Source organism: Ostrea edulis, chromosome 7, assembly GCF_947568905.1.
Source record: "Ostrea edulis chromosome 7, xbOstEdul1.1, whole genome shotgun sequence".
In the NCBI taxonomy this organism is placed as follows: domain Eukaryota; kingdom Metazoa; phylum Mollusca; class Bivalvia; order Ostreida; family Ostreidae; genus Ostrea; species Ostrea edulis.
In genome coordinates this window covers 27,046,565-27,118,653 of record NC_079170.1, presented here as the reverse complement: position 1 = coordinate 27,118,653, position 72,089 = coordinate 27,046,565, and the positions used below count along the sequence as shown (strand labels likewise).

The 72,089-nt window shown below is 34.5% G+C and overlaps 3 protein-coding genes across 4 annotated transcripts in view; all 3 read left to right on the top strand.

The window, feature by feature from the left end:
* Window positions 1-1,477, top strand: part of LOC125653442 (complement C1q-like protein 2) — an 8,624-nt gene extending 7,147 nt beyond the window's left edge. Inside the window, exon 3 of the mRNA XM_048882893.2 lies at window positions 1,034-1,477. Within this exon, the coding sequence (XP_048738850.1) occupies window positions 1,034-1,434 (401 nt within the window). The 3' untranslated portion in view covers window positions 1,435-1,477. The remainder of the gene's footprint in view (window positions 1-1,033) is intronic.
* A 15,890-nt stretch (window positions 1,478-17,367) lies between these two features.
* LOC125653439 (uncharacterized) lies at window positions 17,368-26,697 on the top strand. The gene is made up of 3 exons (XM_048882884.2): window positions 17,368-18,113; window positions 23,284-23,397; window positions 24,946-26,697. The coding sequence occupies exons 1-3, from the start codon at window positions 17,396-17,398 to the stop codon at window positions 25,335-25,337; spliced, it is 1,224 nt and encodes a 407-aa protein (XP_048738841.2). The 5' UTR covers window positions 17,368-17,395; the 3' UTR covers window positions 25,338-26,697.
* Window positions 26,698-33,652: 6,955 nt separating this feature from the next.
* On the top strand, window positions 33,653-42,141 carry LOC130046390 (complement C1q-like protein 2). 2 transcript variants are annotated; one of them, XM_048882890.2, is made up of 3 exons: window positions 33,653-33,732; window positions 39,107-39,165; window positions 41,698-42,141. In XM_048882890.2, the coding sequence occupies exons 2-3, from the start codon at window positions 39,114-39,116 to the stop codon at window positions 42,096-42,098; spliced, it is 453 nt and encodes a 150-aa protein (XP_048738847.1). In that variant the 5' UTR covers window positions 33,653-33,732; window positions 39,107-39,113; the 3' UTR covers window positions 42,099-42,141. The 2 variants fall into 2 exon arrangements, with proteins under 2 accessions (XP_048738847.1, XP_055999782.1); XM_056143807.1 differs by having other exon boundaries at window positions 41,695-42,141.
* Window positions 42,142-72,089: the final 29,948 nt, after the last annotated feature.

The window sequence follows — 72,089 nt, the reverse complement described above, 5'->3', positions numbered from 1 at the left end:
CACATTATATCGTAGACTGGCATTGTACATAACGATTACGTACGATTAATGTAATAAAAGCGTAACTTTTGTTTAAATCAATCACTGGTATGTACATTCTGGCCATATCAAGCATGATTTGTTTGAATAAGATCGTCAAATTGGTTTTTAAATCATTATTCGTTTCCTCTTCTACACGAGTGTCGCTTTTATCATAGAAAGAAGGCAATTAACAGTATTTGTTTGAGCCATTCTGTTATCCGATACTCATAAACTCACTAAAGTTGCCTTTCCCCTGAGATAGGATGGTCTCAGAAACTCTGGATATCATCTTTTAAGAAATAATACAACGATAGTAATTAGCAAATGCACACACTGTCATCATATTTTACGTCATAATTTACGGAAGAGTTTGATAAAGGGAAATAATTCTTGGGGAACTCGGAACTTCCGTATTGATTGTCGTTATGAGAATTTTTTCACATAATAATTTTAAATGAACAGACGTTTGAGTTACGCATTTTGAAAAAGAGAAAGCAGAAAGTCTTAATGATATTTGAATAACTGATAAGAATAATAATTGGAATACTTGAACTAGACATTAGATGAAAGGTGAAGATAACGAAGAGTGATCAATCTGATAACCTCAATAAGCAATTAAAAATAGAGTTGGTAAACACTGTTCCCTGGATACACATAGGAGGAGTAAGCATCCCCTGTCGACCGGTCACACCCGTCGTGTGCCCTAGATCTTGATCAGATAAACGGAGTTATCTGTAGTTAAAATCAGTGTGCCAAGAACGGTCTAACAATCGGTATGAAACACGTCAAACAGATCTGACCAAATGATAGGTTGTATTTGCAAACTAAATCGTTATAACATTAGATATATTTAGCTTAGGTATGATAATATAAAGTGGTATGCAATAAAAACTGCATATTGCTAGTGGCAAATTGCAAATTTTCACCCTTTGGAAATTTTAGAACATGAACAATTTTTAAAAAGATATTCAGAAAATGCACGAAGTACTAAAATGTAATTCATGTTTAACAGAGAGAGGACCGAGTGTTGCTTTCACAGCCCTTCTGTCCAAAGACACAACAGTGGCCGCTTATGCTGTGGTGAAGTATGATCACGTGTTGACAAATTGGGGAGGAGCCTATCAACCAACAACCGGCGTTTTTACTGCCCCCTATAACGGTCTCTACAGCTTCTCCTGTAGCTTGATGAGTCTCCCAAAGAATCATGTTCATCTAGGAATAATGAAGAATGGTATCAGATTATCCGTGGTGTTTTCTGCAGCCAAAACCTATCCACAATCCAGTCAGACCTTACACTTATTACTAAACAAAGGCGACAAAATATGGATGCGGAACAATAATAATGTTGCAGCAAAGATCCATGATGGTAAAGTGTATAATGTGTTTTCTGGTGTTCTGATAAATGAACTGTAAACCTGTGTCTATAATAAATGAAGGATATTGTAAAGGAAGGAAACCTATGGTGTTGAACATAGTTATGGAAAATTCAAATATTCATAATTTACTCAGATTTGCGTTGAATAATTTCCATGATATGATGGTATCACAATTGAACTTAACGTTCCAACTGATTCACAGTCAAATAACTACTGCTAAGTCAGAAATGGTTCTGGTTTTAGATCACCAGAGTCATAAGCGTTTCGTTTATATCACATACTTCCAATAATTTTTTATATTATTTTAAAATAGCAGTTCACGTGAATTGGTCACTCTTAAAGACATTCTACGTCTGGCATTACATAGAAACATGCTTTCCAAAATCCATGTTAGAATATATTAGCTAATTTTCAAGTACGCGAGAAACATGAAATATGCAACTTCTGAACGGATTCAAACAGGAAACACAATGTTTTTAAAAGTAGAGTTGCATTACATATTTGAATTTATGTCCAACTCTCTATTTTGTATTGGTTATAAGAGTTATGAGATTGATCACTGTTCGTTATCTTCACCTTTCATGAAGACTTCGCCCTTAATGAAAAGTTTTCTTTTTGAATCAAATCGATCTAACAGAAGACATAAATGGGGACACAAAACATTGGATTATGAACATTTTTGAAACTTTCGTTGCACGACTACATCAAACAACTATGTTCAAAACGTAAAAAAAACGCCACTACTATATGTGTAAAATCCTGAGGGCCGAAGACCCGATGATTTTAAATGGGGCCCGAGGGCTGATATGAAATATGACATGGATTTTAACATTTAATATTATACATTTATTGCATTATAGTGAGGGAGATATGTATATTTATTCATTCAAGAAAAATCATATTCCCTGAGGGCAACGCCCTAGGGGAATATGAATTTTTGGGGGGTGAATAAATCTTTCTATCTCCCGAACATTCATGTAATAAATTGTTTATTATACCGAAAAAAAAAAGAATACAAAAGTGCATTTGAAATTGGAGTCCGCTCATCTATACATTGTATGTAGCTGAGATCGCCCTAAAGGTAACACCGATCCGTCAACGTATTACGGTAGAGGGTACAGACAACGAAATACAGTGATATGATAACCAGCTTTTGTATTTCCATTCTCCTTAAATGCTAATTTACTTGCTTGATTTTGTATCCACTAAAACTATGCGCTTAAACTGTCTATCAGACACCCGTATATTTCTGTCATACAACTATGAAAGTAGAATGACTTATTGTGACGTCTACCTTGACGTTAAATTTATGAAAATTGCACGAGGCTGCCCAAGGGGTAAATATGATAGGGAGATATGATGTTTGAGAGGGAGATATGAAGTTTTGTCATCCCTGGCACGTGACCGTCTAGACCAATCAGATTATGCGTTGCATGGATTTCTCATACTGAGGTATAATAATATATGTATCATATACTGCATATCTGAAATATCAAATTGTTGGTTATACTAATATCAAATGAAAAAGCGAGGAGAAAAGTGATCATTCTCATCAAGTATGTAAAAAATGCAAGATTGAGAGTAGGGGAAACACGGACCCCTTGACACACCAAAGGTAGAATCAGGTGTCGAAGAGTAGTAAGCATCCCCTGTGTACTAGGTACATCCACTCTTAGCCCAACATCTTGATCGGGCTAACAGAGTTATCCGTAGTCAAAATCAGTGTGCCAAGAACGGCATAACAATTGGTTTGAAACAAGTCAGACAGCATTTGACGTAATTGAAATCAATATATAATAAAGGATCTAACAATTGGTATGGATCAGGCCAGACAGCATTGAACCTAATGAGAGGACATATTTGCAAATTATATCATAACGACCATAGAATTTGCGAAATGAGACTGTTGAAATCCCACTAAGATCAACTTATTTGTCAGTAACCTGCCTCAATTTAACATGTTAAAATCCATGTCATATGTCATATCACCCTGAGGGCCGAATACTTGAGGGCTGATATGATATAGTACAAGGATTTTGGCATGTGATATTATACTTATCATATACTGCATTTTTTTCATGCCCTTATGATATGTACATACATGTGGAATAGAGTTTCTAGAGTTTTTGTTATTAGATACGGAGTCCCAGAGTTGAATTCATATATCTAAATAGTTGGCAAACACGGACCCCTGGACACACCAGAGGTGGGATCAGGTGCCTAGGAGGAGTAAGAATCCCCTGTCGACCGATTAGATCCGCCGTGAGCCCTATATCATGATCAGGTAAACGGAGTTATCCGTAGTCAAAATCAGTGTGCCAACAATGGCCTAACAATTTGTCAGCATTTCGCAAATTATATGGTCGTTATAACGATCTAGTTCGTCAATACAACCTCGCATTGGGTCAAATGCTGTCTGAAGTGTTTCATACCGATTGTTAAGCCGTTCTTGGCACACTGATTTTGACTGCGGATAACTCCGTTTACCTGATCAGGATATGGGGCTCACGGTGGGTGTGACCGGTCAACAGGGGATGCTTACTCCTCCTAGGCACCTCATCCCACCTCTGGTGTGTCCAGGGGTCCGTGTTTGCCCAACTATCTATTTTGTATTGCTTGTAGGAGTTATGAGATTGATCACTGTTCGTTATCTTCACCTTGCATTTGACCTAATGATAGGTTCTATTGATGAACTAGATCGTTATAACAACCATCGAATTTGCGAAATTATGATTTCTATCGAGACTGTTGAAACCCCTGTACCATCAATTTGTTTGTCAGTAGCTTACCTCGAGTTAAAAACTGATTATATACAGATGGAGTTCTTGCATATCAAATCAGTTGAGATATATAAACACCATATGCAAGTGATACTGGAATATTGCTACATAAATATGGAAAGTTGACGAGGGAGAAGCTAAAATCACCCCGCTTTTCACAAAGTTGAGTTGTCAGTTTGCCGTTAATGTCTACTTTCAATGAAATATCTAAGTATGAAGCAGAAGTGGACGACTCTGTGGCGTTCTTTATTTCGAGCTCACAGGGATATATCAAAAAGACAGATGAATGAAAGTTATGATTGTGAATAGACAAAACGTCATCGATATATCAAAATGTCGATTTGAAGACCACAGCGAGATATTTTTTGAAGTTTTTGAATAAATTCTGTTTCCTATGAATATAGAAACAGATCAGCTAACAAAGGAGCACAATTCGTGCCCATGGGAATTCCAAGAAACTGTTGGAAGACCTGATCACCAAAGACCACGAAGATATTGTCAATGAAGAACTCTAGCATATTTTTTTATTTCAACTTTCAGAGTACTTGTGCGGTGAATCAGAGTGGTGTTAAACATATGACTTTATCTCATACATGTGCTGTATATTGCAAGTGAGATAAGCATTAGCTTCTGGTCCGAACAACGTTTGACACTGTCCCCGCTTGGATGACATATTTCCCGTGTTGATGCATATCAATGCATGAAATAAAGCATATGACTTGTTTTTCTGTACTTATCTAGAATTTCTTTTATAACAAAATTAAAATGATAGTGACCCCACTGATATAAGATGCAAGTTACCGGCCATAAAAATGTCAACTCGATCAATACCTACTCAAAAATATTATGATAAGAAAACAAAGTGATGTCCACACTATTATCATCAATAAAGAATCAACCGCTTACTGGACAGGCCTAATCGAAAGTACCTCGACATGCTGCGGTATTAAACATTCACAAGTACAACCTCTTTTCGTTGGAGCCATATTGAATGTAATAAATCTCAACAGCTTTACTTACTAACTTACTAAAGTGCCTCAGGATTTTTTCACGCCCTTATATTCAAAGAAACCATGTGAATAAATTACAAATGCACAAACACTTCTACTTTTCATTGTAAAATGTTGAACATTCTAATAACGCTATATTAGAATATTAGGCCCATTTTCAATGATCGTTGTTACACAAGTATTTTTTTTAGAAAGACAGCGACATCAAACCTTTAACCAAAGGGTCAGGCCTACATAAAAAAAATAAATACTCGCTCGATCAATAGCTGTTTATAATATTTTGTTGGAATGGCAAATTCATTATTAATCATAAAGTATATCCCTTCTAAAACATTTTTCATCCATGATTTCTTTTATAAAAATGCCCTTTGTAATATACATGAATCGCTCGGCAAGCCTCTCGAATAAATACACCATGTCAACTCGTTGAATAAACCAAATATCAAAACACGCAATATAGATATCCTCTATTTACCATGATAAAAACCTTGATGCAATGATTTACTATGGTAACACTTTGGTGCGCTGATTTATTATAAGCGTAAATATTTGATACATTGGTTAAAAACTTTTGATGCACATGCGCATTGATTATGATTATCTTTGGAAATAATGATACATTGATTTACTACAAGAAATACTTTGATTGTTACTAACGAATACGTAATTTTTGGATTAATATGCACGTCGGTGTGATATGTGATGTAGAATTTCGGACCGGTCGTTGATCTCGGCTATCATCAAATAAAATTAAAACAATTAGGGTTTTTGATAACGTTACATATGCATAGGTTCTGATAGTTCCAAGATCCCAAGAAGAATTTGTGAAGTTTATATCATGCAGGTGACTTTGACTTTTCCAAAATCATCTGTAAACCTTTATTCAGTATTTTCATTCATCGGACAATAATGAATTATTAGAATGTCTGGTTTTAGGTTAAACCAATATGAAAGAAGGTGCTTTTATTTCCAGGGTCTCGCCTAACAAAATAACTTCATTGAAGAAAATAAACCCTTTTTAAAACATCTTACATATTTCAATGATGCTATTAAAATGAAATTCAGATTACTAAGACCTGCGTAAATCCGAGTAAACAGTATTTTTGCTATGAACGTTGTAGACTCTGAAGAGTTTCTACATTATCCCTTGCAGCTCCATGAGTCATCGAAGTAATCATTTTCATGTCAATGTTGCTAAACATAGCAAAAAGACATCTATTTTGTTTTTAAAACTAATACACATCCACATGCAAGTCAGCTTCTACAGCTGTTGTTAAACAAAGGTGACAGAATCTGAATCAAAAAGACAAAACTGATGACCACGCTTTTTATAATGTCTTTTCTGGTTTTCCAATGAACACGCTATAATTCTGGTGGAGCAATATGAGTCTTTCAAAAACAAACAGTATCCATCCATGTGTGTATTCTTCGTAACCTTTGATTAAAACAACACATATCAAAATAGAGACGCTCACCTGATCATTGAGAAAATGTGCAATGACATCATTTGAATCGCGGTAGCGACAGGAGTTGGCACGAAAAAGAACCATCACTACTACGGCCCTGGATACTAGGCATAGGTCTAATTTCGTGGTACTTTACCTACAGCTGGTGATGTCTCAATACGTGTGAAAAATTCTGAACAGGGCGTAAAAAGTAATCAATCATAACAAGATGACAACAGTATATTACAGAAACCAACAATATACCTGGGCTGTGTTCTAGATCGTAGGCGGCTAGCCTAGGGGATAGGTATGGTGACTGATTTGTGTCATTTTACATTTGTTTGTGTGTTGTTATTTCGAGGTGAAAAGACAACAAAACGATTTGTAATGACTTTTCGTCTCGAGATAGCGAAAAGACAACACAATGATAATATTAGCTTCTTGTCGCCTAAAAAGGACAAAAAGATGATAGATGCTGCAAATCAGCAATCATACTTAGCCCTATACTAGCCGCTACGATCTTTAATGCAGCCTTAAAATTTCTCTAGAACATGCCGTCCTATCTACAATATATGGTTCACAGAGGTTTAAGGAATGGTAACGTTTTAGTTAGGACAAGAGTCATCTCCCTACTTCAAAATCAAAATTACTCTGACACGGAATTATTAATGAATGCTGGTGAAAGGTGAAAATAACGAATAGTGATCAATTTCACAACTCCTATAAGCAATACAAAATAGATAGTTGGGCAAACACGGAGCCCTGGATATACCAGAGGAGGGATCAGGTGTCTAGGAGGAGTAAGAATCCCCTGTCGACCGGTCACACCCGCCGTTAGCCCTATATCCAGATCACATAAACGGAGGTATCCGTAGTCAACATCAGTGTACCAAGACGGTCTAACAATCCGTATGAAACACGTCAGACAACATTTGGCCCAGTGATATGTTGTATTGGCAAACTCGTTCGATATAACGGTCATAGAATTTGCGAAATGCTGATTTTAAACGAGACTCTTGCACCATCAACTTGTTTGTCAGTAGCCTGCTTAGATTTAAAAACTGATCATACGCAGAACCAGCTTTTGCGTATCGAATCAGTTGAGAAATGTAAACACCAATTGCAGGTGATAACGGAACGTTGCTACATAAATATGGGAAGTTGACGATGGAGAAGTTGAAATCATTCCGTAGTTTGCCGTTACTTTACCTCATGCTTCTGTTCTTTGGTGTCACTATCACCCGGTTTACCCTTGGCTTTCATTGCCTGTTCCTGTAGATGTAAAACTTATACGGTACCAATTTTTATGCACCAGATGCGCATTTCGACAAATAATGTCTCTTCAGTGATGCTCAACCGAAATGTTTGAAATCCGAAATAACTATGAAGTTTTAGAGCTATATATAGCCACAACAGCGTGCCAAAAAAAGTGGAGCCAAATTCGTCCAAGGATAAGAACTATGCATGAGGAAGATAATCCTTAATTTTGAAATGAATTTTTAAAATTTTATAACAGCAATTAAATATACATCCGTATTTTCAAGCTAGTAACGAAGTACTTAGCTACTGGGCTGTAGAGACCCTCGGGGACTAACAGTCCACCAGCAGAGGCCTCGACCCAGGGGTCATAATGTAAAACTTATACGGTACCAATTTGGATGCACCAGATGCGCATTTCGACAAATAATGTCTCTTCAGTGATGCTCAACCGAAATGTTTGAAATCCGAAATAACAATGAAGTGTTAGAGCTAAATATAGCCAAAACAGCGTGCCAAAAAAGTGGAGCCAAATTCGTCCAAGGATAAGATCTAATTTTCTCATTTTTACCTGTAACCTTTTTCCCTCCATTTCCCTTTCTACGTCCAGTTTCTGTTTTTCTGCATCTTTCTCCATGGCCATTCGTTGTAGTTCCATCTCTTGTTTCTTCTCTATCAACTGCCGTAGCATGTTTCCACAACTCGAGACACACTGACAATTAAGTCCTGACCCTTTTAAACAGCGTCCTGAACCCACTGAGGCAATGATATTATCAACTACACACCAGAGCAGCAAAGGAAAAAAACCCAATAAACCAAACTTTCAAATTGCACTGAAATCAAAATTGCAAAAATTAGATTGATTTGATAGAACTTTTTCTGAACCACCGATATTCTACCAAATATCTTTTCTCTAAACCAATTATCACAAAATCCCACCGCTGCCATCATATGTAATGAAGTTCTTTTCTCTATTGCCTACACAAAATCTAAAAGAACTTCATTACAATGCTCTTGTTGACTTCCGGTGTGCATAAGATTAATGAGAGAGTGTAAGCTTTTTGTTGTGCAAACAGGGACGGGGGTAGGCTCCCCGAGAAATGAAGCTTAAAAAAAAACAAGTAGTCTAGTCAATCTAGCCATGTATGGGCAAAACCTTAACTAATTGCAACATAAAACAGAAAACACATGCAAACAACATATTAAATATTGGCTTCTGTACTTCAAAGGGAAAATGGGATATTTGAGGACCCCAATAAAAAATGAGGCTAGGCTTTACTTAGCTATTCGAAAACTAAGATATATATTATTGGCAATATACATGAAGACAACATAACATTTTAGATAAGAAATCCTTCATGTTTCTGAATTTTTAAAAAGTTGAATTCAGAAAATGATAGGAAATGACTGCTTTATACAAGATATGACATTGATCAAACATAAATTTAAAAATAAAACGTCCAAATATATCCAAATACAAAACTAATGTAGAACTAAACTTTCTTTTACCAGAATTTATTTTTCCTTTCCAAATTTGGGCTGCAACCTTAATTTTCCAACAAGAATCGCTAAAAAATGGAGTTCGAAAGAAAATACTTTTTTTCTGTCCATGAAGCATATGTGAGTTACCAAATGAAGATTTTGAAATAAATTGTTAACACAAAACAAGTGCCCCTTCAAAAATAATATGTTAATGGCCTACAATTTGCAGTTACTCCTTTTACACCGGAAGTTGAGGACGCACTTATCATTCCGGGCTTAAGCTTCACAGAAATAGTATTTACAAACAGATTACATAGTAAAGCTTATGTAATCAAATTCTTCATCATAATGAGTTTTAACAGTTTGTACTATATCTATGACAAAACAAGCTTAAGTTCCTTCGATTTTAAATAATATTTTTTTTATACGCACAGTTCGTCAAATTGTAGAGTTGGGGTGGGAGGGAGGGGGTGTTATAGTCGTATTTGACGTTTAGTTCTATCGACGTTATTATGCAATTGATATAGAGAATTCCAGAAGTAATGCGTTTTAAAAACAACACCTAAAATTAAAACCACAATGAGTCAGGCACGTAGCTTTGTCTAAAAAAAAGGGGGGGGGGGGAGAAAAGATGACTTCACAATATTGCCTGAAAATTGACAACTAAATTCTAATCCAAAACTCTAAATCCTTAATCGTGGGAGAAGATTGTAAGGGTTGGTGCACATAACCATTCCTACGCAGGATACAGTCGTGCTTTTAAGTGCAACCTACTCATAGTATATCGATCATATCATATGAATAGAGACGTAAATTAGAAGCTGAAAGAGAGCTTGAACTATTGTCCTAAACTTGCATTCCAAATCGTTATATTTAATTAAAATGTAGAAACCTTTGATCATTATTGTACCGCTAGCATTTGGGGTAGTAAAATTTATTTGAGCTGCCAATTTTTATGCTCTCGCTTGTCCTATGGGCGTAATAAAAAATTAAATCGCAAGGACTGTTTACCTATAGTGATGTCATGAGGTACCACGAACCGTAATCGTTACTAAATATTCAACAACTTTCTAATCTAAACGTGTCCTTCCGACGCTCTCTTAAAATTGAGGTTAGAAACGCCTTGGACGTTAACGTATCGTGCGCCACCTGTAATCAAGGGCGAGTAATTTGAAGTTTTACTTGCCATTGGAAACATTGCTGGGTCGTTGTAACGTCATAAAGTGCAGATTCAAATTTTCGTAAGCGAGAGGAATTTTCCAAAAATGGGCACCTTGTAGCATCGATTGTTTTATATACTGGATAATTGATTTTTTTCCACTGGTAATTTTTGCATTTACATATTTCGTTTACCTGATCAATATAGAGCGCTCATGACAGGTTTCATAGGTCGACAGGGGGCGCTTACTCCTCCTAGACACCCGAGTATACAGTACGGCCATCGTGGATCCCGTATTAGACCGCGTTCCCCCCGCGGTATGTTAATCCTTCCCGCGCTAACCCTCCGCGGGATTTCATCGCGGGGCAGATTTACACCGCCGCGGTGTGGAGTACCGTTATTTTCCTAACAGGGACAAACTAACTGTACGATAGCTATTTTATTCGTCGGCAGAAAATGAGTACGGCTTGCTTATGGCCAGCTATTTCGCATTACATACCGGTATATTAAATAAATCATTTTAGAAAAAAGAAAAAAGAAAAGAAAAAGAAAATCAGGGACCTACTAAAACCAGATATACTTAGGATTTAGCATATTTAATACACCTCCGATTTTTTTATTCTAAAAAACCCCCAACACAAAACATTTTATTTATGCTACATTTAATGATAAGGATTAGGAGCTGTGTCCTAATATTTTTTACAGTGAAAAAATAATACAAATAGATCTACAAATGACCGTATACGAGTGCAAGATTAATATGTTCTGCCTGTTTTAATGGCGTTTGTGTAGACTTCGAGAATTGGTTCAAAAATTTATTAATAACAAAATATTATTTTGTATGTTTTATGAATTAAAAAAATGTAAATTTTATATTATGCTAAAAGAAAGATTTTTGTTTTCTCATTTCAATCGAACATCGTTTATATGTACACCTGTTAGGTCCCTGCTGACCGTGTTCTTAAAACAACACACGGGGGAGAAGACCCTGTGTGTATATGTTCAACGCGTCGAATACAGGATGTCAAAATTGTAATGTCTCTACTCCAGGACATGGGATCTACTTATCAGCTTGCAATTACCTATACGCAACAAATTTTACCAGTAATTAAACTAGGGTGTTTGTTTTTAATTCCTTCGTCATGTGCTGGTTTCCTCGCTTACAACTTCCTAATTCCTTTTTATTACGGTACATATGAATGTCAGTATCATCAAAATTACTCTCTAATTGCATGTTAAATCAAAATTTAATATACGCTGTAAAATAAGGCCACACATATACGACAGGGGTGGTGTATACCCCAAAACTGCGTTTTACTTGTTATCTACTTTTTGGTATTATATTATATCCATTAAAATATGCATTGCGGTTTTTTCCTCTCTCTCTCTCTTATATTCAAAGCCCCAAAAATTTAATTAAAATTTGAGAATTTGGATCCAACTTAATTAGATTGATGCTTTATTTGTATTGATTACCAAGCGGTGTTTGTGTGGCTAGTCTAATGTTGTCTTAGCAGATTCACGGGTAGAGCGTGCGCTGATCGAGGTCTGGGGCGTTGAAGCAGACAGGAAGTGTTATGTAACAGATATACACATACCCGAGACGTTCTCAACACTATGAAACCTATTAAGTTAGGACGTCTTCACAATGTCTAGAAGAGATTACACGCATGTTGATGTAAAGGCAAATATGTACTGTGTTTATATAGCTATAGGGACACCTAACTAATACTCTCTTTCGAATTGGGAAAAAAATGGTTTTGAGAGAATATTAATTAGAACATATCCTCACACCACTTGTCCCCTCTAATCTAACATTTTGTATCTACATCTTTCTTATGCTGCGGGTCACGTTTATGGAGACGTAATTTGGGCAGATTTTTGTCAAATCGTTAAAAATTGTCCTCACTTTACACGTTTTATCTCCCCCCCCCCCTCTCAAATAATGATGCTAGGCTTTCCTTTTCCTACTTTAATATTTGCGTGATACATGTTTTTTTTTATATTTGTACAAATACATGTATAGACTTATATTCCTGAAAAATAATTTATGAAACAACCACTCTGTGATTGATACTAACAGGGATAATCAGTTTTCGTGAAGTTACTTTTGCTGTTTCACGGGTAAAGCATGCGCCGATCGATGTCTGAGGCGTTGAAGCAGACAGGGCGTGTTATGTAACAGATATACACATACCCATGACCGTTTCTTCACAGTCCAGTCAGCTATGTTAAATAATACTCTCTCTCTCTCTCTCTCTCTCTCTCTCTCTCTCTCTCTCTCTCTCTCTCAAATTTTATAAAGATTAGAATTTGCTGATGCAAGGTTTTCTTTCCCCTACTTTGATATAAATTTATGTTATGTTTTGTTTTTAAATATTTGTACAAATACATTGTATAGAATTAAATTCCTGAAAAACAATTTATGAAACCACAAATATGTGATTGATACTGACAGGGATAATCAGTTTTCGTGAAGTTACCTTTGCCGATTTACGGATAAAGCGTATATATATGCACTTGTATATGGTCATCTTCCGACATTGGTATATGGTAATCTACCCTTATATTGAATGTATGGTTCAATAAAGGTAACATGATAAGTTTTTGTAAAATGTGTTTTTACAAACGGTGCATGCACATGTATATGGCAATTGATTTATTTGTAGTATTGCTGAACAAACGATCTGTTTTCAGTTGATGATCAGTATTTATTTTTACGTTAACGGGAGATAACTCGCGTTTGTTGATGGCATTAATCATCTACAGGTAAGACCGCGGCGAGGACAGCGGGACCGCGGGGGGAGCGCGGGATATGCAGGGTTACCTGAGATATACCGCGGTAGCTCTATCCCGCGGGGAGGAGCGCAGAAAATACGGGATCCGCGTTGGCCGTACTGTACCTCTGGTACATCCAAGGGTACGTGTTTGTCCATCTCTCTATTTTGTATTGCCTATAGGTGTTATGATATTGATCACCGCTCATTATCTTCACCTTTTATCATATAAAGAATGCAAGGTTTATTCATCAAGTAAAGTAAGAAATTAAACTTAAAAATCTTTATTTGATGCATGTATCAAACGAAAAATTGGACGAAAGTTTCCTCAATGGGCGTAGTTTGCTTAGTGCAAAGGAATTCCAGATGATTTTTTTTAAACTTAATAAATCAAACGACTTTTCCATCCAATTAGCATCGTTGTTAAGTTATCATAACAATTCTTTCTCTTTTGTTATGATTTTATGATTTCCCCGTATTCGGAGTATCCCTTATAGTTACAGGGTCTTAGCTCAAAGGAATTAATACAAGTTCAGTCTCCCCATATGGATTATCAACTAATTTATTTAGCGATAACTACTGAACCAATCTCAATTCAAATGCGAAAAGTCTACCCGTTAACTTTGGTGTATAGCGTCCTCAGCATCTAAAATCAGCAAGACTTTGTCAGAATTTAGCGAAGGAATTCGTCATGTTTAACACACACACATTTAATAAATACAATTTTATATTTACAAATATTAAAGTAAAGCTTAAACATCAACAAATAAATAATCAATAAAAGAATCTATTATCTTAGCAGATTCAACAAGTTAATCTTAAAAACTACAAAATCACACAACTTCTTCTTACCTAAAAACAGCAAGACTTCGTCAGAATTTAGGGAAGGAATTCTGACGACTTTTCGCCTTGCGCGCGTTTTTATACCACCTATTATTATTCTTAAATAACGCCTATCCTAATAAGGGGATTCAGCACTCTCACCTCCCTGGCTCCATGTGAGAAGCTACTTATTTCTAAACTGACCCCAGTGATATCATGTATTCTTACCCACTGACCACGTACACAAGTTATTTCTAGCATCTGTGCATTATCTATCGATAAACCTGCAAATCTCCGTAATTACTGTCGGCTTGCCGTGTTTACTCAATAATGTTTATCGCTCCATCATTTTTCTTTATCAACTAAATGCAAAGATAATCAAACTATATCATTTTCATTTATAGCATGTGTAATTTCATTTACACTGAAATATTCATTATGATAAAGTCATCACTTTAAAAGTTATTAAATGTAGTTTTAATTACCATGAGATTATCATAGACAAACATGTCTGGTAATTTGCATCCATTACAACTTCCTTAAGTGTGTTTTATGCCTCAGTTACAAGCATTTTAGTTATAGAAATATTTTCATTATAATAAAATATATTTAGATAATATGCAATCTACTCCACCACCCCTGCCACCCATGGGTCTTCTCACTAAAATGAAAATTAGGCTTCATGATATTCTTCATGAAATAAATTTACATCGTTATATATAATCTGATGAGGTGACATCATCTTTCTAATTAGAAAATGCCGAATACGGAATATTAAAAGAATATTATATGCTTATTCTTTGCTTATCGTATGACATTTGCATTCACTGTATCGAAAATACCTCAGTCAAAATGAACCACAATTTTCTGCGTAATAATTATAGATTGTATATGATAATCAAGTGTTTGCGAAGTTTAGCACAGTCCCCATGCAACATTATTTTTACGATGATGCATTTCCCCCTTCAAGTAAATCTCGTGGGGATCCGGGGTAGAATAGGTCCTCAGTACCCCTTGCTTGTCGTAAGGGACGATTGAATGGAGCAGTCCTGCGGATAAGACCGCTAAAACCGAGGGGGACGTTAAACAATAGTCAATCAATCAATACACCCAATTACATTTATAAGTGTGCTAATCCAAGAACAGTAACTCTTCTAATACTATTTCTAGTTGTAACACATTGTAAAGAAAGTTGGAATAAAATGCTATATCCATAATTTCTAATGACACAAAATTTACATCAATACTGGAAATCCTCGATACTGATATAGTTTTAGCCATGTCTAAAGAAAAGGCATGGAAATTTCGGAATGTTCAACGTGATCAGATTTCATTAGTAAACATCGGAATTTATACTGTATCAAAAGTGGTAAAATTTCGATCCGAATAGGAGTGTTAATTATTGTAACTAACTACATCAATGATATGATAATATGCCACAAGATGAAGATTCAAGTGTTTTTTGAAATTACGTTATCAATCATTTTATTGCCATTGTATATTTGCGTATCTACGGAGCTACATGTACAAGGTATATGTATCAGGTTACAAAAAGATAAAAAGGTATAGGGTTACTGATCCGCAGACCCCGAGTTTAAATCTGCTAGTATCTTTTGTGTTATGTTTTGAAAATCATGTTTTTCCTCTCCGAAATTGCATAGTTTGCCTTATCGACTTACATGTATGTACTTATTACATAATATCTTTCATGATGAAAGCTTTTCGTGATTATTTGATCCATGTGTGGTGAGTCACCTTAAAGTAGAACATAATGGCTATCGAATTCTGATAAGTTATCTTGAGAAGACAAGATCAAAATAAGTTTTATTGACATAACCTGAAAGATAGATATCGAATTGTGATCAGTTGTCTTTAGGAGACGAGATCAAAATAAGTCCTGAAAGATCGGTATCGAGTTGCGATAAGTTATCTTGAGGAGATACGATTGAAATAAGTTTTATTGACATAACCTGAAAGATGGGTATTGAGTTGTGATACGTTATATGGAGAAGACGAGATCAAAATAAATTTTATTGACATAACCTGAAAGATGGGTATTGTGCTGTTACATGTACGATATACCTGTGGTGATCCTGTTCATATGTTTATTAAAAATATTTTCGTGTTCCGACTATTTTGGATGCAACATCCTATGAAAACAAGAAAGTAACGTTGTCATTGTAGCATTAAACAATAGTCCGATTGAAGGCAGGTAAGGCTCCAACACTGTTGTACAGAATGGAAATGTTCAAATGAATTCCAGATCCACAATGAAATAGAAATGAATCAAATTACATTTCCATTCAGTTCAAGGTCATTTGATTGTGCATAGGTCATTAAAAGGTAATCCTCTTTGGCTCTCAATAATTGTTCATTTTCCTAATTCAGTTTTCTAGCTTGGTTCCAGTTTGTCCGACCGAATTTGCCATTCGTTGTTGTTGTCATTAATTTCCTCAGGACACGATCTCGGTGAAAGTTGAACTTCTTCATAACATATTTGGCTATGAAATCATATTTAAAGCTTAGCTTCTTTTATCTATCACCGTTAAAAATGAATATGTCTTGCAATTCTACGAACATGACATCTGTTGATACATGCTGTGATTTAGAGGCATCTGTATTGGAAAGATTGAAATCCTTTGAGGCCCAGTATTTGTTTCTAAAATGACGCTTTGAAGTCCCAGAATACCGTAAAGTTAGATTTAGTGAGCACCTGCATTCATGAGGAAAAACATCCTAATGTACATGTGTTACATATCTTCAGATTATATTCGAATAGCTGGTTGAAATGGAATGCTAAAGACAAATATTTTATCTAAATTTTACAACCAACGCTATATAGTTTAAATTAATAGCTAAAATTGTGACAAAGTTTAACGTTTCTTTCAAAGACATCGTACGCGAAAAGCTACAGCGTCATTTAGAGACACTGCTATCAATTTCTTACTATGACTTTATGATACGTTTCCACGCAATGTAAAACATCTGGAAATAAAAAGTAATAAAGATTAAGTTTTCATCATGTACGTTTCTCTCTCTCTCTCTCTCTCTCTCTCTCTCTCTCTCTCTCATAGATAGGCAGTCAAGATTTATCGGTGACTGGATTAATATCGTGACGTGTACATATCCCATTATAAAGTATACCATTAACCATGATGAATATCGGTATCTCTTGTTTATTTGTTTTGTGATTATACATATTTATAAATAAAAGGACCTGCATATTACAAGATTTGATGCAAGATCAGGGGACCTAAACGACCATTATGCTTTTCGGCATAGTTTTCCTCGCATTCAATCTACAATTTCATTTTGTAAATGGACTCCTCAATGGGCACCACACGTTCACCACCATTACACCCTCTTCTTCAACGGACCGAACGAATTCAGACACGAATACTCTACATCAATTATTGACTCAGGAATTTTTGGAACTCGAGAAATCAACACGATCACTTATTCAAAAAGTGTCCGTCTTGGAAATCAAAAACTCTTACTTTGAACAAGAACTTCAAAAGCAAAGAGCGGAGATAGACGTATTAAAACAAGAAAATTACAATTTAAACCGAACATTTCAGCAACAAAGCACCATTGTTGCCGGGCTACGGAAGGATTTGCAAACGTGTATGCAAACAACAAATGTATTGAAGCAGGAAGTTGAATTTTCACAGAAAAATATTACCGTTTTATCAGATTGCTGTGAAGACAACAAATGGAACTTGTCCTCGATAGTTGACAGAATAGATTTGGTCAAATCATCGATATTGCAACAGGTGAAAATAGATGAAGCAATCGAACGAGATAAATTATCAAATGTTTCAAATATGATTGACAGATTGAATACTCAGAATCGTTACATTGCACTGTCTCTTTTTGAGTTGCAATTGAACATTTCGAATTTAGATGGGTCTTTGTCAAGTGTCGTTTCAGACATGTATCAGAATGTTTCCTTTCAAATGGATATGGTACACAGAAACATCATTGGTAAGTATTTCAGAAACCATTTTGTAACTACTTAAAAGTTGTTGAAGAATTGCACACTGGAGCCACTGCATTAGTAAGTGTTTAAAGAAATGTTTGATCCAAAATGGATTCATAAGAGATTACCTATGTCCTTTAAGAGGGTACAGACAAGGTCATCCAATATCATCCTTTATAGTGTTGCTATGTGTACAGTTTGTGGAAATTTGATTTGGAATTTAGGTATACATGCTTTTATCTGGTGAAGAATGTAAACCATTTCGATATGAAGATGATGCTTTCATTATTCTTTATGGCTCACCAAAATGAATGAAGGGCAGAGAGAGAGAGAACTAACTTTGTAAGTTTTAAAGATAAAACGGAAATGGTGCGGATTTGGAAGTCAGATATCATCAAAATAAGTTCCCCATTAATCAAAACGAAAAGTAAACTAATTGGGTTTAGGAATTTACTTTTTGGGATAAAGTTTCCTTTTTAAGTAAGTTGTCCGACATGACGTACCTTTCGAAATCAAATTAAAGTAGTATCTGAATGTCCTAATAGTAGTATTTATAGAGTCTCACTCTTATTAAAAGCGATTGATTTTAGCACTGAAATCAAATTAATTCGAAGTAATCTAACTCATATACATCATGGATTAAAGTTTTACAATTACAAGATAAATATTAAGCTGTGACGAAATTTGGGTGAAGGACTATATTTGCATTGCACATGTACTCATAGAAAACGGATCGGGATTTCAGGATGAAAGATTAGGAAAGTTGGGTAAAAAGCACTATGATAGACAAAGTAATAATCGATTGCAATTGGTGAATTCAAAACAAACTTTAGATTAAATACCTGCACATATTTCTGGAAAAGTGCGTTCATGAAGGTTTTATATTTCTATTAGACCTATTTGATGATGAAAGGAATTAATTGATTTTTAAATTCATTACTAGTGTTAAAATTACGAAAATCATGCTACATAGTTTAGTCACTCAAAGATGAAAGATTACACATTTAAAAATGGACCATCATTCCCCTTATTCACTTGTTACATCCTTCACAAATGATTCAGTCTGTAAGCCTATATATATATATATATATATATATATATATATATATAAGCACTGAAAAGGCCACGACACTGTTGGTTATTTAAAACTCAAATTTTCGACGCAACCCTCGTCTTTATTAAGAGACATATATTACATAAACAAATAACACGCAAAAACGACAAGTATCGATAAACAACATTACGAAAGTAAGTTGTTGTTGGGATTTTGTGCTTTTATATATATACGCAGAAGGGTTAAGGTGTCCCGAGTAAAGTTAAAACAAACATCATAAAATGTACCTCGGTGCACTTCATACTATATGACGTCACAATATAAAAGTGCGTCACGACGTACAGGTCTATAGTTGTATCGCGGGGAAAATGTGATAATATTTTCTCGCTATTTATTGCCGTTATATAGTGTTCAAGCTGTATGTGTTTAAATTGGTTTATCATATGATTTTTTCCCCAGTTTTCTTCGATAATATATAAGTCTCATATTTTTATATATTGTATGTACACGAAAGACTGTAAAGTAATCTTTACATCACTTTGTGACCTTGATATCGCCCCCAATGTGTATAGTCATTTGGAATAAAGAAAACCAACGCATGTACATATCGACTCGGTACAGGTGAAAGATGACGATATTTTATTTCGATCAAGGCATATTCAGAAAGGTAACTAATTGCAGATTTACGATTTTGATATGGAAGGTACAATATTTTGCCTCGTTTAGATACGATTTGGATGTGAATGTGGAAAATGCCCAAAATTTCAGTTGGGATAATGGAAATTGCTATATTTGAGAGGATATTGTACCGATCCGTATCACTCTTTAAATTTACCATATCAATGTCGACATATCAAGCACAAACTGTAAATGATTTGAGTGCATCTTTCACCTGTACCTAGGTGATAAACAACTAAAGGTTTAGCGGATAAAAATATCTCTACGTCACTTGTATGACGACGTAATAGTTAAGCACAGGATTTCCCCACGTGATGCGATGTTTGTTTATGTATTGACAAAAATATGCGACGCTTGAAAGAATTTTACTTTTATATAAATATGCTGTTATTACTTGTTATTTTACTCGGGACACCTTAACCCCGCTGTATATATATATATATATATATATAGCACTAGAATGACCAACGACATGAACAATTGGAATTGTCAAATTTTCGGGACAACCTGTCCCTTCGTCAGGACGTGAAAGGATTACATTATGGAGAAAAGACAAATATAATTAACAATAAGCACTAAAGCTACACTACAAAACTAGCTAAACACTTTTCCAGCGGATTACATGTTGCAGGCTTTGTTATTGACTCAAAAAAAGAATAACAATCAGGGTGTCTGGTCACCGTGGTATCAGTCGGTAAAGTGTGAAATTAATTAATGGAAGAACTAACTTGGCCGATCAAAAGGTGAAACAGTTAATTCGTACATCGTGGTATTCTCCCCTAGATCAAACTATTGAAAATCAAAATTTTAGATAATAGTAAATGAAATTGGCGTAATGTCTAAGCTATTGGTTACTTGTAAAAAACTAAAAATGGAACTTGTTGATGATGAGTGCCAACGACGTTGGCAGTGCTGGTACTGCTATGCATCCAGTTGGTGAAGCAAGGTGATGTATCGTTGGTAATATGAGGCGGTACGCAGATATCTTAAGAGAAATAAAGTTAAGATAACTGCGTACATATATATATATATATATATATATATATATATATATATATATATATATATAAAGCACTGAAGAACCAACAACATTCAGTATCCAAAACTGTCGGATCTATATTAAATAGATACAATGGTCAGGGAAAATAATTATATAAAGCACTAGAATGACCAACGACATGAACAATTGGAATTGTCAAATTTTCGAGACAACCTGTCCCTTCGTCAGGACATGAAAGGATTACATTATGGAGAAAAGACAAATATAATTAACAATAAGCACTAAAGCTACACTACAAAACTAGCTAAACACTTTTCCAGCGGATTACATGTCAAACTATTGTCAAACCATTACATATATATATCTATATACTTCAATACACCAAAGAAAGAATAGAAATGAAATAAATATTTATTCCGTATATACATGCATACAAACATACATACATAAATACCAACGATAACCCATGAAAGCTCGAAAGCTTATTTCCAATGGGGTCCGTTGATGCACGGATGTTTGCGCTAGGGGGTCATTTATGTGGGAGGAAACCGGAGTACCCGGAGGAAACCCACGTGTCCGAGCGGGCGACCACCATACCCTCTCACATACAACCACTGCCGATCACGGGGATCGAACTCGGGTCACAGCGGTGAGAAGCGAGAACGCTACCTCTGCGCTACCCGAACACCCGTATAACGTATAAATGTGTGTTGATAAAATAGAAAAATGAATAGTGAAACTTGCAGTGACAAACTAATAATGGGATAAATGACTCAACTTTCAAATATTACATAGAATAATCTAAAAAAAAATCCTTTTAAACTCAATCCAATTTATCACTTATCATCTGTTTTTGCAATTTTATAATATATCACTACTTGTGTCATCTTTGCAAGCCAAGTGTCCGATTTCTTACTCTCATCTCCCACTTGGTGGATTTGGTCCTAATTACATATTTACATGTATCATTATTGCCCGCCAGCGGATTTCAGGAGTTGTTGCTCTTTGCCAGTAGAATCGTCAATCAATCGGAGTAAACGTTACACAACAGACAGTGTGAATGTTTAAAATAAACACGTATACAACGAAAAAGGATGAACTCGAAAGGAAGGACACACGGGGGTGTTTTAATATGGAATGTTTAAAGAGATAATCAGATAAAGGATCACAAGTTGTGTGCGCAAGACGCAATGTGTTCATTGACAGTAAAACCAGTAGCGGTAACAAATCAATGTTTTACGAAAGTGTATTAGTCGTTTTAAATTTCCACCATTGCAATTGTTGTTATTGCGCTACTGGTATCTATAATGAGAGAAAAAAACTGTGTAGTCTTGGTTTAAAATACGCGTTTTAATTGGATGCCCTGGAAACCCAGGGCACTTTAATTTGAACGCTTATTAGATAGGACTAAATCCGCTAAGGGGAAGATGACAGTAAGCGAATAGGACAATGGGCTTGAGGCGACCATGGCACGTGCGGGGCTTGAACTCACGATTCCCTGTTACATTTTGTACAATGTGAACATTCTACCATTGAGTTATCTCGACCGGAAATATACATTTGTATGTAAATATAATCGGTCACTAAATCAAATTTAATAAAATTCATTAGATAAAATATCATTGGATATTTCTAACTGATTAATACATACAATGAAAGGTGAAGATAACAAACAGTGATCAATCTCATAACTCCTATAAGCAATACAAACTACATAGTTAGGAAACACGGACCCCTGGACACACCACATCAGGTGCTTAAGGGGAGTAGACATCCCCTGTCGACCAGTCACACCCGTCGTGAGCCCTACAATTGTATATCCTGATAAGGTAAACGGGAGTTACTAATTGACAATATTTATGTAGTCTTTGGAAAATAAGTCTTCCAACAGTCTGTATATATTGTCATGCACACAATTCGTGCTCTTGGGTGTTAAATTATTTGCAACATACATCTGTACACTATAATCAGATGATAGCGGGAAATTACTACACAACTATGGGAAGTTGACAATGTAGAAGCTGAAGTCTGTTATAAAGCTAAATTGTTAGTTTGCCATTAATGTCGATGTTCAGTAAAACATCAAAATATGAAGAGATATGGAAGACTGTGGTGTCTTATATTTCGAGTTCACTAAGATATATCAAATTGGTTGATGGATTGTGTATTGATTAACGTCTAACTCGAGATTTTTTTCACTCATATGGAGACGTCACCATTTTCGATGAGGGACTGCAAAAATTAGGTCCATGCTCGGCGATTACGGCTTTTGAGCAGGGGAGGGATCTTTATCGTACCACACCTGCTGTGACACGAGACCTCGGTTTTTGCGCTCTCATCCGAAGAACCGTGAATATAGCTCAAGTAATTTAGCATTATCAGACGCTTTCATAAGATAGTATACATGTTACGTAGAATTATTAAGGGATTTATCTTTTTACAGAATATGTTAATAACTCTATTTTTGGAGTGAATAGGACTGTCACAAAAAGCACCAAAGATGTGGCATCAATTGCATCATCCATCCTGAACCTAAATTCATCCTTTCATAACTTTGGTAAGTTTTGTTTTTACGATCCATTCGTTTACTCGTGTAGAATAAAGTAGGCTTCTGTTATCCATTTCTTATCTGCTCTTTTTCATAAGCATCTTCCTTCTTCAATTGTTATTATGTTACAAGTCAGTGAATATATTCTCATGCTTTCAGTATATCTCATATCTGTTTTGTTACTGTAAATCGTAATGTTTTATCGAGCATGTTATGTCTTTACATTGTTTGCTGATGTGTAAATATTTGTGTTTGTTTGCTGATGTGTAAATATGTGTGCTTGTTTGCTGATGTGTAAATATTTGTGCTTGTTTTCTAATATGTAAATATTTGTGCTTGCTGGCTGATGTGTAAATATTTGTGCTTGTTTGCTGATGTGTAGATATTTGTTTTTGTTTGCTGATGTGTAAATGTTTGTGCTTGTTTGCTGATGTGTAAATATCTGTGCTTGTTTGCTGATGTAAAAATGTGTGTGCTTGTTTCTTGGTGTATAAATATTTGTGCTTGTTTGCTGATGTGTAAATATTTGTGCTTGTTTGAAAATGTGGAAATATGTGTTCTTGTTTGCTGATGTGTAGATATTTCTGTACGTTTGTTGATGTGTAAATATTTGTGTTTGTTTGATGTGGAAATACGTGTACTTGTTTGCTGATGTGTATATATTTGTGCTTGCTGGCTGATATGTAAATATTTGTGCTTGTTTGCTGATGTGTATATATGCGTGCTTGTTTGCTGATGTGTAAATATTTATGCTTGTTTGCTGATGTGTAAATATTTGTTCTTGCTTGCTGAAGTGTTAGTATGTGTGCTTGTTTGCTGATGTATAAATATGTTTGCTTGTTTGCTTTATGTTGTTTTACTTCACCTTCAGCATGTTTCACTGACGGAGAGTCGTCACCAACTCTAAGTGAAGTGCCACAAATTTTGACCTATGTAAGGGGGAGGGGGTTGGGGTTGGGCCGCAGAAGCGGTAGTTCTTCATCATGCGAACGCCTACCTTTACACTTGACTTCCGTTTGAAAACTCATATCCTAAACCCCGAAAGATAAAACGAGTTTCCCTTGTAATACCAGGCGTTTGGTGAATGAGCAGTCAGTACCTTTGGTGTACTTCTAATGTTTGACGCAGCGTCAGGATCGAGAATCAAACTCGACGTTATCGTTTTTGAAGCGGTAGTCTTCAATCTAATCTACCGCGAATGCAATATCGGATGAGATTCGGTTCGTCTGAATATTTGGACTGACACTTTCACCGAATCTCGGTGCAGTCCTTCATAATTCATGTTAACTTATTGGAAGCGAGCGGCAATGCCACTTAGGTGCAGATGAAGTGCTAGAGCCAGCAAAACTTGAATGTGAATTTCCAGACATGAATTATAAAGGGCTGCTTCAAGATTCAGTAAAGACGTCATTCAAACATCCAGTCGAGCCAATCTCAGCCAAGATTAACGCGACCAATAAAGGGAATGTTAATTCATTCATGTTGTTTTGCTTTGCTTTGAGACAGGGGTGTATATTCCATATATTTAATTCTTTCACAAAAATGATGGATATACAGTTTCAGAACATGGAGGCAAAATTGGCTTTACAGCTCTGCTGCATGCTGACGTTAATGTTCACTCAGGACAAACTATCAAATGTACCATGGTGAAGAACAATTATGGATCGCTTTATGATAGCAACACAGGAATTTTCAAAACGGATAGGCCTGGACTTTTCATGTTCTTCTTTAGCATTGAGTGCAAAAATGGAAATGTTGGCGTTGATCTTCTTCGAGATGGATCTGTAATCAGTGAGAATTTCTGCGAATCGGATAGTCAATATGCACAATCCAGTGCTGCGGCCGTGACAAGTCTTTCTTCAGGTTCAGCGGTATGGATAAAGATACAAGACAACCCAACATCTCAGATTCATGGGAAAACTTCATTTGTCGGAGTACAATTAAAATAGAACGTTGAGAAAATGTGGTGAAGTTTGTATAGTATTCTTTCAAATTATTTTCACGTACGCTTTATCAATGATGAGTAAAACTGGAGGAACGGTACAACACATGATGGACTATATTTCAAGATGTAATAATGACTTTTTTCTACCATACCCTACAGTAATTTGATGTATGGTATATATATATATATATATATATATATATATATATATATATGCTGATGATTACATGATATCATATTACTAATCCCGAATCATTTGATTTGTTAACTCCCAAAAAATGCATTCTAATTTTACTATTTGATATTTAAAAACAAATATATCATATGTACATGAACTGATAATAAACTGTTACCGTACTTCTTACAATTGTAAACATTGTCAGTTTAGAATAGAAGTAACTACCTTAGACATTTAGTTATGTTGATAATTCATGAAAGGTGAAGATAACGAACAGTGATCGATCTCATAACTCCTATAAGCAATACAAAATAGATAGTTGGGCAAACACGGACCCATGGACACACCAGAGGTGAAATCAGGTGCCTAGGAGGAGTAAGCATCCCCTGTCGACTGGTCACACCTGTCGTGAGCCCTATATCCTGATCAGGTAAATGGAGTTATCCGTGCCAAGAACGGCCTAATAATCAATATGAAACACGTCAGACAGCATTTGATTTAATGATAGGTTGTATTGATGAACTAGATCGTTATAACGACCATAGAATTTGCAAAATGCTGACTTCAATCGAAATTGTTGAAACCCCTGCACCATCAACTTGTTTGTCAGTGGCTTGCCTCGATTTAAATACTGACTATACGCAACACAAGCTCTTGTGTATCGAACCAGTTGAGAAATATAAACACCATATGCAGGTGATAATGGAATATTGCTACATAAATATGGGAAGTTGACGATGGAAAAATTGTAGTCGTTCCGTTTGTCATAAAGCAGAGTTCTTCGTTTGCCGTTGACATTTATTTTCATGATATATCCAGATATAAAGCAGATATGGAAAACTCCGTGTTTGCGGCGAGTACACTTGGATATATCGAATAGACATATGGATTAAAATGTGTATTGTTAATTGATAAAATATCGATAGATGTATATCTTAATGTTTTTTAAACTATATTTTGTTTGATTCTGAATGAGATTTGGTAACAGAAGGAACCTATGTTAGCGCTTTCCCTAATGTTCATGTTGAGTTGAAAGCCACAACAAGATATTTGTTCTCGAGAGACTGTTAGAAGACCCTATCTACGTAGATATTGTCAATGAAAATCTCAAGAATCTTTTTAATATCAATTTTAGAGTACTTGAACGTAGGATCATGATGGTGTTTAGCAAAGTCATTATTTGGATGGATGATCACAAACATGAAAATGTTCGTGTTGTATATTTATTGAGTGATTAAGAGTAGATTATGAGTGGTGTTTAACAAAGTATTGGGGGTTTTTTGGGGAGGAGTTCACAAGATATAAGTTCGTACATGTTATCTTCTCGTTGAAGAAGTAGATATCTATGATGTCGAAATGTCTAACCTTTAATTTCCCGAGAGAATGGTAAGGTGAAATAAGATATGAATAAGTAAACGAAACAAAAATATATTTTCAGTATGGAAGATTACGACATGAAACATCATCTGTATGACTGCAAAATTAACAAGCGTATCTGGGAGAAAATAGCCTCTTCCATGAAATTTGATATTGCATGTAAAATTATTGTACTGGTTTTTTTATCACGAAATTTGTGCGGTAACATCTTTCAATATTTTTACATGAAAGGTGAAGATAACGAACAGTGATCATTCTCACCAATTCTCTGAAGGATAGGAAATTAAGAGAATTGTAAATATTTACCCTGTTAACATGTCAAAAGTTTCTGTACCAAAACTTTTGACAATCTGACTTGTAAATCTTCTAACGTTGTCTACGCCATTGAGTGTAGCCTGTGTGACTTAATTTATGTGGGAGAAACCAAGGGTTCACTTAATAAAAGAATATCGGGACACAGATTTCAAATTAATAATGGTGGTAATCAACTTCTTTACAAACATTTTAAAGCACCGGACCACTCCATCTGGTCCATGAGGGTAAGGATTTTAGAAAAAAATTACCATCACACAATCAAACATTAAGCACCCCTTTTCATAGACAACGAGAAGATCAATGGATCAGGACCCTAGGCACTGTATTTCCATATGCATACAATGATAATGTATATGATGTGGGAAATTTGACTAGTCCGCAAGGAAATAACGCGAATGTGATGGGACTCTTTCCCAATACCCAAAGACGGAAACACAGTCATGGACATCGTTCATATAAAAGACCAAATATAAATTATGTCACATTAGATTCACTTTTGCTTCACGTCAACAGACAATTAGGTCCACATCATATTCTTACAAAACTTTACTCTATTCCATTAAGAGTTTTACACAGGTTATTTGAAGAAGCTATGGCTAGTCTATACTGATTTTTCAACACCTGAATATAGACTGAACCCTATAATTATGGATGTTGCCTACCACAGGCTCTCTAAACCAGCACAGACCATGGATGATATTTCTTCCAATTCATGCCGCCAGCTCCTTAAGCTCAAATTTACAAACAAAGAAATAAATACCGTCAACATCAGCAACATTCTTCGTCATAAAAGGGTTCAGTCGTGTATTCCAAATTATTTCAAGTTCAAGTCTACACCCTGTATTTCCTACAGCTATACTTCTACTATTGCATCCAAACTTTTTAATTATAAACAAACTTTGCAGTGCCTAGATATACACCATCTTATACGTAATCCACCAGTATGTTCTTGTTCTTCATCTTCTTTCAACTATAGTCCAGCTGGACATGTCATTACTGGTGATGTTGATATAGTTGAAAATGAGGACCTCAAATCACTTATTCTAAAGGGTCCTAAATACAGAGAACCTCGGTCATTTAATTGGCGGCAGAACTTCATCTCTATTATGAATTTTGTCGAAAATTATGCCAGACGATGGGCTAAATATGAAAAAGAAGAACTTGAAACATTGTCAGAATGGGTTAAAAGCATAAGAGGGATATTAAAACCCCGCATTAGACACATGTAAACAAAAGTACGTACCATCTATCCTTCCGTGTTTAGTAAACCAGAAGTGATAAAAGAATTAAATAGATTACATGAGGAATATGTTTTGGTTCCAGCTGACAAAGCTAGTAACAACATTGTCTTTGTAAGGCTCATTATTACAACTGTATTTTAAACGAACTTGGCATTAATTCTACTTTTGGTAATCATACTTATACTCCAACTGTCCTTTCAAAGGATGAACTTCTTCAAAACCATGCTTCAGTTTTAGACACATTTAATATTCCAGTCAATGGGTCGAATGAATATGAGTTACCGTACCTATACTGGATTTCTAAACTACATAAAAACCCTTACAAACAAAGATACATTGCTGGATCCAGTAAGTGCTCTACAAAGCCCCTATCTTTGCTCCTCACGAAAATGTTAACAGCTGTGAAGGAGAAACTTCAGACTTACTGTGCGACTACATATGCCAGAAGTGGTGTTAATCAAATATGGATTCTAAAAATTTCTAAAGAACTTTTAGTAAACTTGAAATCACAGAATTTTCCCCAAATCAATAACATTAAAACCTATGACTTTTCAACACTATACACGACTATTCCGCACGATAAATTAAAAACTAGACTTTTTGACATCACAGACAGTTGCTTCTTCAACAAAAACGGATATATTCATATCTAGTGATCAGTCATTCAAAAACTTAATTTGTTAAACACCACTCTGATTCCACGCACAAGTACTCTGAAGTTGAAATAAAAATATGCTAGAGTTCCTCATTGACAATATCTTCGTGGTCTTTGCTGATCAGGTCTTCCAACAGTCTGTTGGAATTCCCATGGGCACGAATTGTGCTCCTTTGTTAGCTGACCTGTTTCTATATTCATAGGAAGGAGAATTTATTCAAAAACTTCTACGTGAGAAGAAAAAATATCTCGCTGTGGCCTTCAATTCAACTTTTATATATATCGATGACGTTTTGTCTATTAACAATAGTAATTTTAATTCATATGTCGATTTGATATATCCCCGTGAGCTCGAAATAAAGGGCACCACAGAGTCGTCCACTTCTGCTTAATACTTGGATATTTTATTGAAAGTAGACATTAACGGCAAACTGACAACTCAACTGTATGACAAACGGGATGATTTCAGCTTCTCCATCGTCAAATTCTCATATTTATGTAGCAACATTCCATTCTCACCTGTATATGGTGTTTATATATCTCAACTGATTCGATATGCAAGAGCTTGTTCTGTGTATAGTCAGTTTTTAAATCGAGGTAAGCTACTGACAAACAAGTTGATGGCGCAAGGATTTCAACAGTCGCGATTGAAGTCAGCATTTTGCAAATTCTATGGTCGTTATAATGATCTAGTTCATTAATACAACCTTGCATTGGGTCAAATGCTGTCCGACGTGTTTCATACCGATTGTTAAGCCGTTCTTGGCACACTGATTTTGACTGCGGATAACTCCGTTTACCTGATCAAGATATAGGGCTCACGTTGGGTGTGACCGGTCAACAGGGGGTGCTTACTCCTCCTAGGCACCTGATCCCACCTTGTAAATAAGGTTTGTCCACTTAAAAAATCTACCTAATGTACATCGTACACTGATGTAATTGCTGTTTTTGTTTTAACACAGAAATGAAGGAATGTTCCCTCTGTCCAAACACACAACAGTGGGCGCTCACGCAGTGGTGAAGTGTGATCACGTGTTGATCAATTGGGGCGGAGCTTATGAACCGACAACTGGTGTTTTACCGCCCCTTAAAACAGTCTCTACAGCATCTCTTGTGTCTTGATGAGTCTTTCAAGTAATTATGTCTACGTTAAAATTGCTAAAAATGGCAAAACGATGTCCGTTGGTTGTTTTTTTCTAATACTAAAACTTATCCACATGCTAGTCAGACTCTACAACTGTTGTTAAACAAGGGGGATCAAATCTGGATCCAGAACAGGAACAGCCGAAAAGTTATATTGCATGACCACGGAACGGACAGAAAGCAATATTTCACGACCACTGCTCTTATAACGTCTTTTCCGGTTTTCTAATTAACGAACTATAAATATATTTGAGCAGTTGAAATCTTCATTAAACACAAACTGAATCCATTTATGTGTTGATTCATTGTATCCTTTGATTAAAAACTAGAGGTCCATGTCCATGAGCCTACAAACGCTCTCCTGATGATTGACACGATGCACATATAACACGATGTACATATTTTGAGAAAATGGTTTTCCTACAGGTTTCATAACAAGATGACAACAGTACATCTCAGACAGCAAACAATATACCTGAACTCTTTGTAGAACGTGCGGTCATAGCCACAATACATGGGTTAAACAGGGTAAGAACAAATGTTATCACTCTAATTCAATATGGAATTAGGGAGCAAGCGATAATAAATCGAAATTTCTAGAACAAGCACAGAGAATCCATAAATTGTTTATTTTGTGGTTCTTTAGAATATTTCGATAAATCATTTGGGTAATTCGGAATACCCATCTAAGAATATCGCGGATTAGACCATCTGAAATGATAAACAAAATACCAATATGTCGAAATGGAAGTAATGTCCTTATAATGCAGTTTTAAAACCTGGAATGTTCACATTTTCGATTTTTTCCCCCTTTATTTGGATGTTTTCATAACTCCTGCATAGCTCTGATCCCTGGATGAATTTGGCTACAGTTTTTGTCACCTTTTCCTTTAATATCTTACAAGTTGTTTGTCATTTTGAATTTCCAAAATTTCGGCTTGAGCATCACTGAAGAGACATTATTTGTCAAAATGCGCATCTGGTGCAGCAAAAATGTTACCGTATCAGTTTTACATACATAGATAATCCAGATATACAGTTTATTGTATTACGTAGCATTACTCAGATCATGTATCAGTAGTTTTTTTCTAAATCTTATTTTACGTAATGTTTCTCAATTCACATATTTAAAAAAAATTGAAACAATATCTCATTCCAAAATACATGTTCTGCGCATTAGACAGAAAATAAATAATGAAATAAAATCTATAATAAGCAAGTGAAGTAAAAGTATTTATAAGAAGCATGGAATGTAATTTTTTATCATTAACGATATTGTAATGTGGTAGTGTTAGATGCTCTTTAGGTCGATCCGTAGAGTTATCAACTGTCGTGTCAGAGATCTCGGGTTCAGTCCGTAATAGAAGTATATACATCATTGTTACATTTGGTCCCTAACTTGGACCTCAGGTAGTCTCTGGCCGGTGAGAGTGATTACCCCTTCAAGAACTTCACCCAACAAGCACGTCCAGGAGCGTCGGAACGCCTCTCCTACTGAGGAGTGACAATGTAGTAGCGTAAAATACATAGCATTGAGCCTGATCGGTCGAGCACTGAAATGTCCTACTGAAGGTCTTCTGAGCAGAGACAAAACACTATCTGTTACAGTAACATATTTCATCAAGTGATTATTGTACACAAAACATTTTATACTTATATATACATAACCTGTTTGCTATATGAGAAAATTTGATTTGATGAATTCATAATATATCTTTCTATTATGCTAATCGTAATATGTTTCCATTTTTACATTGTATCTATATCAAGATAAGCACTTAATGCATTCCATATTATAATAGATTTTTCTACTTCATCATTAAAAACAGTAGAAAATGTTCCTAATTCCATATTACGCGTTTGTCTTATTTGGTGTACAATTTGAAAACAAAAATTGAAAGATTTGAAATGGCATCACTCGTCAAATTATGTTTTTTAAAAGATACATCATAGATGATCATTGGGTCATATACTGTCTTTACATTAATTGTTAAGCCGTTCTTGGCACACCGATTTTGACTACGGATAACTCCGTTTACCTGATCAAGATTTGGGGCTCACGGCGGGTGTCACCGGTCGACATAGTATGCTTACTCCTCCTAGGTATCTGATCCCACCTGTGGTGTGTCCACAGGTCCGTGTTTGACCAACTGTCTATTTTGTATTGTTTATAGCAGTTATGAAATTGATCTGTGTTCGTTATCTTCACCTTTCATCAAGTGAAAATTGCACTCAGTACAGCTTATACTTACTTATACATAACCCGTTTGCTATAAGAGAAAATCTGATCGGGTGAATTCATGATATACCTTTCTATTATGCCAATCGTGATATGGTTCTGTTTTAACACTGAGATAAGCACTTAATACATTCCATATTATGATAGATTTCTTATGATCAATCATTAAAAAGAGGAGAGAAAATTCTTAATTGACATAACGAATTTGTCTTATTTGGTGTACAATTTATGGGGGAAAAATGAAAGAGATTTTTCACATACAAACCATTACAGGGTATGCATTAAAAACAACATATCGAACATATAAATGAAAGGAGTATTAATGCATTCCTCGCATGGCTCTTTCATTTATTAACTTGTTGATTTGAGATTGAATATTCAAAAACATCTGAAAGTCCATTCCAAGTGCTAATAAAAACTACAAAAGTATATACAATTAGTCCCATTCCTTTTATAGGTCACATTAATAGTTTGTACTTAGTACTTTGTTTTGCAAAATACAGATATAGACAGTAAATTATCCCTTCTTTTCAAGCATACCCCTACCATGGTATTTTCCTTAGTCATTTCTCTACTTCTTGCGATAATTCTTCATCCCATGAATTAATAAGACTCATTTTATTTCAGTCAATTCCAAACAATTTAATTCTCCATTATGGACTTGTAAGATCTCCACATTTTCTGCTATATCATTACACCCGTATAGAAATGCAATACTTAACGTTCAAATACAGTGATCAGCACCAAATTCAGCACGTGACGGGATCATATGTCTGTAACGTTGCATCAGACGCAGATGTGGGATTGTATACAATATATGGGTATTCTAATCTATAACAATAAGCAATATTTTTACAATACAATTCAAATACATCAATGTCTCCTCTGCGCTCCTAATTATTCTTTACATATGTAACTTATTCTGATGACACATAGATCAATTTAAATATCGATAACAACAAAAGGAGTTTGGAACCAGATGGCGAAACGGAATAATTCTTAATGTGTGGATATTCTGATCTATAACGGGATGCATTGTATTTAAAATGTAGTTTTATAAATTTGAACATCTGAGTTTTTAATGTTAACAATTGTTCTTTACAAATGTAATCGACCAGGAAGTCGCATAAGCAAAAATAAATATCAATATTATGCATCGAATTCTTATCCAGATGTGGGTACGGGATGGTATATATGTAGGTATTTTGATCTACTCTGAATCTTACTTTATGGTACCGTGAAGCCGTCGTGGTAAGTACTTGTGTAAATGAACTCTAGGATTCGTAAAACAATATATATAATACATTGTACAATATTTTATGTAGAAATATCTCCAGAAGGTTTTAATGATGTTGCTTCTGAAAATCATAATTATGTTCTCTAGCACATATCAAATTATGAGAGAAAAATCCGAGACATCATGATCATTTTAGCCAACACTATTCAAAGAAAATCGCACTGAGTGAAATTGTTTCTTGATAAATGCTAATGATTATTGCTATTATGCTGTCGATTTTTAGAAGTTCTGATAATAACTGCTATTTTTACTGCTGTCGTGATAATTTCTATCAAATACTGAAAAATTGTGATAACTACTTTGAGGTTGCTATTCACTGATAAGTATTGAAAAAATATATTAGCGGTACCGAGAAGCGTCTATGAGGGTTGCGGTTATTGTTCTCCGTGCAGAAGGTGTGAAAACTGATTGTAGTGCTGTTTCAAGAACCTGTTTTTTCAAACACGATTCCTAATGATATATGTATTGTTTGTCTGCTTATTGAGATCATTACAAAAATATCAAACATTAGCAAAATGAAGAGGGAACTTGGAATTTTTGAAATTGTTTGCTATTCAACTCTTTTCTTGTATGGTCATCTAATTTTATCTACTTATTTTCTTAATTAAAACGTATGAGAATAACTTTTTGAAAGTAAATTCATAGAGAGATACCTGGAAAGGTGAAAATAACGAATAGTGATCAATCTCATAACTCCTAGAAAGAATTCAAAAATAAAATTTGTGCAAACACAGACCCCTTTACATACCAGAGGCGGGGTCAGGGGACAAAGACGAGTAAGCATCCCCTGTCGTCTGATCACAACCGTGGTGAAACATATATACTGATCAGGTAAACGGAACAATACTTAGTCAAAATCAGTGTGTACAGAAGACCTAAGAATTGGTATAAAACACGCCAGACAGCAGCTGAGCCAATGATAGGTTTCATTGGCAAATTGCATTGTCAAAAATCATATTTTTATTTGAATTCATATTCAGCAAATGAGAAGCACGTTTCTAATTATCATATTCAGAACAATCATCAACAATTCTCAAAGTGATTTTTTTCTTTTTCCGGCAATTGTGGTGTTTCAATTATGGTACTAGTTTTGTAATTTTTTTTTTAAAAAGTCTGCATTGAAAGTAACAAAATTCTGAATTTTGGAAGATATTTCTGTTGATGATAAAGAAATTGGAATAACTCAATAATACAATTTTATTTACTTCCATTTATTTTGACATTGCATAAAAAATAAAACAGTCTGCAGTTTGATCACTTCTTATTGTCACGCTCGATGTGTATTTGCGCATGCACATTTTCACATCTTCTGCTAAAAGCTAATTTGTGTTAGAAAAACAGTCTGTTAAACAAAAATATGAAATAAATAAAGAAGAAAAATCTCTGCATTGCATAAAGAAACAGGAAAAATGTATGAAAAAGTTAAGATAATGAACAATGATCAATCTAATAAATTCCAATAAAGAATACAAAATGAAGAGTAGGACAAACATGAACCCCTACACACAACAATAGTGGGTTTAGGTATCTAGAAGGAGTAAGCATCCCCTTTGACTAGTCGCATCATGCAGCCATAGAAAAGATTTTATTCTAAAGTTATATATCCAAAACTTTTAGAATTCTTTACTAATGTATGATATATTTATTGTAACTGTGAGCAGTGGGTGGTGTTATCAAACATCAATTCATGGTTGTCGCAATATGCACTCTTTACGTTAGTATCGGAAATGTACATGTACGTGCTACCTGTCGAGACTATCTGAGCAAATAAATCGGAAACACTGATGAGAAGTGAAGGGTAGGAAAACTCATCCGCTGATATACCATGCAAACCCTTTAGATGTAACAATAGTATATTTTTTTTAATATGTCAACTTTAAGGGGAATGTGATGGTGACGTTTTTAAAGTCACTGTGCAACTCGAACTAACGTACTTAGGTCATGATTGTCGTAACATACATTGGTTATGACTTTGCCCAAATCATATTTTGAAATACAAAACCATAAATCATAACAGTTGGGGCCTTATTTTGATTGAATAATTGTGTATAAATGCCGTTATGACGTGTTTTTAGCAAATATGAGGTAACGACACAAGCACGTGATTTTCGACACCATGTTTACGTTGTTTACGTTGACATCAGATAGAGTTTGACAGATGTCACGATACTGCATGTTATTATATACTTCTAGACCTGTGCACTCTGTTCAAAATAGAAATGTAACACGGAATCGCAACACGTCGAACAGAATCTCTACACAATTTTAAAAGTATAGTCAAATTGAACGACAATAAACTTGGTGCTAAAAAAATGTGCAAAATTATTATCATGCCAGAGTAATAATAAATATTTTGTATTATATTCCAAAATTTCGTAAATAATGAAAATAATTGAAAAATATCTTTACCCGAGGACTAAACATTTTGTCAGCATATAGGTATATGTGGTACCGCTTACGTATATACCTCTACCTGTATATGTGCATGTAAACCTTATACGGTACCACTTTTGATGCACCAGATACGCATTTCGACAAATAATGTCTCTTCAGTGATGCTCAACCGAAATCTTTGAAATCCAAAATAACGATAAATTTGCCAGAGCTATTTTAGTTTAAAAAACAACAACATGTATATACTGTTTGGGTCTTGTGAATTATTTAATGCAATTCATTGGTTCATTTATGATACATGCAACCTTAAGTACCATAATAAGTAGAAAAATACAAAGCAGGCTACGGAATATTTAGCACTCATTTCTGCATATGCACGGCGGAATTTATTACCGATCGATTTACTCATCAGAGAAAATGGCTCGAATTGAGTTGTGTATGCATGTATTTTTTTTTGGGGGGGGGCAAAGATAATTGAAATGTATGTAAGTTTAATTGGTTATTTAAATCAAAATGATATAGTATTAAATGTTTGGATTTGAATTTGGAGCGGCCAAACACCTATGTCATAAAATAGAGCTAATGTGGAATCGGCAAATTCAAAACTTACTTATCATCCTGTATCTGCTCTCATCAAATAATGATTGTATGCTTTAAATCCAACATAGTATATGTATTATACCAAATCTAATTTTCATTTGCAGATCAGGGGGAAGGGGGGAGGGGCTTGACTTGAACGCGTGTTCCAGGCTGCCTCCCCTCTTCTTTAAAACAGGCATATTTGTTTCCCAAATTCCACTTTCACATAGAACCGATCCCACCCCCTCCCCAGATTGCGTAGAAAGAAAACCAAATCAAACATTTGATTATAATTCTTGTGTAAATTTTTTTTAAACAATAAAGATGGGGATCTAGAGGAGATGCAGCACTAACCTCTCCCTACTTCTGGGCACCTGATCCAACCTCTGATATGTCCAGGGGTCCCTGTTTGCCCAACTATCTATTTTATATTCCTTATAGGAGTTATGAGAGTTATCACTGATCATTTTCTTCAAATTCATTAAAAGTTTTATGAAAATGTTAAGTACGCCCATCTTGTTACACCCCTTCCATTTACGAAAGGTTTTTGGTTTCCCCAGAATATCGGTTGAAACTTAAGAATAGTTAGAATCAATAGCAATAAAATAATTTACACATACATGTAAACAATATTTGCCGTTTAGAGGGGTACAAAGTTATGTAGATCTACGTTATGTAATTTCTTTAAGTGAGTATCTAGTTAAATCACTAATGATCTAATTAGAATGTGTCGATCATCCGTTGATTCATGTCAATTTTATTAGTATTTTTCACAGTTTATACTTTTACTAAAATAAATTACACAGATTCAGTTACAACTAATGGCACAAGACTATCTCAGATTATTAAATACTAAGACGCAACTGTATCAATATCGGATGTCAGATTATTGATTGATTGAATTATTTTGTCAAAGCAAAATAAGGCTGTGTTCAAAACACTTCGAGCCAAACATTCGATTATAGTGGTTAAATATTCTCTAAAGTATTAAAGTTTTAATGAGATCAGAACATTTAGGTTGGTCAGTCATATCTTTATATTAATGAAATTTCAAAAATTCTATATACATTCATACAGGATATGCCTTTTTGGCATTTATGTTTAACAAATTAATGCTCAAATGCAAAAAAAAAAGACAGAGGAAATTCAGACCGTTTTGTTTCCAAATTGCATTCGTTTGATACTAACTAAATTACAAATTAATCGCTTTTAAGAGCATAATATTTAAACGTTGTGCTTGATGCTTTTAAAAAATGTGTTTTAGAGAAAGAAAAATCAGTCCAATTTGTTTGTAGCAATTTTCAATGACCTCTGATGACCTTCAAATCATCATATCTTTTTATCCAATTCATTAACATGCCAATAGTTGTGGTTAGTCCTGTAGCCATTGATGTCATCGTTAAATCATAGCAAAATAGTTAAAATCCAATTACATTCAGTGATGGTTTTTGACCATTTTCGTAGAAACCTCAAAAATATATTTTTGAGAGGCGCTGAGGAAATTCGCACGGACTTTTGGGTAATTTGTTTTTGTGTTACATTTAAAATATTTTCACATCTGTGTCTGCACATATACTCTTTGTATAATGGCCAATAAATATATTCATTTTACAATCTTGTTTTTTTTTTCTCCATATTTTTGGATTTACAACTGCTAAATTTTAGCCTTTAGTGTTTTTTTTGCAACATTGTTAGGTTCAGGGGTTGTTTCCATGGAAACAAACTTATTAACATATATATAAATTGTCATTTTTCAAACAAGAGAGACCTCCTTTCTATGATAAAATGATTTTTAGAAGAATCTGATTACTTTCATATCAGCATCATATCCCCCTAACTCATCTTCTCCCCTAGAAGATACCCACCATTGTATACTATAATAACATGTTACAAACAGCGTACACAATTCATTGATGATTTTAAAATGACATTCAGATAAACGCAGTAAATTAGAGAATACATATAGAAGTTAGTAATTCTGTGTATTTTTGTGTGAAATTGGTAGACAATGAAGAAAGAATTTGCGAACTATTTGTGAAAATATGATAAATAAAAATACGTCAGCTGGGTATGGTTTACAATGTGAGTTTGTGTACAATATGATATATCGTGTACAATATAATATATTGGTTTCTTTTTTGGAGATTAGTAATATGTGATTCATAATGACGATTGATTTGAAAATAAGTTTGACGAATGTGGAGGAGACAATAGAGACCCCGACATATCATCTAACAATTTCAATATTTGACTGCGTTAATGAAAATGTGAACTGATCTGAAGATATTGGAAATTTTGGCCCTCATATCAGAGAAATATGTAAAAAAAAAAAAAAAAATTATATATGTTTTTCAGAAGAAACATGATGAAGTGTGTTGTTTTTCTTGCTGTACTGGGACTCGTTTCTGGTTGTCGTAAGTATGATTACAATCTTGTTACTTTTGTAATTGAACGGCTAAAAAATCAAAACAAAGAGAAAAATAAGTAACTGAACTTGCAGTGCATGGGTAATGAAAAGCGAAGATTACAAACAGTGATCAATCTCAAAAATCCCATAAAGAGTACAAAATGAAGAATAGGGGATATAGAAAACAATAGGGGAAATACTAATCCCGGGACACACCAGAGATAATATCAGGTGCCTAAGCGGTGTAATCATCCCTTTTTCCTGTCACACCCGCCGTGAGCCCTACATCTTGATGATATAAACGGGGTAATATGAAGTCACTGAGTATATTAAAAACAGTCTAACAATTGGTATGGAATACGTCAGCCACCATTCGACCTAACGACAGGTTGTATTTTCAAACAAGAAAGAGTATTTATTTGCAAAATTCTGACGTAACACAAGACTTTTGAAACCCCCTAACATTAATTTATTTGGCAGTAACTTGCCTTGATTAAAAATTAATCATAGAACATGCTCTCATGTATCGAATCAGTTGAGAGACATAAACAACATATGCAAGTGATAATAAAGTATTGCTGCATATTCGAAGTTGGCGATGGAGAAGCTGAAGTCGTCATAGAGTTGAGTTGTCAGTTTGTCATGAACATATGTGTTCAATGAGATATCAAAATATGAATGGGATATCGAAAAGACTCTTTGGTGTCTTTTATTTCGAGTTCATAGGGATATATCAAATCAACATATTAATAAAAATAGACATTGGTAATAGATAAAACGTCGATATATCTAAACACCCCAGACCACAAAAATATTTTTTTTCTTCTCGTGTAGAAGGTTTTGAATGAATTCTGCCTCATAAGAATGTCAAAACAATTCGGCTAATAAATGAGCACAATTCGTGCCAATGGGAATTCCAACGGACTGTTTAAAGATTTGATCTCCAAAGACGACGTAGATATTGTCAATGAAGAACTCCTGCCTCGTTTTTATATCAATTTGATAGTACTTACGTGTAGAATGAAAATGATGTATAAGAAAGTACTTTTTATTGACTATCACAATATATGAACCTTTATCTGTTCCATGTTAAAAAGATAGTCTTTAATTTATTGTGAGGAATGATCGTGTAAAGTGTTGAAAATCATACATGTTGATGCTCTTCATTAGGGAAAAACTTTGTGATTTAAAAGTTTTGAGAAGTTCTTTGGAATGTTAGAGAATCCACATTGGAATCACATCACTTCTCGCATATGTTGTGATAGAATAGGTTTGAAGTATCTCATTCAAAGCAGTTGATATATCTCCAAGGAACAAAGATAGGGGTTCGGTAGATCATTTACTGGATAGAGCGATATACCTCTTTATAAGTTTTTGTGAAGTTTTGGATCAAATACAGATTTCAAAGTATAAAGATGAATTGATTATGAATTCATGTAAATCACTAGAATATTGTTTCCCTTCTGTGAGCAAATACATTGACTTAAACTTATATTACTAGTATCTGCTGACGGTAGTTGGCATAGGATATTAAGTACATGATCACATTACCAAAGTTATGCTACAATTGATTGTTGTTTTGAGTATTTTGTAACATATTAATTTGAAATGAAAAGACGTTTGAGTTGCGCATTTTGAAAAAGAGAAAGCAGAAAGTCTTAATGCTATTTGAATAACTGATATGAATAATAATTGGAATACTTGTACTAGACATTAGATGAAAGGTGAAGATAACGAAGAGTGATCAATCTGATAACTTCAATCAGCAATTCAAAATAGAGTTGGTAAACACTGTCCCCTGGATACACATAGGAGGAGTAAGTATCCCCTGTCGACCGGCCACACCCGCCGTGTGCCCTAGATCTTGATCAGATAAACGGGGTTATCTGTAGTTAAAATCAGTGTGCCAAGAACGGTCTAACAATCGGTATGAAACACGTCAGACAGATTTTGACCAAATGATAGGTTGTATTGGCACTCTAACTCGTTATAACATTAGATCTATTTCCCTTAGGTATGATAATATTTATAGGTTATAGACTTTGTATGGGAAAATATGACGACCGAGTTTTTTGGCGCGTAGACGGACCGAGCTTGCGAGGTCCGTCCGCGACAAAAATCGAGGTCGTCATATTTCCCATACAAAGTCTATAACCTTTTTAATATATACTTTCAATTTCATTTAGAAACTAGCAATAATTTTATTTTTAACAATAACTTTATCGGTTTAACTGAGTAAAAGAATGAAAAAAACGAAAAATTTGAAAATTAACGGCGTAGAAATTTGATTGTGACGTAATGTTTGCGGGCCGGAATGTTTCCGGGCATATATCGTGCGATATATGCCCGCAAACTTTTAAAGAAAAAAGAAGAGATGAAATTGAAAGTATATAATAAAAAGTGGTATGAAATAAAAACTACATATTATTAGTGGCAACATTGCACATTTTCACCCTTTGGAAATTTTAGAACATGAACATTTTTTGAAAAGATATTAAGATAATGCACGAAGTACTAAAATGTAATTCATGTTTAGCAGAGAGAGGAGCGAGTGTTGCTTTCACAGCCCTTCTGTCCAAAGACACAACAGTGGCCGCTTATGCTGTGGTGAAGTATGATCACGTGTTGACAAATTGGGGAGGAGCCTATCAACCAACAACCGGCGTTTTTACTGCCCCCTATAACGGTCTCTACAGCTTCTCCTGTAGCTTGATGAGTCACCCAGAGAATCATGTTCATCTAGGAATAATGAAGAATGGTATCAGATTATCTGTGGTGTTTTCTAATGCCAAAACCTTTCCACAATCCAGTCAGACCTTACACTTATTACTAAACAAAGGCGACAAAATATGGATGCGGAACAATAATAATGTTGCAGGAAAGATCCATGATGGTAAAGTGTATAATGTGTTTTCTGGTGTTCTGATAAATGAACTGTAAACTTGTGTCGATAATAAATAAAATATATTGTGAAGGAAGAAGACCTATTGTGTTGGACATAGTTATGGAAAATTCAAATATATATAATTTACTCCGATTTGCGTTGAGTAACTTCAATGAGATGATGGTATCACAACTGAAACTTAACGTTCCAAATTATTGATAATCACGTTACTACTGCTAAGTCAGAAATGGTTCTGGTTTTAGAGTCATAAGCGTTTCGTTTATTTCACATGCTTCCATTATTTTTTAAAAATTATTTTAATGTAGCAGTTCACATGAATTGGTCACTCTTAAAGACATTCTACTTCTGGACAGGCCTAATCGAAAATATCTCGACATTTTGCGGTAATAAACATTCAGATGTACAGTCTCTTTTCTTTGGAGCCATATTGACTGTAATAAATTTCAACAGTTTTACTTACTAACTTACTAAAGTGACTCAGGATTTTTTCACGCCCTCAGATGCAACGAAACCACATGCATAGCTCTTATCCTTGGACCAATTTGGCTCCACTTGTTTGGCACGCTGTTTTTGGTTATATTTAGATCTAAAATTTCATAGTTATTTCGGATTTCAAACATTTCGGTTGAGCATCACTGAAGAGACATTATTTGTTGAAATGCGCATCTGGTGCATCAAAATTGGTACCGTATAAGTTTTACATTATGACCCCTGGGTCGAGGCCTCTGCTGGTGGACTGTTAGTCCCCGAGGGTCTCTACAGCCCAGTAGCTAAGTACTTCGTTACTAGCTTGAAAATACGGATGTATATTTAATTGCTGTTATACAAGTTAGAAATTCATTTCCAAATTAAGGATTATCTCCCTCATGCATAGCTCTTATCCTTGGACGAATTTGGCTCCACTTGTTTGGCACGCTGTTTTTGGCTATATTTAGATCTAAAACTTCATAGTTATTTCGGATTTCAAACATTTCGGTTGAGCATCACTGAAGAGACATTATTTGTTGAAATGCGCATCTGGTGCATCAAAATTGGTACCGTATAAGTTTTACATGAATAAAATCCAAATACACAAACACTTCAACTTTTCATTGTAAAATGTTGAACAGTCTAATAACGCTACATTAGAATGTTCAGCCTATTTTCAATGAGCGTTGTTACATATGTTTATTTACAAAAGACGGCGACATCAAACTTTTAACCAAAAGTCAGGCCTACATCAAAACAAATAAATACTCGCTCGATCAATAGCTGTTGATAATATTTTGTTGGAATGACAAAACCATTATCAATCATAAATATATCCATTCTAAAATAGTTTTCATCCATGGTTTCCTTTATAAAAATGCCCTTTGTAATATACATGAATCGATTATAAGAGCACTGTTTTTCCAAACCTAGGGAAAATTAATAAGTACGACGCCTGAGCCACGGATTCATAACAAATTCAAACAGCTGTTTCTACCATACTTGGGGTCATCTCAAAATTAAGCGAAAACAAGACGTATGAGATAAATAGAAAATGCGTATTTTGATATTTTGGTTTATGCAACTCGTTGATATGGTGTATTTATTCGCTCGGCAAGCCTCTCGAATGAATATACCATATCAACTCGTTGGATAAACCAAATATCAAAACACGCAATATAGATATCCTCTATTTACCATGGAAAAAACCTTGATACAATGATTTATCCTAGAAACACTTTGGTGTGCTGATTTACTATAATCGTAAGTCTTTGATACAGTGGTTAAAAACTTTTGATACACATACACAATGATTATGATTAAATTTGGAAAACAAATGATACATTGATTTACTACAACAAATACTTTGATTGTTACGAACGAATACGTAATTTTTGGATTAATATGCACGTCGGTCTGATATGTGATGTGGAATTTCGGGGGACCGGTCGTTGATCTCGGCTATCATGAAATAGAATAAAAACAATTAGGGTTTCTGATAACATTACATATGCATAGGTTCTGATAGTTCCAAGATTCCAAGAACAATTTGTGAAGTCAATATCATGCAGGCGACTTTGAATTTTCCAAAATCACCTGTAAACCTTTATTCAGTATTTTCGTTCATCGGATAGTAATGAATTATTAGAATGTCTGGTTTCAGGTTAAAGAAATATGAAAGAAGGTGCTTTTATTTCCAGCTTCTCGTCTAGCAAGATAGCGATCATTGAAGAAGATATCCCCGTTTTAAAACATTTTACAGATTTAATTGATAATATTAAAATGAAATTCGTATTACGAAGACCTGCATCAATCCGAATAAACTGTATTTTTGCTATGAACTTTGTAGACTGAAAATTTTCTACATTATCACTTGGAGCTTCATGAGTCCTCCAAGTAATTATTTCCATGTCAATATTGCTAAAAATAGCGAAAAGACATACATATTGTTTTTAAAATTAATACACATTCACATGTAAGTCAGCCTCTACAGCTGCTGTTAATCAAAGGTGACAAAATCTGAATCAAAAAGACAAAAATGACGACCACGATTTTTATAATGTCTTTTGTGGTTTTCTAATGAACACACTATAATTCCGGTGGAGTAATATCGATCTTTAAAAGACAAACAGTATCCTTCCATTTGTGTATAACAATACATATGAAAATAGAGAGGCTCACCTGATCATTGAGAAAATGTACAATGAGATGATTTGAATTGTGTAGCTCTGTCTTCGTAACCGGGAGGTCGCGCGTTCGAGTCGTGCTCGTTCCATGGCCGCGCCAAACCTAATACGTTAAAATAGGTAGTGATTGCTTCTTCGCCAAACCCTCGGTAATTTGAAGTAAGAATCACGGGTTGTTCGGATATGACCTTAAAAACGGAGGTCCCATGTCGCGACAGCCGTTGGTACGTTAAAGAAATATTACTACCACGGCCCTGGGTACTAAGCATATGTCTAAATCGTGGTACTTTACCTACACCTGGTGACATCTCAATATGTGTGAAAATTCTGGACGGGTATAAAAAGTAATCAATCATAACAAGATGTCAGCAGTATATTACAGAAACCAACAATATACCTTGGCTATGTTCTAGATTGTAGGCAGCTAACCTAGGGCTAGGCTTGGTGTCTGATTTGTGCCATTTTACATTTGATTGTTGTTGTTTTTTTTATTTCGAGGCGAAAAGACAACAAAACGATTTTTAATGACTTTTCGTCTCGAAATAGCAAAACGACGACAAATAATAATATTAGCTACTTTTCGCCTAAAAATGACAAAAAGACGATAAATGACGCAAATCAGCAACAATACGTATCGAATCAGTTGAGAGATGTAAACACCACCTGCAGGTGATTTATGCGATGGATTCCTGTAGATTCCATGACTGTATCTGTGGTTGGCACAAACAGTAACATTTTGATCTAAATCCGAATGCCAGAAGGCAGAATGGATGGCAAGTAGTCCAGGTTTACAAACTTCTCACTAAAATTGCACGATCTTAAATGTCCTAGAATTGCTCTTGAACAATCTTTCAAATAAATTCCAGCTAATTCCGGTGTAAATATGTGATAGGTTCCACGGTGGCTATCAAAATACTGTTGCAGAGCAGACATCAGTGGATGCTGCCATCTTGATTTTTAACCGCCAGCTAGGTTTTGTGTACCAAAAGGACATAATTCGTACGGTAAATAATTATAAAATTTTAGAAGTCGATATTCATTCCAACAATAAGTTACACAAAATTTTAGATACTCTCAGGATTGAGTATAAATATAGTAATTACCTAAAAATTTAAACTCTCTAATATTCCTTTGTGATTATGATTTATTGAATTCAGAAAATAGCACATATTCAGTTATTTTCATACAAGAATGTGGTTTCAGACCTGAGATCACACACTAAATGAAGGACACGGTAACTTTTTACCATTGGTACGTATATTACACTCAAATAAATGTTTTCAAACAGAAATTTCTCAGTTTTAAGATATTCATGTACTACGCCTATGATACGACCTGCCTGCCTGCCTCTTATGTGGAGCAGTACTGAATGTGTCTAAAACTAAAGCATGGTTTTGAAGAATTTCATCTTTTAAAAGGGCAGTTGGAGTATACGTACGATTATCAAAGGTGGAATTAATGTTTAGTTCGTTAAAGTACAATTGTAATAATGAGCCTTACAAAGACAATGTTGTTACAAGCTTTGTCAGCTGGAACCAAAACACATTCTTCATGTAACCGTTTTAATCTTTTCTTACTTGTGGTTTACTAAACATAGAAGAATAGATGATACGTACTTTTGTTTTAATATGTGTAATGCGGGGTTTTAATATTCCTCTTGTACTTTTAATCCATTCTGACAATGTATCAAGTTCAATGTATCAAGTCCTTTAGCGTTACACCAGACCGGGCATGTAGGTTATTAAGAAAAATACAAATTTCAAGTGATAAAGAAATACATAATGATTATAATTTGATTGTCCCAAAATGTTTCGAAGACTTGTTGATCGTTATGCGAATGAATACCACCCCTTCCATTGTGATATCATCTGGTAACGAGGGACAATGACATCGGTTAGCCATGGTCACTTGTGCTGAATTATGGTTGAGACTATCTAATACCACTTGCAGGGCGACGACCATAAGGATTTTATCAAAGATATTTTTTATCACTTCTGTTCAACGTGGTACCAGAGGTTTATACGGTTAATATGTGCTAATTGTTTATATCATCTAACTGGGGAAAAAACCAAGAGAAACGTTGACATTGAAACAATGATCTGATGATTAGAACAAGATTACACAATGATACTCTGGGTAACTGTTTCCCTGCATTTGATATTATCAGGTTATAAAAATAAATATCCAGAAGCAACACTGTTCCTGAACTTTCCTTAGAATGTGCAGTCATAGCCACAATACACAGTTCACAAACAATAAGGACGGACAAGTCCATGTAAAAATGTGAGTTGCTCTAATTCAAAATGAAAAGTAATGAAACGGAAAAAGTTTTGATAAAATCACATGACTTAAAATGCTCATAAGCAATCCATAAAAATGTTGATCTTGTGTATTTGGTATGTAAAAGCATCTCTCTAAAATGAATACAAAACATAAAAATCTTGGGCATTTCAGTAATTTGAAATACTCGTCTAGGACTATCTACAATTGAACTGTAATTATGAAGAAAAAGTTCCAAACTACGCCGATAAGCTGAGCATTGGGGCAATATTTCAACAATTCAGTTTTATAACCTTGAGTATACCTTTCATGTAATGAAGTTAATATTTATTCTACACACATATCGCTGATACTAAGGTCGTATAAATGAAATCAAGTGCTGATAATACCACTTTGATTTGCACCAGGTGTATATAGGTGATGGTATATAATATGATGGTATTATGATCTATTCTTAACATAACTGATGACTTCGGCTGGCTGTAAGAATGACTGTAAATAAACCTTTAAAAACCAAAACCTAAAACTGTTAAATCAGGTGCAAATATTTCTGCTGAACCTTGCTTTATAGTACCGATACGCTCTGTTGGTTGCTATCATGACTGTAAATAAAGCTTAAAATTAGTAAGAAGAATATCTCTAATGCAATACATTTATTATGAGCTTGAAGTAGAAGTATTTCTGTTGAATGTTTCACAGTTGTTGAATCTCGAGTAGAACACATGCATTCTATGTCTCCAGCAAATGTTAGCATATAGATGTTTTATGGAGTTACAAGTAGGTGGTGTAACTGTTATTCACCAATAATGGTTTTATACTTTTTTTTAAAAAACAGAGAATATCCGGTTGATTATTTCATAGATATCTGTATATTGTTTTAGTGTATCAAAAAAAATATCCAATTACCAATAGAGTACATACAAATAGTTTTCACTACTTTATTGTGCGACACGCGTCGATCGCTTTCAGCGACGACGTTTTGTCGCTATTTTAAAGAAAACCGCGCAGCATGTCCCAATTTCATTTTATCGTAATATAAAAACTACCAAGACTTATAACACGAATAAGGGCCCATCAAAAAGAAAATTTCCTCTACATTTACAGGGTGCATTTACTTTTTCCTATTTCCATATATGAATATTGGTAAAACGCCGATCTGTTTAAACATTGAGAAATAAAATCGTAAGAAAGCGTACATGTGCAAAAAATTCCTATTTTCTTATAACTTTGCCAGGCATTAAGATATTTTTTTATATATTCTAAACCAGTGAATATATGCTTTTCAAAAGTATAAAAAAAATGGTGCATTCATACGAAAAAAAAAGAAATCGTACCGAGGGGGAAAATGGTCTTGCGACAACGCGTTCCGTCATATTTAGACGAAGTCGTCTTTCACTTTAAATGCTTTGATTGATTTAATTGCTTTATTTACTTAACTGATTTTTACAGAGTTAAAAAATAAAGAAAATTTCCAAAAATATGATAAATAGATCATACATCCTATGAACGTAGTTTCAAAGATGTAGAGGCACTCCTTTTGCGTTGCCCTGTTTTTACGCGCCATCGGTCAAATTGACCGGTACGGTAGAGAAGGGGATAAACCATCCTTACCTTGCATACATGTAAGTAATGCATTGTCATTACATTTTGGGAGTAAAAAAATCCCAAAACACAATTTATACAACTAATTATTATTTATGGAACATAAATCGATATATTCAGACAGCCTTCTTAATAGTTAACTACTGTTTTAAGCACTTCTAAAACCGTACACTTTTTGGATAGTTAATATATACATAATGTTAGCATGGTGTTGTTACTCTATACATAGCGTAATTTTGGCATACTAGAAAGGTATATTATGAATTCACCTAATCATATTTTCTCATATAGCAAACATATTATGTACATGAAAGTGAAGATAAAGAGCAGTGATCAATCTCATAACTCCTATAAGCAATACAAAATAGAGATTGGAATCAGGTGCCTAGGAGGAGTAAACATCCGCCCCATATCCTAAATTTATACCCTTTAGGTAAATGTATACCTCTTTCAATTTGATAACAAAGCAGAATAAAAAGATGATACGTGTGAGTATAAGATGTTCTGTGAGCAATATTTACTTGATGAAAGGTGAAGATAACCAATACAGATCAATTTCATAATTCCTATAAGCAATGCAAAATTACAAAATAGAGAGTTGGGCAAACACGGACCCCTAGATATACCAGAAGTGAAATTAGGTGCCTCGGAGAAGTAAACATCCCGTGTCGACCGGTCACACCCGCCATGAGTCCTAAATTTATACCCTTCAGGTAAATTTATACCCTTTTCAATTTGATAAGAAAGTTGAATAAAAAAGATGATATAAAAGAAATGCTTAGATGTGATTAAGATCAATCTCTTCTTTCTTTAGGTTTAACGATCGTCAGTATTATCGTATGAATTATGTGTGTATTCAATGAAAACATTGAAAAGTGCTAAACCTCGAAAAATGTTGTCCCATGGTGGTTGTGAACAGAAATATTAAAAAAACTACCCAATGTACTTCGTACATAAACGTAAGTTCTTAATTTTGCCTTACCACAGAGAGGAATGGAGATTGCCTTTACAACCCTTTTTATCTAAAGTCACAACAGTGAACGATCAAGCTGTAGTAAAGTATGATCGAGTGTTGACGAATTTTGGTGGAGCCTATCAACAGACAACCGGTGTTTTCACCGCCCCTTAAAACGGTCTCTACAGCATTTCCTGTAGCTTAATGAGTCATCCAACTAATTCTGCCCACGTCAATATTGCTAAGAATGGCAAAAAGAAATTCCCGTTGTGTAATTTAATACTAAAACTTATCCACATGCTAGCCAGACTCTACAGCTGCTGTTAAACAAGGGGGATAAAATAAGGATCCAAAACAGGGACGACGGGAAGCAAACTGTCATGAAAACGGCTCTTTTAATTTTTTTCTGGTTTTCGAATTACCGAACTATACATGTATTTGTGAAATATGAATCTTTATCAAACACATTCTGCATCCATTCATGTGCTGATTCATTGTATCCTTTGATTGAAAAAACATGAAGTCCATGAACCTAGAAACGCTCATCTGATGATTGGGACGATCCACAGTGACACGATGCACCTATACTAAGAATCTGATTTTCCTACAGGTTTCATTAAAAGACAGTACATTTCAGACAGCAAATAATATACCTGAACTCTTTGTAGAACGTGCGGTCATAGCCACAATACATGCTTCACACAGGGTAAGAACAAATGTTATCACTCTAATTCACTATGGAATTTATGGAGCAAGCGATAATAAATCGAAATTTCTAGAACAAGCACAGACAATCGATAAATTGTTTATTTTGTGGTTCTTTAGAATATTTCGATAAATCATTTGAGTAATTCGGAATACACATCTAAGAATATCACGGATTAGACCATCTGAAATGATAAACAAAACACCAATATGTCGAAATGGAAGTAATATCCTTATAATGCAGTTTCAAAACCTGGAATTTTCACATTTTCGATTTTTTCTCCCCTTTATTTGGATGTTTTCATAACTCCTACATAGCTCTGATCCCTGGATGAATTTGGCTACAGTTCTTTGGCACCTTTTCCTTTAATCTCTTACAAGTTGTTTGTCATTTTGAATTTCCAAAATGTCGGCTTGAGCATCACTAAAGAGACATTCTTTGTCAAAATGCGCATCTGGTGCATCAAAATTGGTACCGTATCAGTTTTACATACATAGATAATCCAGATATACATTTTATTGTATTACGTAGCATTACCCAGATCATGTATCAGTAGTTTTTCTAAATTTTGTTTTACGTAATGTTTCTCAATTCACATATTTAAAATAATTGAAACAATATCTCATTCCAAAATACATGTTCTGGGCATTAGACAGAAAATAAATAATGAAATAAAATCTATAATCAGCAAGTGAAGTAAAAGTATTTATAATTTTTTATCATTAAGGATATTGTAATGTGGTGTTAGTTACATGCTCTTTAGGTCGATCCGTAGAGTTATCAACTGTCGTGTCAGAGATCTCGGATTCAGTCCATGATAGAAGTATATACATCATTGATACATTTGGTCCCTAACTTGGACCTCAGGTAGTCTCTGGCCGGTGAGAATGATTACCCCTAAGAACTTCACCCAATAGGCACGTCCAGGAGCGTCGGGACGCCTCTCCTACTGAGGGGTGACAATGTAGTAGCGTAAAATACATAGCATTGAGCCTGATTGGTCGAGCACTGAACTGTCCTACTAGAGGTATCGGCCCGATTCTGAGCAGAGACAAAACACTATCTGTTACAGTAACATATTTCATCAAGTGATTATTGTACACAAAACATTTTATACTTACATATACATAACCTGTTTGCTATATGAGAAAATTTGATTTGGTGAACTCATTGTATGCTAATCGTAATATGTTTCCATTTTTACACTGTATCTATATCAAGATAAGCACTTAATACATTCCATATTATAATAGATTTTTCTACTTCATCATTAAAAACAGTAGAAAATGTTCCTAATTCCATATTACGCGTTTGTCTTATTTGGTGTACAATTTGAAAACAAAAATTGAAAGATTTGAAACGGCATCACTCGTCAAATTATGTTTTTTAAAAGATACATCATAGATGATCATTGGGTCATATGCTGTCTAACATGTTTTACATTAATTGTTAAGCCGTTCTTGGACCACCGATTTTGACTACGGATAACTCCGTTTACCTGATCAAGATTTGGGGCTCACGGGGGGTGTCACCGGTCGACAGAGTATGCTTACTCCTCCTAAGTATCTGATCCCCACCTGTGGTGTGTCCACGGGTCCGTGTTTGACCATTTGTCTATTTTGTATTGTTTATAGCAGTTATGAAATTGATCTGTGTTCGTTATCTTCACCTTTCATCAAGTGAAAATTGCACTCAGTACAGCTTATACTTACTTATACATAACCCGTTTGCTATAAGAGAAACTCTGATCGGGTGAATTCATAATATACTTTTCTATTATGCCAATCGTGATATGGTTCTGTTTTAACACTGAGATAAGCACTTAATACATTCCATATTATGATAGATTTCTTATAAAAAGAGGAGAGAAAATTCTTAATTGACATAACGAATTTGTCTTATTTGGTGTACAATTTAGAAAAAAAAATATAAGAGATTTTTCACATACAAACCATTACAGGGTATGCATTAAAAACAACATATCGAACATATAAATGAAAGGAGTATTAATGCATTCATCGCATGGCTCTTTCATTTATTAACTTGTTGATTTGAGATTGAATATTCAAAAACATCTGAAAGTCCATTCCAAGTGCTAATAAAAACTACAAAAGTATATACAATTAGTCCCATTCCTTTTATAGGTCACATTAATAGTTTGTACTTAGTACTTTGTTTTGCAAAATACAGATATAGACAGTAAATTATCCCTTCTTTTCAAGCATACCCCTACCATGGTATTTTCCTTAGTCATTTCTCTACTTCTTGCGATAATTCTTCATCCCATGAATTAATAAGACTCATTTTATTTCAGTCAATTCCAAACAATTTAATTCTCCATTATGGACTTGTAAGATTTCCACATTTTCTGCTATATCATTACACCCGTATAGAAATGCAATACCTAACGTTCAAATACAGTGATCAGCACCAAATTCAGCACGTGACGGGATCATATGTCTGTAACGTTGCATCAGACGCAGATGTGGGATTGTATACAATATATGGATATTCTAATCTATAACAATAAGCAATATTTTTACAATACAATTCAAATACATCAATGTATCCTCTGCGCTCCTAATTATTCTTTACATATGTAACTTATTCTGATGACACATAGATCAATTTAAATATCGATAACAACAAAAGGAGTTTGGAACCAGATGGCGAAACGGAATAATTCTTAATGTGTGGATATTCTGATCTATAACGGGATGCATTGTATTTAAAATGTAGTTTTATAAATTTGAACATCTGAGTTTTAAATGTTAACAATTGTTCTTTACAAATGTAATCGACCAGGAAGTCGCATAACCAAAAATAAATATCAATAGTATGCATCTAATTCTTATCCAGATGTGGGTACGGGATGGTATATATGTAGGTATTTTGATCTACTCTGAATCTTACTTTATGGTACCGTGAAGCCGTCGTGGTAAGTACTTGTGTAAATGAACTCTAGGATTCGTAAAACAATATATATAATACATTGTACAATATTTTATGTAGAAATATCTCCAGAAGGTTTTAATGATGTTGCTTCTGAAAATCATAATTATGTTCTCTAGCACATATCAAATTATGAGAGAAAAATCCGAGACATCATGATCATTTTAGCCAACACTATTCAAAGAAAATCGCACTGAGTGAAATTGTTTCTTGATAAATGCTAATGATTATTGCTATTATGCTGTCGATTTTTAGAAGTTCTGATAATAACTGCTATTTTTACTGCTGTTGTGATAATTTCTATCAAATACTGAAAAATTGTGATAACTACTTTGAGGTTGCTATTCACTGATAAGTATTGAAAAAAATATTAGCGGTACCGAGAACCGTCTATGAGGGTTGCGGTTATTGTTCTCCGTGCAGAAAGTGTGAAAACTGATTGTAGTGGTGTTTCAAGAACCTGTTTTTTCAAACACGATTCCTAATGATATATGTATTGTTTGTCTGCTTATTGAGATCATTACAAAAATATCAAACATTAGCAAAATGAAGAGGGAACTTGGGATTTTTGAAATTGTTTGCTATTCAACTCTTTTCTTGTATGGTCATCTAATTTTATCTACTTATTTTCTTAATTAAAACGTATGAGAATAACTTTTTGAAAGTAAATTCATAGAGAGATACCTGGAAAGGTGAAAATAACGAATAGTGATCAATCTCATAACTCCTAGAAAGAATTCAAAAATAAAATTTGTGCAAACACAGACCCCTTTACATACCAGAGGCGGGGTCAGGGGACAAAGACGAGTAAGCATCCCCTGTCGTCTGATCACAACCGTGGTGAAACATATATACTGATCAGGTAAACGGAACAATACTTAGTCAAAATCAGTGTGTACAGAAGACCTAAGAATTGGTATAAAACACGCCAGACAGCATCTGAGCCAATGATAGGTTTCATTGGCAAATTGCATTGTCAAAAATCATATTTTTATTTGAATTCATATTCAGCAAATGAGAAGCACGTTTCTAATTATCATATTCAGAACAATCATCAACAATTCTCAAAGTGATTTTTTTCTTTTTCCGGCAATTGTGGTGTTTCAATTATGGTACCAGTTTTGTAATTTTAAAAAGTCTGCATTGAAAGTAACAAAATTCTGAATTTTGGAAGATATTTCTGTTGATGATAAAGAAATTGGAATAACTCAATAATACAATTTTATTTACTTCCATTTATTTTGACATTGCATAAAAAATAAAACAGTCTGCAGTTTGATCACTTCTTATTGTCACGTTCGATGTGTATTTGCGCATGCACATTTTCACATCTTCTGCTAAAAGCTAATTTGTGTTAGAAAAACAGTCTGTTAAACAAAAATATGAAATAAATAAAGAAGAAAAATCTCTGCATTGCATAAAGAAACAGGAAAAATGTATGAAAAAGTTAAGATAATGAACAATGATCAATCTAATAAATTCCAATAAAGAATACAAAATGAAGAGTAGGACAAACACGGACCCCTACACACAACAATAGTGGGTTTAGGTATCTAGAAGGAGTAAGCATCCCCTTTGACTAGTCGCATCAGCCATAGAAAAGATTTTATTCTAAAGTTATATATCCAAAACTTTTAGAATTCTTTACTAATGTATGATATATTTATTGTAACTGTGAGCAGTGGGTGGTGTTATCAAACATCAATTCATGGTTGTCGCAATATGCACTCTTTACGTTAGTATCGGAATGTACATGTACGTGCTACCTGTCGAGACTATCTGAGCAAATAAATCGGAAACACTGATGAGAAGTGAAGGGTAGGAAAACTCATCCGCTGATATACCATGCAAACCCTTTAGTTGTAACAATAGTATATTTTTTTTAATATGTCAACTTTAAGGGGAATGTGATGGTGACGTTTTTAAAGTCACTGCGCAACTCGAACTAACGTACTTAGGTCATGATTGTCGTAACATACATTGGTTATGACTTTGCCCAAATCATATTTTGAAATACAAAACCATAAATCATAACAGTTGGGGCCTTATTTTGATTGAATAATTGTGTATAAATGCCGTTATGACGTGTTTTTAGCAAATATGAGGTAACGACACAAGCGCGTGATTTTCGACACCATGTTTACGTTGTTTACGTTGACACCAGATAGAGTTTGACAGATGTCACGATACTGCATGTTATTATATACTTCTAGACCTGTGCACTCTGTTCAAAATAGATTCAAAATAGAAATGTAACACGGAATCGCAACACGTCGAACAGAATCTCTGCACAATTTTAAAAGTATAGTCAAATTGAACGACAATAAACTTGGTGCTAAAAAAATGTGCAAAATTATTATCATGCCAGAGTAATAATAAATATTTTGTATTATATTCCAAAATTTCGTAAATAATGAAAATAATTGAAAAATATCTTTACCCGAGGACTAAACATTTTGTCAGCATATAGGTATATGTGGTACCGCTTACGTATATACCTCTACCTGTATATGTGCATGTAAACCTTATACGGTACCACTTTTGATGCACCAGATACGCATTTCGACAAATAATGTCTCTTCAGTGATGCTCAACCGAAATCTTTGAAATCCAAAATAACGATAAATTTGCCAGAGCTATTTTAGTTAAAAAAAACAACATGTATATACTGTTTGGGTCTTGTGAATTATTTAATGCAATTCATTGGTTCATTTATGATACATGCAACCTTAAGTACCATAATAAGTAGAAAAATACAAAGCAGGCTACGGAGTATTTAGCACTCATTTCTGCATATGCACGGCGGAATTTATTACCGATCGATTTACTCATCAGAGAAAATGGCTCGAATTGAGTTGTGTATGAATGTATTTTTTTTTTGGGGGGGGGGGGGGGCAAAAATAATTGAAATGTATGTAAGTTTAATTGGTTATTTAAATCAAAATGATATAGTATTAAATGTTTGGATTTGAATTTGGAGCGGCCAAACACCTATGTCATAAAACAGAGCTAATGTGGAATCGGCAAATTCAAAACTTACTTATCATCCTGTATCTGCTCTCATCAAATAATGATTGTATGCTTTAAATCCAACATAGTATATGTATTATACCATATCTAATTTTCATTTGCAGATCAGGGGGAAGGGGGAGGGGCTTGACGTGAACGCGTGTTCCAGGCTGCCTCCCCTCTTCTTTAAAACAGGCATATTTGTTTCCCAAATTCCACTTTCACATAGAACCGATCCCACCCCCTCCCCAGATTGCGTAGAAAGAAAACCAAATCAAACATTTGATTATAATTCTTGTGTAATTTTTTTTTAAACAATAAAGATGGGGATCTAGAGGAGATGCAGCACTAACCTCTCCCTGCTTCTGGGCACCTGATCCAACCTCTGATATGTCCAGGGGTCCCTGTTTGCCCAACTATCTATTTTATATTCCTTATAGGAGTTATGAGAGTTATCACTGATCATTTTCTTCAAATTCATTAAAAGTTTTATGAAAATGTTAAGTACGCCCATCTTGTTACACCCCTTCCCTTTACGAAAGGTTTTTGGTTTCCCCAGAATATCGGTTGAAACTTAAAAATAGTTAGAGTCAATAGCAATAAAATAATTTACACATACATGTAAACAATATTTGCCGTTTAGAGGGGTACAAAGTTATGTAGATCTACGTTATGTAATTTCTTTAAGTGAGTATCTAGTTAAATCACTAATGATCTAATTAGAATGTGTCGATCATCCGTTGATTCATGTCAATTTTATTAGTATTTTTCACAGTTTATACTTTTACTAAAATAAATTACACAGATTCAGTTACAACTAATGGCACAAGACTATCTCAGATTATTAAATACTAAGGCGCAACTGTATCAATATCGGATGTCAGATTATTGATTGATTGAATTATTTTGTCAAAGCAAAATAAGGCTGTGTTCAAAACAATTCGAGCCAAACATTCGATTATAGTGGTTAAATATTCTCTAAAGTATTAAAGTTTTAATGAGATCAGAACATTTAGGTTGGTCAGTCATATCTTTATATTAATGAAATTTCAAAAATTCTATATACATTCATACAGGATATGCCTTTTTGGCATTTATGTTTAACAAATTAATGCTCAAATGCAAAAAAAGACAGAGGAAATTCAGACCGTTTTGTTTCCAAATTGCATTCGTTTGATACCAACTAAATTACAAATTAATCGCTTTTAAGAGCATAATATTTAAACGTTGTGCTTGATGCTTTTAAAAAATGTGTTTTAGAGAAAGAAAAATCAGTCCAATTTGTTTGTAGCAATTTTCAATTACCTCTGATGACCTTCAGATCATCATATCTTTTTATCCAATTCATTAACATGCCAATAGTTGTGGTTAGTCCTGTAGCCATGGATGCCATCGTTAAATCATAGCAAAATAGTTAAAATCCAATTACATTCAGTGATGGTTTTTGACCATTTTCGTAGAAACCTCAAAAATATATTTTTTAGAGGCGCTGAGGAAATTCGCACGGACTTTTGGGTAATTTGTTTTTGTGTTACATTTAAAATATTTTCACATCTGTGTCTGCAAATATACTCTTTGTATAATGGCCAATAAATATATTCATTTTACAATCTGGTTTTTTTTTCCATATTTTTGGATCTACAACTGCTAAATTTTAGCCTTTAGTGTTTTTTTTTTTTTTTGCAACATTGTTAGGTTCAGGGGTTGTTTCCATGGAAACAAACTTATTAACATATATATAAATTGTCATTTTTCAAACAAGAGAGACCTCCTTTCTATGATAAAATGATTTTTAGAAGAATCTGATTACTTTCATATCAGCATCATATCCCCCTAACTCATCTTCTCCCCTAGAAGATACCCACCATTGTATACTATAATAACATGTTACAAACAGCGTACACAATTCATTGATGATTTTAAAATGACATTCAGATAAACGCAGTAAATTAGAGAATACATATAGAAGTTAGTAATTCTGTGTATTTTTGTGTGAAATTGGTAGACAATGAAGAAAGAATTTGCGAACTATTTGTGAAAATATGATAAATAAAAATACGTCAGCTGGGTATGGTTTACAATGTGATTTTGTGTACAATATGATATATCGTGTACAATATCATATATTGGTTTCTTTTTTAGAGATTAGTAATATGTGATTCATAATGACGATTGATTTGAAAATAAGTTTGACGAATGTGGAGGAGACAATAGAGACCCCGACATATCATCTAACAATTTCAATATTTGACTGCGTTAATGAAAATGTGAACTGATCTGAAGATATTGGAAATTTTGGCGCTCATATCAGAGAAATATGTAAAAAAAAAATTATATATGTTTTTCAGAAGAAACATGATGAAGTGTGTTGTTTTTCTTGCTGTACTGGGACTCGTTTCTGGTTGTCGTAAGTATGATTACAATCTTGTTACTTTTGTAATTGAAGGGCTAAAAAATCAAAACAAAGAGAAAAATAAGTAACTGAACTTGCAGTGCATGGGTAATGAAAAGCGAAGATTACAAACAGTGATCAATCTCAAAAATCCCATAAAGAGTACAAAATGAAGAATAGGGGATATAGAAAACAATAGGGGAAATACTAATCCCGGGACACACCAGAGATAATATCAGGTGCCTAAGCGGTGTAATCATCCCTTTTTCCTGTCACACCCGCCGTGAGCCCTACATCTTGATGATATAAACGGGGTAATATGAAGTCACTGAGTATATTAAAAACAGTCTAACAATTGGTATGGAATACGTCAGCCAGCATTCAACCTAACGACAGGTTGTATTTTCAAACAAGAAAGAGTATTAATTTGCAAAATTCTGACGTAACACAAGACTTTTGAAACCCCCTAACATTAATTTATTTGGCAGTAACTTGCCTTGATTAAAAATTAATCATAGAACATGCTCTCATGTATCGAATCAGTTGAGAGACATAAACAACATATGCAAGTGATAATAAAGTATTGCTGCATATTCGAAGTTGGCGATGGAGAAGCTGAAGTCGTCATAGAGTTGAGTTGTCAGTTTGTCATGAACATATGTGTTCAATGAGATATCAAAATATGAATGGGATATCGAAAAGACTCTTTGGTGTCTTTTATTTCGAGTTCATAGGGATATATCAAATCAACATATTAATAAAAATAGACATTGGTAATAGATAAAACGTCGATATATCTAAACACCCCAGACCACAACCAGATATTTTTTCTTCTCGTGTAGAAGGTTTTGAATGAATTCTGCCTCATAAGAATGTCAAAACAATTCGGCTAATAAATGAGCACAATTCGTGCCAATGGGAATTCCAACGGACTGTTTAAAGATTTGATCTCCAAAGACGACGTAGATATTGTCAATGAAGAACTCCTGCCTCGTTTTTATATCAACTTGATAGTACTTACGTGTAGAATGAAAATGATGTATAAGAAAGTACTTTTTATTGACTATCACAATATATGAACCTTTATCTGTTCCATGTTAAAAAGATAGTCTTTAATTTATTGTGAGGAATGATCGTGTAAAGTGTTGAAAATCATACCTTTTGATGCTCTTCATTAGGGAAAAACTTTGTGATTGAAAAGTTTTGAGAAGTTCTTTGGAATGTTAGAGAATCCACATTGGAATCACATCACTTCTCGCATATGTTGTGATAGAATAGGTTTGAAGTATCTCATTCAAAGCAGTTGAGATATCTCCAAGGAACAAAGATAGGGGTTCGGTAGATCATTTACTGGATAGAGCAATATACCTCTTTATAAGTTTTTGTGAAGTTTTGGATCAAATACAGATTTCAAAGTATAAAGATGAATTGATTATGAATTCATGTAAATCACTAGAATATTGTTTCCCTTCTGTGAGCAAATACATTGACTTAAACTTATATTACTAGTATCTGCTGACGGTAGTTGGCATAGGATATTAAGTACATGATCACATTACCAAAGTTATGCTACAATTGATTGTTGTTTTGAGTATTTTGTAACATATTAATTTGAAATGAAAAGACGTTTGAGTTGCGCATTTTGAAAAAGAGAAAGCAGAAAGTCTTAATGCTATTTGAATAACTGATATGAATAATAATTGGAATACTTGTACTAGACATTAGATGAAAGGTGAAGATAACGAAGAGTGATCAATCTGATAACTTCAATCAGCAATTCAAAATAGAGTTGGTAAACACTGTCCCCTGGATACACATAGGAGGAGTAAGTATCCCCTGTCGACCGGCCACACCCGCCGTGTGCCCTAGATCTTGATCAGATAAACGGGGTTATCTGTAGTTAAAATCAGTGTGCCAAGAACGGTCTAACAATCGGTATGAAACACGTCAGACAGATTTTGACGTGTTCTAACTCGTTATAACATTAGATCTATTTGGCTTAGGTATGATAATATAAAGTGGTATGAAATAAAAACTACATATTATTAGTGGCAACATTGCACATTTTCACCCTTTGGAAATTTTAGAACATGAACATTTTTTGAAAAGATATTAAGATAATGCACGAAGTACTAAAATGTAATTCATGTTTAGCAGAGAGAGGAGCGAGTGTTGCTTTCACAGCCCTTCTGTCCAAAGACACAACAGTGGCCGCTTATGCTGTGGTGAAGTATGATCACGTGTTGACAAATTGGGGAGGAGCCTATCAACCAACAACCGGCGTTTTTACTGCCCCCTATAACGGTCTCTACAGCTTCTCCTGTAGCTTGATGAGTCACCCAGAGAATCATGTTCATCTAGGAATAATGAAGAATGGTATCAGATTATCTGTGGTGTTTTCTAATGCCAAAACCTTTCCACAATCCAGTCAGACCTTACACTTATTACTAAACAAAGGCGACAAAATATGGATGCGGAACAATAATAATGTTGCAGGAAAGATCCATGATGGTAAAGTGTATAATGTGTTTTCTGGTGTTCTGATAAATGAACTGTAAACTTGTGTCGATAATAAATAAAATATATTGTGAAGGAAGAAGACCTATTGTGTTGGACATAGTTATGGAAAATTCAAATATATATAATTTACTCCGATTTGCGTTGAGTAACTTCAATGAGATGATGGTATCACAACTGAAACTTAACGTTCCAAATTATTTATAATCACATTACTACTGCTAAGTCAGAAATGGTTCTGGTTTTAGAGTCATAAGCGTTTCGTTTATTTCACATGCTTCCATTATCTTTTTTAAATTATTTTAATGTAGCAGTTCACATGAATTGGTCACTCTTAAAGACATTCTACTTCTGGACAGGCCTAATCGAAAATATCTCGACATTTTGCGGTAATAAACATTCAGATGTACAGTCTCTTTTCTTTGGAGCCATATTGACTGTAATAAATTTCAACAGTTTTACTTACTAACTTACTAAAGTGCCTCAGGATTTTTTCACGCCCTCAGATGCAACGAAACCACATGCATAGCTCTTATCCTTGGACGAATTTGGCTCCACTTGTTTGGCACGCTGTTTTTGGCTATATTTAGATCTAAAATTTCGTAGTTATTTCGGATTTCAAACATTTCGGTTGAGCATCACTGAAGAGACATTATTTGTTGAAATGCGCATCTGGTGCATCAAAATTGGTACCGTATAAGTTTTACATTATGACCCTTGGGTCGAGGCCTCTGCTGGTGGACTGTTAGTCCCCGAGGGTCTCTACAGCCCAGTAGCTAAGTACTTCGTTACTAGCTTGAAACTACGGATGTATATTTAATTGCTGTTATAAAAGTTAGAAATTCATTTCCAAATTAAGGATTATCTCCCTCATGCATAGCTCTTATCCTTGGACGAATTTGGCTCCACTTGTTTGGCACGCTGTTTTTGGCTATATTTAGATCTAAAATTTCATAGTTATTTCGGATTTCAAACATTTCGGTTGAGCATCACTGAAGAGACATTATTTGTTTAAATCCGCGTCTGGTGCATCAAAATTGGTACCGTATAAGTTTTACATTATGACCCCTGGGTCGAGGCCTCTGCTGGTGGACTGTTAGTCCCCGAGGGTCTCTACAGCCCAGTAGCTAAGTACTTCGTTACTAGCTTGAAAATACGGATGTATATTTAATTGCTGTTATAAAATTTAGAAATTCATTTCAAAATTAAGGATTATCTCCCTCATGCATAGCTCTTATCCTTGGACGAATTTGGCTCCACTTTTTTGGCACGCTGTTTTTGGCTATATTTAGATCTAAAATTTCATAGTTATTTCGGATTTCAAACATTTCGGTTGAGCATCACTGAAGAGACATTATTTGTTGAAATGCGCATCTGGTGCATCAAAATTGGTACTATATAAGTTTTACATTATGACCCTTGGGTCGAGGCCTCTGCTGGTGGACTGTTAGTCCCCGAGGGTCTCTACAGCCCAGTAGCTAAGTACTTCGTTACTAGCTTGAAACTACGGATGTATATTTAATTGCTGTTATAAAAGTTAGAAATTCATTTCCAAATTAAGGATTATTTCCCTCATGCATAGCTCTTATCCTTGGACGAATTTGGCTCCACTTGTTTGGCACGCTGTTTTTGGCTATATTTAGATCTAAAACTTCATAGTTATTTCGGATTTCAAACATTTCGGTTGAGCATCACTGAAGAGACATTATTTGTTGAAATGCGCATATGGTGCATCAAAATTGGTACCATATAAGTTTTACATTATGACCCCTGGGTCGAGGCCTCTGCTGGCGGACTGTTAGTCCCCGAGGGTCTCTACAGCCCAGTAGCTAAGTACTTCGTTACTAGCTTGAAACTACGGATGTATATTTAATTGCTGTTATAAAAGTTAGAAATTCATTTCCAAATTAAGGATTATCTCCCTCATGCATAGCTCTTATCCTTGGACGAATTTGGCTCCACTTGTTTGGCACGCTGTTTTTGGCTATATTTAGATCTAAAACTTCATAGTTATTTCGGATTTCAAACATTTGAGCATCACTGAAGAGACATTATTTGTTGAAATGCGCATCTGGTGAATCAAAATTGGTACCGTATAAGTTTTACATGAATAAAATCCAAATACACAAACACTTCAACTTTTCATTGTAAAATGTTGAACAGTCTAATAACGCTACATTAGAATGTTCAGCCTATTTTCAATGAGCGTTGTTACATATGTTTATTTAAAAAAGACGGCGACATCAAACTTTTAACCAAAAGTCAGGCCTACATCAAAACAAATAAATACTCGCTCGATCAATAGCTGTTGATAATATTTTGTTGGAATGACAAAACCATTATCAATCATAAGTATATCCATTCTAAAATAGTTTTCATCCATGGTTTCCTTTATAAAAATGCCCTTTGTAATATACATGAATCGATTATAAGCGCACTGTTTTTCCAAACCTAGGGAAAATTAACAAGTACGACGCCTGAGCCACGGATTCATAACAAATTCAAACAGCTGTTTCTACCATACTTGGGGTCATCTCAAAATCAAGCGAAAACAAGACGTATGAGATAAATAGAAAATGCGTATTTTGATATTTTGGTTTATGCAACTCGTTGATATGGTGTATTTATTCGCTCGGCAAGCCTCTCGAATGAATATACCATATCAACTCGTTGGATAAACCAAATATCAAAACACGCAATATAGATATCCTCTATTTACCATGGAAAAAACCTTGATACAATGATTTATCCTAGAAACACTTTGGTGTGCTGATTTACTATAATCGTAAGTCTTTGATACAGTGGTTAAAAACTTTTGATACACATACACAATGATTATGATTAAATTTGGAAAACAAATGATACATTGATTTACTGCAACAAATAATTTGATTGTTACGAACGAATACGTAATGTTTGGATTAATATGCACGTCGGTCTGATATGTGATGTGGAATTTCGGGGGACCGGTCGTTGATCTCGGCTATCATGAAATAGAATAAAAACAATTAGGGTTTCTGATAACATTACATATGCATAGGTTCTGATAGTTCCAAGATTCCAAGAACAATTTGTGAAGTCAATATCATGCAGGTGACTTTGAATTTTCCAAAATCACCTGTAAACCTTTATTCAGTATTTTCGTTCATCGGATAGTAATGAATTATTAGAATGTCTGGTTTCAGGTTAAAGAAATATGAAAGAAGGTGCTTTTATTTCCAGCTTCTCGTCTAGCAAGATAGCGATCATTGAAGAAGATATCCCCGTTTTAAAACATTTTACAGATTTAATTGATAATATTAAAATGAAATTCCTATTACGAAGACCTGCATCAATCCGAATAAACTGTATTTTTGCTATGAACTTTGTAGACTGAAGATTTTCTACATTATCACTTGGAGCTTCATGAGTCCTCCAAGTAATTATTTCCATGTCAATATTGCTAAAAATAGCGAAAAGACATACATATTGGTTTTAAAATTAATACACATCCACATGTAAGTCAGCCTCTACAGCTGCTGTTAATCAAAGGTGACAAAATCTGAATCAAAAAGACAAAAATGACGACCACGATTTTTATAATGTCTTTTGTGGTTTTCTAATGAACACACTATAACTCCGGTGGAGTAATATCGGTCTTTAAAAGACAAACAGTATCCTTCCATTTGTGTATAACAATACATATGAAAATAGAGAGGCTCACCTGATCATTGAGAAAATGTACAATGAGATGATTTGAATTGTGTAGCTCTGTCTTCGTAACCGGGAGGTCGCGCGTTCGAGTCGTGCTCGTTCCATGGCCGCGTCAAACCTAATACGTTAAAATAGGTAGTGATTGCTTCTTCGCCAAACGCTCGGTAATTTGAAGTAAGAATCACGGGTTGTTCGGATATGACCTTAAAAACGGAGGTCCCATGTCGCGACAGCCGTTGGTACGTTAAAGAACTATTACTACCACGGCCCTGGGTACTAAGCATATGTCTAAATCGTGGTACTTTACCTACACCTGGTGGCATCTCAATATGTGTGAAAATTCTGGACGGGTATAAAAAGTAATCAATCATAACAAGATGTCAGCAGTATATTACAGAAACCAACAATATACCTTGGCTGTGTTTTAGATTGTAGGCAGCTAACCTAGGGTTAGGCTTGGTGTCTGATTTGTGCCATTTTACATTTGATTGTTGTTGTTTTTTTATTTCGAGGCGAAAAGACAACAAAACGATTTTTAATGACTTTTCGTCTCGAAATAGCAAAAAGACGACAAATGATAATATTAGCTACTTTTCGCCTAAAAATGACAAAAAGACGATAAATGACGCAAATCAGCAACCATACGTATCGAATCAGTTGAGAGATGTAAACACCACCTGCAGGTGATTTATGCGATGGATTCCTGTAGATTCCATGACTGTATCTGTGGTTGGCACAAACAGTAACATTTTGATCTAAATCCGAATGCCAGAAGGCAGAACGGATGGCAAGTAGTCCAGGTTTACAAACTTCTCACTAAAATTGCACGATCTTAAATGTCCTAGAATTGCTCTTGAACAATCTTTCAAATAAATTCCAGCTAATTCCGGTGTAAATATGTGATAGGTTCCACGGTGGCTATCAAAATACTGTTGCAGAGCAGACATCAGTGGATGCTGCCATCTTGATTTTTAACCGCCAGCTAGGTTTTGTGTACCAAAATGACATAATTCGTACGGCAAATAATCATAAAATTTTAGAAGTCGATATTCATTCCAACAATAAGTTACACAAAATTTTAGATACTCCTCAGGATTGAGTATGAATATAGTAATTACCTAAAAATTTAAACTCTCTAATATTCCTTTGTGATTATGATTTATTGAATTCAGAAAATAGCACATATTCAGTTATTTTCATACAAGAATGTGGTTTCAGACCTGAGATCACACACTAAATGAAGGACACGGTAACTTTTTACCATTGGTAGGTATATTACACTCAGATAAATGTTTTCAAACAGAAATTTCTCAGTTTTAAGATATTCATGTACTACGCCTATGATACGACCTGCCTGCTTGCCTCTTATGTGGAGCAGTACTAAATGTGTCTAAAACTAAAGCATGGTTTTGAAGAATTTCATCTTTTAAAAGGGCAGTTGGAGTATACGTACGATTATCAAAGGTGGAATTAATGTTTAGTTCGTTAAAGTACAATTGTAATAATGAGCCTTACAAAGACAATGTTGTTACAAGCTTTGTCAGCTGGAACCAAAACACATTCTTCATGTAACCGTTTTAATCTTTTCTTACTTGTGGTTTACTAAACATAGAAGAATAGATGATACGTACTTTTGTTTTAATATGTGTAATGCGGGGTTTTAATATTCCTCTTGTACTTTTAATCCATTCTGACAATGTATCAAGTTCAATGTATCAAGTCCTTTAGCGTTACACCAGACCGGGCATGTAGGTTATTAAGAAAAATACAAATTTCAAGTGATAAAGAAATACATAATGATTATAATTTGATTTTCCCAAAATGTTTCGAAGACTTGTTGATCGTTATGCGAATGAATACCACCCCTTCCATTGTGATATCATCTGGTAACGAGGGACAATGACATCGGTTAGCCATGGTCACGTGTGCTGAATTATGGTTGAGACTATCTAATAACACTTGCAGGGCGACGACCATAAGGATTTTATCAAAGATATTTTTTATCACTTCTGTTCAACGTGGTACCAAAGGTTTATACGGTTAATATGTGCTAATTGTTTATATCATCTAACTGGGGAAAAAACCAAGAGAAACGTTGACATTGAAACAATGATCTGATGATTAGAACAAGATTACACAATGATACTCTGGGTAACTGTTTCCCTGCATTTGATATTATCAGGTTATAAAAATAAATCTCCAGAAGCAACACTGTTCCGGAACTTTCCTTAGAATGTGCAGTCATAGCCACAATACACAGTTCACAAACAATAAGGACGGACAAGTCCATGTAAAAATGTGAGTTGCTCTAATTCAAAATGAAAAGTAATGAAACGGAAAAAGTTTTGATAAAATCACATGACTTAAAATGCTCATAAGCAATCCATAAAAATGTTGATCTTGTGTATTTGGTATGTAAAAGCATCTCTCTAAAATGAATACAAAAAATAAAAATCTTGGGTATTTCAGTAATTTGAAATACTTGTCTAGGACTATCTAGAATTGAACTGTAATTATGAAGAAAAAGTTTCAAACTACGCCGATAAGCTGATCATTGGGGCAATATTTCAACAATTCAGTTTTATAACCTTGAGTATACCTTTCATGTAATGAAGTTAATATTTATTCTACACACATATCGCTGATACTAAGGTCGTATAAATGAAATCAAGTGCTGATAATACCACTTTGATTTGCACCAGGTGTATATAGGTGATGGTATATAATATGATGGTATTATGATCTATTCTTAACATAACTGATGACTTCGGCTGGTTGTAAGAATGACTGTAAATACACCTTTAAAAACCAAAACCTAAAACTGTTAAATCAGGTGAAAATATTTCTGCTGAACCTTGCTTTATAGTACCGATACGCTCTGCTGGTTGCTATCATGACTGTAAATAAAGCTTAAAATTAGTAAGAAGAATATCTCTAATGCAATGCATTTATTATGAGCTTGAAGTAGAAGTATTTCTGTTGAATGTTTCACAGTTGTTGAATCTCGAGTAGAACACATGCATTCTATGTCTCCAGCAAATGTTAGCATATATGTGTTTTATGGAGTTACAAGTAGGTGGTGTAACTGTTATTCACCAATAATGGTTTTATACTTTTTTTAAAAACCAGAGAATATCCGGTTGATTATTTCATAGATATGTGTATATTGTTTTAGTGTATCAAAAAAAATATCCAATTACCAATAGAGGACATACAAATAGTTTTCACTTCTTTATTGTGCGACACGCGTCGATCGCTTTCAGCGACGACGTTTTGTCGCTAATTTTAAAGAAAACCGTGCAACATGTCCCAATTTCATTTTATCGTAATATAAAAACTACCAAGACTTATAACACGAATAAGGGCCCATCAAAAAGAAAATTCCCTCTACATTTACATGATGCATTTACTTTTCCCTATTTCCATATATGAATATTGGTAAAACGCCGATCTGTTTAAACATTGAGAAATAAAATCGTAAGAAAGCGTACATGTGCAAAAAATTCCTATTTTCTTATAACTTTGCCAGGCATTAAAATATTTTTTATATATTCTAAAACAGTGAATATATGCTTTTCAAAAGTATAAAAAATGGTGCATTCATACGGAAATAAACGAAATCGTACCGAGGGGGAAAATGGTCTTGCGACAAAGCGCTCCGTCATATTTAGACGAAGTCATCTTTCACTTTAAATGCTTTGATTGATTTAATTGCTTTATTTACTTAACTGATTTTTACAGAGTTAAAAAATAAAGAAAATTTCCAAAAATATGATAAATAGATCATATATCCTATGAGCGTAGTTTCAAAGATGTAGAGGCACTCCTTTTGCGTTGCCCTGTTTTTACGCACCATCGGTCAAATTGACCGGTACGGTAGAGAAGGGGATAACCCATCCTTACCTTGCATACATGTAAGTAATGCATTGTCATTACATTTTGGGAGTAAAAAAATCCCAAAACACAATTTATACAACTAATTATTATTTATGGAACATAAATCGAGATATTCAGACAGCCTTCTTAATAGTTAACTACTGTTTTAAGCACTTCTAAAACCGTACACTTTTTGGATAGTTAATATATACATAATGTTAGCATGGTGTTGTTACTCTAAACATAGCGTAATTTTGGCATACTAGAAAGGTATATTATGAATTCACCTAATCATATTTTCTCATATAGCAAACATATTATGTACATGAAAGTGAAGATAACGAGCAGTGATCAATCTCATAACTCCTATAAGCAATACAAAATAGAGATTGGAATCAGGTGCCTAGGAGGAGTAAACATCCGCCCCATATCCTAAATTTATACCCTTTAGGTAAATGTATACCTCTTTCAATTTGATAACAAAGCAGAATAAAACGATGATACGTGTGAGTATAAGATGTTCTGTGAGCAATATTTACTTGATGAAAGGTGAAGATAACCAATACAGATCAATTTCATAATTCCTATAAGCAATGCAAAATTACAAAATAGAGAGTTGGGCAAACACGGACCCCTAGATATACCAGAAGTGAAATTAGGTGCCTCGGAGAAGTAAACATCCCGTGTCGACCGGTCACACCCGCCATGAGTCCTAAATTTATACCCTTCAGGTAAATTTATACCCTTTTCAATTTGATAAGAAAGTTGAATAAAAAAGATGATATAAAAGAAATGCTTAGATGTGATTAAGATCAATCTCTTCTTTCTTTAGGTTTAACGATCGTCAGTATTATCGTATGAATTTTGTGTGTATTCAATGAAAACATTGAAAAGTGCTAACCCTCGAAAAATGTTGTCCCATGGTGGTTGTGAACAGAAATATTTAAAAAACTACCCAATGTACTTCGTACATAAACGTAAGTTCTAAATTTTGCCTTACCACAGAGAGGAATGGCGATTGCCTTTACAACCCTTTTTATCTAAAGTCACAACAGTGAACGATCAAGCTGTAGTAAAGTATGATCGAGTGTTGACGAATTTTGGTGGGACCTATCAACAGACAACCGGTGTTTTCACCGCCCCTTAAAACGGTCTCTACAGCATTTCCTGTAGCTTAATGAGTCATCCAATTAATTCTGCCCACGTCAATATTGCTAAGAATGGCAAAAAGAAATTCCCGTTGTGTAATTTAATACTAAAACTTATCCACATGCTAGCCAGACTCTACAGCTGCTTTTAAACAAGGGGGATAAAATAGGGATCCAAAACAGGGACGACGGGAAGCAAACTGTCATGAAAACGGCTCTTTTAATTTTTTTCTGGTTTTCGAATTACCGAACTATACATGTATTTGTGAAATATGAATCTTTATCAAACACATTCTGCATCCATTCATGTGCTGATTCATTGTATCCTTTGATTGAAAAAACATGAAGTCCATGAACCTAGAAACGCTCATCTGATGATTGGGACGATCCACAGTGACACGATGCACCTATACTAAGAATCTGATTTTCCTACAGGTTTCATAAAAAGACAGTACATTTCAGATAGCAAATAATATACCTGAACTCTTTGTAGAACGTGCGGTCATAGCCACAATACATGCTTCACACAGGTAAGAACAAATGTTATCACTCTAATTCACTATGGAATTTATGGAGCAAGCGATAATAAATCGAAATTTCTAGAACAAGCACAGACAATCGATAAATTGTTTATTTTGTGGTTCTTTAGAATATTTCGATAAATCATTTGAGTAATTCGGAATACACATCTAAGAATATCACGGATTAGACCATCTGAAATGATAAACAAAACACCAATATGTCGAAATGGAAGTAATATCCTTATAATGCAGTTTCAAAACCTGGAATGTTCACATTTTCGATTTTTTTCTCCCTTTTATTTGGATGTTTTCATAACTCCTGCATAGCTCTGATCCCTGGATGAATTTGGCTACAGTTCTTTGGCACCTTTTCCTTTAATCTCTTACAAGTTGTTTGTCATTTTGAATTTCCAAAATATCGGCTTGAGCATCACTAAAGAGACATTCTTTGTCAAAATGCGCATCTGGTGCATCAAAATTGGTACCGTATCAGTTTTACATACATAGATAATCCAGATATACAGTTTATTGTATTACGTAGCATTACTCAGATCATGTATCAGTAGTTTTTTTCTAAATTTTATTTTACGTAATGTTTCTCAATTCACATATTTAAAAAAAATTGAAACAATATCTCATTCCAAAATACATGTTCTGGGCATTAGACAGAAAATAAATAATGAAATAAAATCTATAATAAGCAAGTGAAGTAAAAGTATTTATAAGAAGCATGGAATGTAATTTTTTATCATTAAGGATATTGTAATGTGGTAGTGTTAGATGCTCTTTAGGTCGATCCGTAGAGTTATCAACTTTCGTGTCAGAGATCTCGGGTTCAGTCCGTAATAGAAGTATATACATCATTGTTACATTTGGTCCCTAACTTGGACCTCAGGTAGTCTCTAGCCGGTGAAAGTGATTACCCCCCCCCCCCAGAACTTCACCCAACAGGCACGTCCAGGAGCGTCGGGACGCCTCTCCTACTGAGGAGTGACAATGTAGTAGCGTAAAATACATAGCATTGAGCCTGATCGGTCGAGCACTGAAATGTCCTACTGAAGGTCTTCTGAGCAGAGACAAAACACTATCTGTTACAGTAACATATTTCATCAAGTGATTATTGTACACAAAACATTTTATACTTACATATACATAACCTGTTTGCTATATGAGAACATTTGATTTGATGAATTCATAATATATCTTTCTATTATGCTAATCGTAATATGTTTCCATTTTTACATTGTATCTATATCAAGATAAGCACTTAATGCATTCCATATTATAATAGATTTTTCTACTTCATCATTAAAAACAGTAGAAAATGTTCCTAATTCCATATTACGCGTTTGTCTTATTTGGTGTACAATTTGAAAACAAAAATTGAAAGATTTGAAATGGCATCACTCGTCAAATTATGTTTTTTTAAAAGATACATCATAGATGATCATTGGGTCATATACTGTCTTTACATTAATTGTTAAGTCGTTCTTGGCACACCGATTTTGACTACGGATAACTCCGTTTACCTGATCAAGATTTGGGGCTCACGGCGGGTGTCACCGGTCGACAGAGTATGCTTACTCCTCCTAGGTATCTGATCCCACCTGTGGTGTGTCCACAGGTCCGTGTTTGACCAACTGTCTATTTTGTATTGTTTATAGCAGTTATGAAATTGATCTGTGTTCGTTATCTTCACCTTTCATCAAGTGAAAATTGCA

Bases quoted from the DNA above. Each gene is read 5' to 3' on its own strand.
- LOC130046390 (XM_056143807.1), top strand. From the start codon at position 39,114: ATGATGAAGTGTGTTGTTTTTCTTGCTGTACTGGGACTCGTTTCTGGT. The intron at 39,166-41,694 runs GTAAGTATGATT...ATTCATGTTTAG, and splicing joins GGGACTCGTTTCTGGTTGTC to CAGAGAGAGGAGCGAGTGTT.
- LOC125653439 (XM_048882884.2), top strand. From the start codon at position 17,396: ATGCTTTTCGGCATAGTTTTCCTCGCATTCAATCTACAATTTCATTTT. The intron at 18,114-23,283 runs GTAAGTATTTCA...ATCTTTTTACAG, and splicing joins GGTACACAGAAACATCATTG to AATATGTTAATAACTCTATT. The intron at 23,398-24,945 runs GTAAGTTTTGTT...ATGGATATACAG, and splicing joins TTCATCCTTTCATAACTTTG to TTTCAGAACATGGAGGCAAA.